Source organism: Camellia sinensis, chromosome 11 (genome assembly GCF_055761805.1).
Source record: "Camellia sinensis isolate YWXY chromosome 11, ASM5576180v1, whole genome shotgun sequence".
NCBI lineage: Eukaryota > Viridiplantae > Streptophyta > Magnoliopsida > Ericales > Theaceae > Camellia > Camellia sinensis.
In genome coordinates, this window is record NC_138971.1 from 150,590,577 (window position 1) to 150,662,665 (window position 72,089).

Here is a 72,089-nt window from a genome sequence, read left to right on the forward strand (position 1 = left end):
TATAGATGTGATCTATGGTAACATTCAATTTTTTACATATGGTTTTGCCATTATACCATTTATTCACAACTCATAGGATCTTATGGAATATATTCCTATCTAAATAGGACTTGAAACTTTACAAGAAATTACACAGGACTTTACATAACATAAGTTCTCTTAATAGGACTTATAAATAATTTTTTTTTTTTTATAGTAAATTCTTTTAATTTTTTTTTAAAAAAATAGACTTTTAGATTATTCTTTGGCTAGATGAACTCGAAAATTAAAAACTATATAATAAGTTAAAAAAAAGTCTATTAAATAAAAAAGAGAAAAGAAAAATAGTTGTCTTTGGTTTTTTGTTTTTGATTTTTTTTTCTAGTTTTTGAGATTTTTGTACACTGAATAGTTCGGGAAAAAAAAATTGACACATTTTTTTTAAAAAAATATCCCTAAAAAAAAAAATCTACCAAAAAATATGATATTTTTAGTTGGATGCCAAACGTCGCTTAAAAGGGCAGCGAAACATATGCCTTAGGGGTGGCCTATATGTTGAATTGAAGAGGCCATCGATATATGTATCCTTGTTTGGTAACAATTTTTATTTGGTTTTTCTATTTTTTTTTTAAAATTTAAAATAAAGTTGACTAGTAGTGTTTAGTTATAATTTATTTAATTTTTTCTTTTTATTTAATAAAAAAAAAGTAAGTGAGATCTTGTAAATTTATTTGAACTTTTAAATATGTATGAATAAATTAACTTCATCTAGATATGTATAGATATTATTTTTGTGGGCTTTCTAATATTTGCTAACAAACGAGATTCTTGATAATTTAGGTGGTGTTTGGCAAGTGGGTTGGGGCTAAAATAGTCACAAAAGACAAAACAGGCTATTTTAGCCACAACAAACAAAACATCACATCCAACCCATAATCATTACACTCTTCTCTCACAAAAAAAAGCCAAAAAGCCCTTCCCAAACCAAGCTTTTTAGCCCAGGCTAAAATAGCCAAAAAAGCCAAAAAGCCAAAAAGCCAACCCACTTCCCAAACGGAGGCTATTTAACTAAACAAGTTTAATTAATAAACTACAAAATTATAATTATAATAGTTAATTTATAAATAATACCAAATAATATAACCTATGTGGCAGAAAGTAAAAAGTAAACTTGTTATTTTTCAAGTGTTCGAGTTTTTTTTTTTTTTAACTTGAAAAATATTATATGAAAATAAAAATAAACGACATAAATCATATATATGTATCATCAAAAGTAGTATTTTTCCTATGCTTAGGTGGAATATTATAAGGGTTTACTTTTTTTAAAAGAACTACGCCAACGTATATTTTTCTTAATTATATATAGAGTTTTACATAAATCCAAACTTAATTTAAATTATCTTAACTTTATCTATTTTATATGAACTCTATTTCACAAATATATTTTTTTCCATATATTTTTTATGATAAATTGAGATAATTAACAAACTCAATACCAATTTTGCGTTTTATGTTTTCTTTTTAATTCTTTCAAAGGTATTAAGATTTATTTTTTATACTAAATTGCTTTTTTTTTTCTTCTTATTTTTCGTTCTATTATTCTTTTCCTAATACCAATTCTATATTACGGATTTGTTATTTAAATTTTATAGTGGTTCTATATGAAATTATATCTTATTTCCTATATTATTTTATATAATCACAACTCACAGGAGAAAAAATTTGCACAACAATAATACTCTTGAGGGATTTACTGCTTGAATTACAGAAAATTCTTTTATGTTTTCACATCATATTACAGATAATTAATTACTTCACACATTGAAATGTATTTATCGTTTGGATGTTTTTATTATTTGGGTAAATTACAAATACACCACCTGAGGTTTGATTAAAATATGAATTGCCCCCTATAGTTCTGAAAATTACATTATATCCCATGAGATTTCTAATTTCATAACAAATCGCTCATTTTATTAATAAATCATCAAGTTATACTGATGTTAGAAATATGTTTCAATTACTATTTTGGTAATTTTATTCATGTATAGGAGAGTAATTATAAATTTTATTTTTTTAATTAATTTTGTTAAATAAAAAATTCTAACCAAAGGGTGTATGTGTAATTTGGTATTTGTAATTAATTTTTTTAATTGTATTTGTAATTTGGTAATTTTAACTAATTTTTGGTAATTGTAATTTGGTATTTAAAAAATTCTAATTAATTTTTTTAATTGCATTTGTAATTTTTCAATCTATAGGGACGGTCTATAATTTAAGCAAATCTCAAAGGGTGCATGTGTAATTTATCCCTATTATTTTTTCTTTTTGGATTTATATATTGTTATGTGATTCTTCTTTGTTTAGTCGTTGCTAATTTTTTTTTTAAGTAGATATTTTAATTTAATTAAGATTTTTTTATTTTACTATCTTATAATTTAGGCTACATTTGACATAAGTTTTTTTTGGCTATTTTAGCCACAAAAAGTCCAAATAGGCTGAAAAATCAATAAGACAAAATGCCTCCGTTTGGGAAGTGGGTTGACTTTTTTTGCTATTTTAGCTTGGGTTAAAAAGTTTAGTTTGGGAAAGATTTTTTGACTTTTTTTTGTGAGGGAAGAGTGTAATGATTATGTGTTGGATGTGATGTTTTATTTTTGTGGTTAAAATAGCCTATTTTGTCTTTTGTGGCTATTTTAGCCACAAGCCAACTTGCCAAACAACACCAATGTTATATCCAAACCATAATCAGTTCATTTTTTTCCACAAAAGTCAAAAAAGTCAAAATGTCATCTCAAACGAGTTTTTTTAGCCTCAGGCTAAAATAGTCAATAAATCGAAAAGTCAACCTACATCCGAAACGAAGACTTTATATATATATATATATATATCATATAAAATCATTATATGATAATTCAACTACAACATATTTATATTTAAATTTTTTTTTATATAATTTCTATTTCTACGTATTTTTATTTTCCAAAAAAATATTAAAAAAAATTAAATAGTTAGAATTACTATTAATTTTATGTTATTAATTCTTCTTCTAATTTAACTAATTATTTTTAATACTAAAATGAGTATTTATGTTATTGTTTTATAATTTAATATATACCATACAAAATTATTATATAATAATTATATTTTTATAATACGAGATAACTAAAACTGTCAAAATACACAAATAATTTAACTAAAATTAATATATATAAGTATTCAAGTAACAATTTTATAGAATGATAGTGTCAATATTATCTGTAACAACCCAGATTTTTAATTATTCTGTAAAATTTATATTAATATTATTTAATCACAGTTAAGAAAATATACGATTTATTTTATATTATTATGTGTTATTTTATAGTTAGTAAAAAAAATCAGGGATCAAAGTATAAATAAATAATAATAATAATAATGAGTGTGATAGTAAAATAAATAATTAATTTTCTATTGATATACGATATAGTGTAATTTAATTAAAAATTAATTAATTATATAATTATATTAAAAAATTGGATTAAAATATAATTATCTTAAATATTTATATAAAATAAATATAAATCTACGAATTTGTTATCGAGTCTGCAGAATGATTTGGGCCTGGCCACGTGTTGGCGAGAGAATGGCCTCACCTTCCTTTTACCTGAGAAGAAAAAGAAAGGAAGAGAAAGAAAGAAAGAAGAAAGAGAGGAAGGAGAGGAAGAGAGAAAGGATGGAACAAATAATGGACGTTGAGAACGTCGTTAATAATGGAAAGTAAGGGTGACGTATTAAAATTAAGATAAGTTATCACAATTTATTTTATGTATATTTTGACTTATTATATTTATTTTATATAAGTTATGTTTTATAAATTATTATAAATTATATTATTATTTCAGTTACGTGGATTATTTTCTGAACCCTATTTGCTTAAAATGAAACTCATGGATACGTTTGTTTATATTTTAAAGAATATTTGACTATAACCTTATAAACAATTATGCTTTGTAAGTACCACCACAGGAGTCTCATGCCTTGGGGGACTTAAATAACCATTGGCGTCTGTTTGGTCACTTTGTGATTCTCTGTCTGTTATGGATCCATTGACCTCTGTTCTGTACGGAACAAAGTGCTGTGCGGAGATAAGTGCTACACTATTGTGGGAGTTACCTCTATAATTCGTACGAGCCACCTCTTGAGTCCGCACCTCTATTCTAACTGTCACTCTTGTGACCTCTGTTTCATTCTATTCAGTACCGTGGTTATGGTTATTTATTTACATAATTTCTGTATTTCAGTTTTTGTCACTTAAATGATTTATTTACCAAACTGAGTTGTGTAAATATTTTGCCCTAACTAACTATCCATGGTTATTTCGTTTATACTTTTGGTGTAATATTTCTCACTCTGTCATATGCTTATAGCTGTTTACCAATTTTCAGGAAACAGTGCAATTCATAAATAGCTTTTGGAAAGTCTTAAATGTGGAGTTGCGGATTAGACACACACAACACTTTCATGATCTTTTTATATGTAAATATCGGTATTTTTAGTCAATAAATTTTGTTATAAAAATAGAAGCTCCGATGATTATTTTGGTACCCTCACTTGAATATTATTTTCGCTCGCGCTTATTAATTTGTTTAAGAATTGGCCGGAGGTAACCCCAGTTACTGGCCATCACGATACTTAACCTTTCAGTACGGGGAGCGGGTCGTGACATTATCAAAATAAATAATTAAAATAATACTTTAATTATTATTTTATAGCATATATTGTATCATCAAATAATTTTTAAAAAAATAAATAACACATGCATTGTAGGGATCAACTGCTAATATTAATTAAAGAAAAACAACTGGTAATATTAATAAAAGAATAACACATGCATTGTAGGGATCAACTTATAAGTGTGTTTGGTTTGAGTTTTCTGAATTAAGTTTGTGAAAATTGAGTTTTTTAGTTTTTGTATTTTTTTATTTTTAGTGAATATTTTTAAAATTTTAAACAATTTCTTTACTATTTTTGATACACTTTGCTTAGATACATCTAAAAAGTAAAAAATTTGTGAAAAAATATTTTAAAAAATTAATAAATACATAAAAATACAAAAATGTAGTGAATTATTATTTTTTTTTTTTTGTATTTTGGGTATTTAGTGAATTTTTAAAAGATTTTTTTTACATTTTTTTTTTTTACTTTTTCAGTTTATCTATGTTAGGTGTGTCTAAAAAGTAAAAAAAATTACTTAAAATATTAAAAAAAATTAGTAAAAACAAAAAAATACGAAAAATAAAAAGGTAGAATTTTTTTAAAAATATTTTTGAAAAAATCAAACCAAGCAAGCTATCCTAAATGGACAAACGACAAGAATTGAGAAATATGTATTGGTTCCTTAATTATTTTTTTGTATTTAGATCAAGCACCTGTCAATGAGTCTGGATCCCCTCTTTGCAAATCCTCCTTGCAACGGCTGAGATCAGTTGTTGCAACATTCAACAGCTGAAATCAGCTGTTAAAGAAATTAAAATCAGCCGTTGGATGTTGCAACAACTGATCTCAGCCGTTGCAAGGAGGATTGGAAGAAGGAGTTGCAAAGAAAGGATCCCAACTCCCTATCAAATGGGGAGGGAAGGGTGGGGATTAGTCGACACCCGGATCATTCGTGTAGGCTCGACTGTTTAAGGCAGGCTTCTTTTTTTTTTTTTTTTTTTGTGTTAATGACCTGTATGATTTTTTATAATCAATGTGATAAGTAGGACTAACTTTTAAGCTCAAATTAAATTGGGATTGGACTTGTGCATATGATATATATATATTTTTTACATGTATATGATATATATTTTTTTTACTTTTCTCAACCAAAAAAAAAAAAAAACACATATTTTTTACATAATACATAATAAACTTAGGTCGTTAGACATTATTATTTCTCTTGGCAGATCTTTATCACGACTTTTACTTTTTTAATAATTTTTTAAGTCAACAAATTGACAATTACAGATGAAACCTAAATTTGATGAGGTATTTTAACCCCCTCAAACAAATTTATTTATTTATTTTTTAATTTGTTTTGCAAATCCTAAAAGTAAGGCTTATTTTTTTATTCTACTTTTATGACCATAGAATTTGATTTTTTTTTTTCGGAAAGGGGGGAATTAAAAGTCAATCCTACATATTTTTGTCCTCAATATTGTTTGAGAATATTAATAGATATAAAAAAAACAAAATTTATAAATAAATAAATTTAATCAATGAGGATGACTAGTAAATTATTTATTTATTTTAGAAGAATAAATGTTGTTACAAATATCTCTTCCCCTCAGGGCTAATTTTGACATTTTGGTTGATATTTTGTAAAGATAAAATGCGGAGAGTAATTCTATTTACACACCATCATTATTCTCAGTACACATCATTGTCCAAATTTTTTTTCATTACCATTGTGTCCTTGAATGAAATTACCAGTTTGGACAAAAACCCTAAAATCAAATCCACCAACAGACTCCTTTAAGGCCACACCATCAACCAACCACAGTTGGTACCTTTCCCAGCCTCGTCGTGCCAACACCTCCTTCTTCGACAACTCTCAATCTCCTATGTCGCATCTCTCTCTCACTCTCTCTCTCTCCCATTTCTTTTTCTTCAGCCTTCATCTTTGTTGCATCTGTTTCTATAACTCGCACCTCCTTATTCTATCGTCACTGCTGCAACTCACACATTCGTCTGAGATCTAAAAACCTTTGGCTTTTCTTTCTCTCTCTTTCTCCCTCTCTCCATGTGATGGACAAGTGTTGGGTTGCGATGTAAGGGGTGGGAAGACGAATCTCGATATCGATAAGGAAACGGGGTGTTCGCGATGGTGGAGTCGCCATTGTACAAGAAAGGTAGGAGGCTGGAAAGGAAGTGGCGGCTGGCGGTGATGGTTAGGGTCAGCGTTAGATTAGGGTTTAGGATGTAGAGTTGAATAAGATGAGGGTAATTTAAGGCTCTGTTTGGTTGTTAATTCAAATCAATTTTCAACACGTGAGCTCGCACATGACGTTTGGATATGACGTTCAAAAATTGATTCCGCGTGTTAATTCAAATCAGATTTTGAAAATCTGTTTCGCAGCTTGTATCTCTCTTTCAACGTTTCTGCCTTCTTCATCGTCTCTGCAACTTTCACGTGAAGCTCATCTACATCAGTCCTTTAGATTCATCACGGGTGGCTTATCTGTATCAAACATCCGTACTTCAAATTCATCCTTTATCTATTATCTGAAAATGATTTTATCTGTTATTGTTTCAGACGAGTCGATAAATGATTTCATTCTTCATCCTGAACTGTTTCAACTTTTCAGTAAATAATCTTCATCTGTTATGTATAAATGATTTCGGAGAAGTTGAAATCAGTTCCTAAATGGTTTATGAGAATTTGTAGAGGCATATTTTCCATTTCAGATCGGTTGTTCTTTTAAATTATAGGGGTGTTTGTTTCAGCTTTTCAGAGTCAACTTATGGCTTTTAGCTTTGAAAAAGTTATTTTAGACTATTTGGTTAAACTTATTTCAAACAGCTTCTGATTCTAACAGCTTATTTTAACTCAAAAAAACTGATTCTGATGAGCTGCTCACCTCTTACTTCTGATTATCAGCTTCTGCTGTGGACATGTTAATTTATGGTTATACTCTTAAATTTTTTTATTTTTTTTATTTTTTTAAAAATAGAAAAAGACTCAAATGGACTATAGATTATTATTATTATTTTTTATGAGAAATGTAGACAACTAAAAAATAAAAATTAATTGAAAAAGCTATTTTACAGCTTATTTAACAAATACTACTCAGCAACTTAAATCTATAATCTAACAGTTACACCAAACAGATTAACAACTTCTGATTAAAGTCATAATCTATAATCTGTTAAGTTATAATCTATAAGCTGTTTTAACAGCTACACCAAACAAGGCCTATGAGCTGTTTGAACCTTTGAACCTGAAGCGGCAGTGCCTGGGACACCCGGCCGGTCGACCAGCTGGTCAACCACCTGGTCCTCCCACCTTGTCTTCCGGTTTTCCATTTCTTCGTTAATAGTTTAAACTGTTTGAACCTTTCATCAATCAGTTATTTTCAACTATCCATCGATGGAGAATACGAAGGTGAGGCTTTAAATGACTGACTTGTAAATTAGTGTCGCTAAATCGGTTGTCATAAATTGTGATATAAATCTGAGTGACATCATCAACAATTTTTTCTAATGCGGCCTCATTTTGAAAATAACATTGTAAATCTTCTGTTTCGACTCCAATAATTTGTGCAAAACGAGAGAGAGAGAGTGTGATTCTTTTCCCCTTAACATAAGAGGTAAGACTAAATGGTTCATTTTGTTGGTCACCCATTGTCAAGTGAACATAAAATAATTGTAGAAGACGGGGATATATATTATTTTGGCAAATTATTTAATGGTAATCATCCCATTGTATCTAATTTGCCAAGTAAGAGTGAATCATATTTAGAAGGTAGTTTTACGTTTCTCCCCGTAATAATTGGTCGAGTAATGAAATGTTCATAGGCTTGTTCGTAATGATATGTTGCAAAATCATTAGTTGGATAGCCATCATGTTGTGGCTGTGGTGGTGGTACAGGATTTAAGGATGCACAAAGTTCGGGCCTGGTTCGTTTTGTTCTTGGCATGATTGTTCTTGGCATGATGACTGTAAAAGTGAAAGAAAATTGTATATTAAAACATATGAGAGGTAAAAAATATGTATGAAAAATATATAAACCATTAGTACATTTTTGTGCATACAAACTTATTTTTACGTAAAAAATAAATATAAAAAAATTTGTGACAAAATTTAAGTAGGCAGATGCCATAGAAACAGATTTTTATATATAAAAAAAACCATACGAATGATATTTCTCATTTATATTGGGTTTGTTTCATTCAGTTTATTATAACTCAGAAATTGATAGTCAAAAAAATAAATGATAGTGTGACAAAATTAGAACATAAATAAGAAAATATAACAGATGAAAATGGAACAGATATGAAACAAAGCGAACAGATACGGAGGTGGAATGGTGACTGGGCCAGGATGACCGGCCGGATGTCCCGTGTGATGACCGGCCGGTTGTCCTCCTCTTCCCTCCCTCACTTCCTCTAAAGCTAATGTCTGAAGCTAATATCTGAAGCTAATATGAAGATGAACTGGCATCAAAACTAACCTGTAAATTATGGAAGTGGAGAAGGAGGACCTAATGAGATGGTGGATATGCTTCTATTTCTCTAATTTTTGTTTTCTGATGTAACTGGAGAAGGTGTTTCTGAGATGGTGAAATTGGTGTGGTAAACGGAATGAGATTCAGATTTAATAGAAATGGTGAGGTTCAAAAGGTTCAGTTTGGAATTTTTTTTTATTTGTTAAATATTATTTGATTTTAATATTATTACTTTTTATATATATATCACATCCGTGTACTGAGTACACAGCTGGAGCCTCTCATTTTTCTTTACCTCAGTGTTGAACACACAGTTATGAAACAATAGGGGGTAGGTAATAAGTAAGTGAAATTACTATCTTATCCTTTATATTTTGTTCTATGTAATCACTTTCTATTTAAGTCAAGAGGGGCATAATAGTCATTTTGTATGTCAATCCCACAATTATATGAGCTCAACAGGTACAATAATGCATTGCATTTCTGTTGCCACATATGGATGAAATTCATGACATGTAATAAATGGAAAAAAAAATTAATAATATTTTGTAAGATTTACGTTATGATTTGTATTTTAAAATATGAAATTTAGTGTATTTATTCCTTCTTTATTAATATGTATTTTAAAAGTTGTTGACTTTAACAAAATGTTAGAAAAAAATTAAAAACGTATTTTACAAATGAATTGATAGAAAAATTAATTGGCAGAAAATAATTGAGACATAGGTTTATTTTAGAAAAAATTATTTCGAAAAAACAATTATTCAAAAAAATTACAAAATAAAAAATTAATTGACAAAAAAATCAATTTTTAATTTCAGTATTTTAAAAATAGTTTGGTTATTATTGTTGATAAAAAATATGGATATCGATATATGAGTTGTGTGTTTGATGATAAATTATTGGTTGAATTAAGTTTTGAAAACTATTTTCAAAACACATCACCAAACAAATTTTCACATTTCACATGTCACATCAAACTTTCAAAACTTAATTCAAAATACATCTTCAAAACACAATTCAACACTCTATTTAAAAACCATAACCAAACAAATTTTCTGCACTCGAATCATAATCCTACAACTCACAAACTCAAAATACAACTCATATTCTCAAATCACATTTACAAAACACAACCAAACGCAGGCTAAGATTTTTTGAAAAATGATGGTGTGAAGTGAGAAGAAATCAAAAAATTGAAATGTGTGTGGTGTGTATTGAGAAATGATGTGTACTAAAAGATTTGATGATGTGTAAATAGAATCACCCAAATGCAGACCCGACTACGTATTGGTTTGGCATGATGGGTGGGGTGAGTTGGGAGGTTAAAATAGTCATAAAAAGACAAAATAAACTTTTTGATTTTAGGCTAAAAAATGTCACATCTAAATCATAATAATTTTATTTTTTTTCTCACAAAAAGTTAAAAAAAAGAGAGTCTATTTCAAATGAGGTTTTTTTAACCTTAGACTAAAACATCGTTTGAGAATAGTTTATTTTAGAAACTTTTAATTTTTTTGGCTAAAATATGAGGTAAATGAGGCAAAAAAAATATGTTTTGAATATTTTTTTATTTTTTATGAAAATATGTGTAAAAAATAGAAAAAAAAATCTTTGACTTTTTAGTATAGATTGTTAAATTTTTAATTTTTTAAATATTTTTTTAACTTTTAAACTAAAATATTAAATTGCTAAACAAAGCTTAAAATAACTAAAAAACTTAAGAATTTAAAAACTAAAAAAGAACTCATATTCAAATTGTTTGAAATGATTTAAATAAATATACTTTTTGATATTTAATAAAAAATATATAAAAAAATAAAGCAATAATATGACTTAAAAAAAATAAAAAAATAAAAAATTACTTATATAACATACGCCAAACAATATAAAGACAAAATGTGCAACCTCGTACAGCGAATCAAGGCAGGTTCGTGTTCCGTCCGGAATGGGTCCGGTCTTGCTCCCAATTATTTATCTCCATTATTAAAAACTTAATAGGTAAATTATAAATGCATTTTATGAGATTTATTTAAAATATAGATTATTTTTTTATAATTTTAAAAATTATAAATATTTTCTTGTTAGAATTTATTATTTAATAGAATTAATTAAAAAAATAAAATTTATAATTACCCTCCTATATAATAATAAAATTATTTAAATTATTTAAATTATTAATTGAAATATATTTCTAATTAAAAATTATTAATTGATTTGATAATTTGTTTATAAAATGAGCGATTTGTTATGAAATTAGAAAACTTAAGAAATGGAATATAATTGCCAGAATTACATGGAACAATTTATATTTTAATCAAATCTCAAAAATGTATTTATAATTTATCCAAACTTAATTGACTCAAATACCCCTGTTTGTTTTTTAAAATACTACCAAATTCTATCAAAACCTTAAGGGTAAATTACAAATACTCTTTAAAGTTTACTTAAAATATATATTATTCACTATGATTTGAAAATTATAAATATTTGATTGTCACAAAATTTATTGAAAAAGTAAAATTAATAATTATTATATACAATAATAAAATTATCTGAATTATTGTTTAAAATAAATTTATGATATCATTAAAAATTATTAATTGATTTTTTGATTTATTAATTAAAAGAGACATTTGTTAGGAAATTCAAAATTTTAAAGGCGAAATGTAATTTTTAAAATTATTTTAAACAAATTTTAGAGGCCGATTTGTAATTTATCAAAATCTTAAAGATACTATAGGGCCTAATTTATCGAGTCCAAATCCCTTCTTGATTTCTCTCATTACCTCATCACTTTTGGGTTATTGGGCCTATTTTTGCGCGTTGATAATTCGAACCGTTTATATTTTAAGATTTGTCGAATATATTATACCTGTAAAAAATTAAATTCATCAAATATCAGAAACTACGTGTTCGGATCATTGAACTACAAACCATTTTTAAAAAAAATTTTAATAAACAGTTTTTCGAACACATATTTTCTGATATCTAAATAACTTAATTTTTTACAAATATAATATAACTTAATAAATTTTAAAATATGAATAAATCGGATCATTAAAATTGAGTCCAAAAATAAGACCGACCCTGCAAGTAAGAAGTTAAGAGAGATCTCTCCTAACTCTAATTTATCATCCGAGAAAAAAAAGGGGGAAAAAAAAGAAAAAGAAAAAAAAAAAAAGGAAAGGCGGTTCCATGCTGGTTTTTGATTGTTAGGCCGACCTAGGGTTTTGAAACACGACTGCATCAGAAGATTTGAGGAAAGAAAAGAAGGAAGACGAAGAAGAACAAGAACAAGAACAAGGCCAAGGCTAATCATCTGTCGACTCTTCTCTCTCCCTCCCTCTCTTCGATCCAGGTACCCTCCTCTCTCTCTCTAGGTTGTTTTCTCTCTCCAATCTTTCTCTGAATTCAAAGGTCAGCGCTCCACAAATCCCTGTTCTTTTCTATATTTCTGAGAATGTTTCATCGATAATTGCGCAACAATGTTGAATTTAGCGCTTATCAACTATTTAGAACTTCAAAAATTTCTTCTTTGGATTGAATACAGCTTTTATTTGTCTTCGCTGTGATTGGGCCTATTATGATATGTATTTTTTGTGAAGAAATTGTGTGTTGAAGAACTTATATAGTGCTTAAATTTACGTTCTTTTGGTGGGCTTATGTAGTGGAAGTGCTACTTTTTTGCCTTCTGACTTATTGTCTAACCCCATGGTGTATTCCGAATTTGTGTTTCCAAGGGAATTTTCAGTGAATGTGATTTTTTAAACACAGAAATCATGTTGAGCAGCCTATAAGTTAAGAGTGCTGCTAATTTTACACCTTTCATTTAGGAAAAAAAAAAATTATAATTTTACCCTAACATTTAAATATTAAGTTTGTCTCTATACCTATCCTCCCTAACCTCACCCTCCAGCCACCACCAGCTCCAGCCGCCACCCTACTCCCCGCCTCTCCTCACCAACCCTGTCCCTCCTCCAGCTTCCCTTAGCCATTCCCCAGCCTCACCGCCATTGCAGCACAACTATCCTGCCATCCTTGCTTGCTACGCTCACAACGCCGTCACCCTTGCAACCCCCACGGCCCCCAACCCTCACAATTCCCACTCCTATGACTCTGACTGACACAGAGAGAGAGAGAGAGAGAGAGAGAGAGAGAGAGGGAGAGGGGATTGCTTATGAGAGTCAGAAGGGATGCGGGTCACAGACACAGTGGTGCATGGGGGAGAGGGTGTTGGTGGGAAGGGTTGAGGTGTGGCGGGGGTGCTGGGAAGGGGCTGTGCGGTGGCGGAGGAGGATTGGTGAAGGGGGGCTGCGGGTGGCTGAGGTGGAGAAGGCGGTGGGTGGAAGTGGGGAAGGGGGTTTCCAGAGGAAGAGGTGCAAGGGGTGTGGTGCAAAGAAAGGGGTGGAGTTTGGAATATGGTGGGGGTTTAAAGAAAAATAGGTGGGGAGAAATTTTGGAGAGTGGGTGCAAATAGCATGATTTGTAAGTTATTAGCTTTTTAATTTTCCTCTTTCTTTTTTGTTTTGGGTATTTTTTTTGGGGTACCAGATTGGCATTTTCTGAGATATCTTAGTCTGTTAGTGGAGTGCTTTGCATGAATTTTCAAAGCCTTGGAGGTGCCATTCGCCTGTAACTGTTCTTGTAACATCCCATATAATTGAGATCATCAATAGTATCCTTTATTGTTTCCATCTGTTCAAACCTCATTCATATTCTGTACAGCTGTGCAGCATCATGGGTTATTTAGTTGTTGCTTCAGTAGCATAAGTTTTTTCATATTCATTCTTGTATTCTATATGCTTTGAAGGGTGTTTTAGTGTATTAGCTGTCATGATTCAACGTTACTCTTGTTGACTGGTTTACCTCCCCTTCTTTTATTGACACATTTGTCATTTTACTAGAATGTAAAACATGCTTGATTTGTGCTTATAAATTCTATGGTTCTTGCTTGTGTGATTAGAAGCTGCCCGCATGACCCTGGGCATATTTCTGGTAAGATTTATCGAGTGATTATCTTCCAGTCGTCAAATCACGTAGCTAGTTGTGTATCCATTTCTTTTTTTTCCCTATGGAAGAATGTATTCTAGTGTATATCATGAAAAGAAAAGAGAAAAAAAAGAAAAGGAACACATATTTAGAAGACATTTCTTTGGCAAAACTGATGCATTTATGCATTAGATGTTCAGTTTCAGGACATATACCATGGGTACAAATCTATGCTGGCACCTGCTATAAAATTCCTTCTGTTAGTTAATCCCAAAGCCCACAAACAAATGTTGCGAGCTTGATTCCTTTCTTCAAAAGAGGTTTGACTAGTCCATTACCATGTCCTATGCACCAACACCCCAAAAGTTCCAATCTTCCAGCTAGTCCTTACCCATACATCAGCATTAAGAAAAATAAAGAATAAAAAATAAATCCTAGAATGGAGTCAATGACGAAGAACAATTAAATCTCAGTGTTGGTTTGCCAAACACCTTCAATCTCAGTCTATAATTAAATCTAGATTCCCAAATTTTCAAAAATTACATCCACTAGCTGCTCCTCTTGTGGGATATGTGTACTGATTAGAACCAAAATTGGAGGGGGGGAGAGAGAGAGACATGCAGAAGGAACGAGAAATTGTGTGGTGGTCGCAAATAATTGGTCCTGAAGTTTAACTTGTATTGTAAATTTTTTATAATGAAAGGCATAAGACATTTTTGTAAATTTTTTATACAAAGATGATATTTATTGGTATGCATCATGAATTGTTGTTACCTTTATTGCTTATGTTGACACTTTAACAACATTGGTTCCCATCATTATTATAGATTATTTGGATCCAGTTGATTTCTGGAATTACATTGGCTTTGCATGCACAAGTTTTGTATTGTCAGGAAATAATGAGCTAGCATAGTTGACTAATAGACCATAGTTCTCACAACTAATGAGGTTAACTTACCAGAAGTTGAAGATATGGGCTGGCCCATGGGGTTTGTGGTTTGTGCTGCCATAATTTCTTTTTGGACAATACATTCTTGAGAGAGAGTGGTGTCTCTCTTACCATTAATGGAACCTTTGGACTTATTAGTTTCAATAAGTTCTTAAGACATAGAGCTGTTTTGTACTTGCTAAAGTTCCTGAATGCAAGATGTACATAGAATTTTAAGTTGACTTTTGATTTAGAATTTGAGCAAAGTGGTTTGTTTAGGATTAGCTAGAACCTATTGTCTACTCAAATCTTATGATTATCTATTGTGCTAGTTCATTAGGTTGTGGGCACAAATGAGTAATGGTCTTGATGGGCCGGAGACATAATGATGAACCAAAGATTGATTTTGAAGAAAGTGAAAGTGGACATGAATGGGATAAAAGGGAGAGGGACCGGTGCAAGTGTTGTGTGTTTTCCTTGCCATGCTGTGCAATTGGACAATTTTCATATGTGAAAGTATAGTCCTTTCAAAGAAGAAACAAAGGTTTGGAATTTCTTATTGACTTCAATGAGCATGAGTGCCAGTTAGGTGTTTACAATATCAATTTGGAACTTGAAGGACCTTGCAGAGTGTATAGATTTTAAATTGGCTGCAACCATTTACAAATTGATTATTTATGTTGCTGCAATATTTGAATGTAATAGCCTGCTTTGGGTGAGAATTTGAGATTAAATCTCTTGTAATATAATATGTGATACTTCGATTGTTGACAGTGCCAATGCACACACACATCCATCTATTTCTTAATAAATGAAAGCAACAAAGGGTACTACAAATGTGCCCATGGGGTATACAAAAGCAAAAGGCAACCACATAAGATAAAGAAATGCTAATTAGAAGTGAAAGGAGCAAAATCCCTTGATTTGAACACAAGTTGCCTTAAAAATGACAGAAGTAACAATGGTAACAACCATTAAAACAAGTAACATAAGCATTTTCTTGAGCTTATGATTAGATGTTTCCACACCCTCAATAAATTTCCCATGCTACCCTTGAAAATGCTTTAAAGAGGAGAAAGTAGGGACACTTTTCCTTACTATTGTAATTTTTGTATCCGATGTTCTCTCCATTCCCTACCTTAAGATGAATGAAATATGAAATATGAAATATGAAAAAATGTCAAATCCTTGAGTAATGCACTTCCTTGGAGATTTAACATTTGCCCTGAAAATTACGTGAGAATCGCATCCATTCTGTTGAGTCTCATATTTTCTATTAATCACAAAATGCCTGTCGGTCAATCGGGAATCTCCGTAGTCGTTTACCTAGCAATAGCTTATTTTTAACAATTATATTTCCAATGGTTGGACTCCTTTTACAACTAACTAAATGATATTTCTTCCTCTCATCACAACTTTCCCGCAAAAAATCTCTCGTCACCTTTTCAATTCTGTTTGCCATCCTAAGTGGAATCTTAAACATTGATTAGAACTAAACAAGAACACTAGCCAAGATTGATTAAACTAAATGTTAGAAATTGTGGAACACCTAATTAGGGTTGAAGAGATACGAAAAGTAGAGAAAAACAATAAATAAGAATTGTAAATCTCACACACACGCACGAAGACACAAGATTTACGTGGTTCATCCCAAAACTAGGGTTACATCCACAGTTACTGTGGTTTCTTTATGATCAGAAAGACTTACAAATGAGATACAAAGGTGGTTGCCACTCCAGTTAGATTCGTGGTCGCGTGATTAGTGTCCAGTACTTATCATGATTCACACTGCCCAACACCGAAGTGTATTTTCCTCCCTTAAAAATCAATTTCCTTCATTTTTTTTCCTCCAATCTTAACATGACGGGATCCTGAATATCATCACACTTTGGATTGTCTTCTAAAGGTAACCCTAAATACTTTGAGAGGTAAAGATTCAATAGGACACCCTAGCAATGTAGCCTAACCTATTTTACTATTTGGAGGATAATTGATACCCACAATGGACCATTCTATTCTCTTCAGTTGAAGGAAAAAAATATGGTGTCATCTATAAACTGTAAATGAGACACAAACATTATCCTTCCCAACTAAAAAACCTACCTCTAAACCTAAATTTTTGGTTTTATGAACCATTCTTGCCAAAACATTCACCACCATAGTGTATAAGAAAGGACATAAAGTGTAGAAATTTAATGTATAAATAGAAATAGAGAATTGTATTATTGATTGATATAATGTTATATGTATTACAATGATTCATGATTCCTATATATAGAAGAGGGTGAGTGTGTAGTAGGTAAGGAGTAGGTGAAGTGGAGGTGGTAGTGGTGTAGTGGGTTAGGTTTAGTGGAGTAGGTGAGGTGGTAGTGGTGTAGTGGGTTAGGTTTAGTGGAGTAGGTTTAAGTGGGTGAAGTAGGTGATAGGTTTTAACAGCCCCCGCAAACTCAAGGGGGATAGGAACTAACCAACTTGAGTTTGGAGAGAGTTACAAAACAAGAAAATACATAAAAATAAAAGAGGATAGGTGACACTGTATGGTCGTGTCAGACCATTGGTGAAGACACTGGATGGTGGTGTCATAACGTTGTAGAGGACACGGTATGGGGGTGTCATAACGTTGTAGAGGACACTGTATGGTGGTGTCAGACCGATGTAGAAGACAATTTATGGGGTCATGTCGGACCGTTGTAGCTGACAATGTTGTGACAGTTGTTGTGACAGTTTACAGAGTCTTGCTGGACCCTTGTAGAAACTAACCGGAATCAATGTCGGGACAATTTACAGAGTCTTGTCGGACCCATAAAGGAGCTAACCGGAATCAATGTCGGGACAGTTTACGGAGTCTTGTCGGACCCATGAAGGAGCTAACCGGAATCAATGTCGGGACAGTTTACAGAGTCTTGTCGGACCCATGATAAAAGTTGCACCCTCAAAAGGTGTGCCCAATCTTTCAAAAGGCGTGCCATCAAAAGGCGTGCCCAATTCATAAAAAGGCGTGCCATCAAAAGGCGAGCCTAAGTCATAAAAAGATGTGCCGGACATGATGGCGAGGCACGTGAGTGCCTTGGCTGGCACGCCCGTTTGTCGTCTGGCGTCAAGGGCGCGCGATACGCGTGGCTGCCTCGCTATTTAACCAAGGTTGATGCTGAGGCTGAGGCAGACAAAAAACTTCTGAAAATCCTCTGAAAAAACTCTTCCTTTGCTGAGAGAGAAACTCTGTAATACTCTGTAACCAACCCGTCTCTGAAACACTCAGCAACATGGCCTCTTCTTCCCGTCCAGCTACCCAGAACATGGCCTCCTCTTCCCGTGGTCTGCTCACGCTCTTTCAGAACTGAACGAGTCCACAAGAGAAATAACTAGTGCGGTGGCCAGTGAACCTCAACCAAACACCTCTGGTTTTGCTCCGTTGAACTTTCTGATGCGGTCGGTGGAGCAAAAAATGGCGGTGCAAACTGATATTGAGGCCAATCAGTATACTCTGAAGTCATGTGTGGAAACCATGACTGCGGTCACAAACTTGTCGCACCGGCTGCAGAGCAGGACAAATGAGGTGCAACAGTTAAACTCCCAGCTGGCTCTGCTCCAACGCATGTATAAGGATGCGCGAGCAGAGATAAGTGTGCTAAAGACAGAAAACAAGGAGCTGAAGCGGAAGGCCACCGTGATGTTCCGATTTGGAGGGCCGCCATATGCTGCAGTGGAGGAGCAGAGAGTAGTGATCGTGCCCAGTGGAGTGGGAAACACGGAGGCAGCACCGGCAAGGGCCGCCCAGGACGGAGGCAAGAAGAAAAGACAGGCGGCAGAGTAGAGAAGAAAAATCCCGCCTGTGTATGTGGTTGTTTGGGTTTTGTTTGTTTGGTTGTTTTTTTTTTTTTTTTTTTTTTTTTTTTTAAAGTAAAATGGTGATCGGGGTGAGGCCCGACATGAATAAAATAAGGGAAGGTTTGGTGTGCAATTCTGCCTTTGTTTGTTATTTTATTTTATTTTTTTTGGTTGAAATAATAAGAATAATAATAATATATAAAATAAAGTGTTGTGCCACGTCTTGGGCAGATCAAATACTTTGGAAAAAAAGTTGAAAGAAAAGTTGAAAAGATGAGAGGAGAATGGGACAAGCCCATGTGAGTGTGAGTGAAAGTGGGGTTTAAAGAAAGTGAGGTTGATTAAAAAAAAAAAAGATAGTGGGTTTGAAGAGAGATGTATGCATGTGTATCAAATCGTTACAGTGCTCCATTGTCTTCAATCCTTCCCTGTTTCCTGATTCAAAGCACTGTAAAACTTTGGATCTTCAAGTGGGTTGAGAAAACTGAGTGGTTTCATGCCAAGAGAAGAGGATTGTGAGGAAGAATACAGAGTTACGATCTCTAGGTAGAGAAAATGCCAGAGATCGTTGATGATTCCGGCAATGTTTTGCTGAGAAAGATAAACTGAGAGAAACCTCTGAAAAATTCTTCCTTTGCTGAGAGAGAAACTCTGTAATACTCTGTAACCAACCCGTCTCTGAAACACTCAGCAACATGGCCTCTTCTTCCCGTCCAGCTACCCAGAACATGGCCTCCTCTTCCCGTGGTCTGCTCACGCTCTTTCCAGAACTGAACGAGTCCACAAGAGAAATAACTAGTGCGGTGGCCAGTGAACCTCAACCAAACACCTCTGGTTTTGCTCCGTTGAACTTTCTGATGCGGTCGGTGGAGCAAAAAATGGCGGTGCAAACTGATATTGAGGCCAATCAGTATACTCTGAAGTCATGTGTGGAAACCATGACTGCGGTCACAAACTTGTCGGACCCTTAAAAAGTCGGATGTGGATAAAATTTTAGCGGATTAGGTTGAGGTCCGGCGGGCAGCCAAGGCGAAGTTGCCGCCCGCCGGTGAAGCAAAAATACTAGTTTCTAAACCTGCTCTGATACCATGTAGAAATTTAATGTATAAATAGAAATAGAGAATTGTATTATTGATTGATATAATGTTATATATATTACAATGATTCATGATTCCTATATATAGAAGAGGGTGAGTGTGTAGTAGGTAAGGAGTAGGTGAAGTGGAGGTGGTAGTGGTGTAGTGGGTTAGGTTTAGTGGAGTAGGTGAGGTGGTAGTGGTGTAGTGGGTTAGGTTTAGTGGAGTAGGTTTAAGTAGGTGAAGTAGGTGATAGGTTTTAACATAAAGGATCCCCCATTTAAGGTTTCTAAAGGCCTTAAATGTAGAGGCTGCATTTCCAGTAATTAGGAGTATTTATTGAATAAACACTATTTTCCATGCATCTTTTATGCAATTTTTTAGTGTCTTAATGTTAATGCCCTCTTCCTTCAGCGTATGTTATTGTATTTGTGTATATATTCTTTAAATTTATATGCTATCATTTCTGTTATGTTTTTGTTTTTTAGCCCATACATGGGATATTTATACATACTATACATGCACATTGATATGGAGAACAAAGAATGGGTTATGGATACATTGGAGGCACATCAATGAATTAGTATTTCTTTAACGTTGATTGCATTTTGTGAGAATATTAAAAAAATCCAAAACAATCTTTAATGTAGAAAACTCCTAGAAATTCATGTATGTAGAGTACACCACAAAGAATTCTAAGGTTTTATATTCCAAAATCACCCCACCACTATACCCCCGGGTTATTCTATTTGAGAGGATTACTACCTCTAGAACTGCTTATGCTACAATGCTACTTCCATTTTCCTTTACCCTCACATACTACCACTGCCTAAGTGCCAGTGTTCCCATTCTGCTCTATTTTACTACCCCCGTCATTTATGGACCATTTAATTTCTACTATCTTGCATGATCTCATTTGGGTTATTAGTTTGTTTTCTAACACAGTGAGCATGCAGTTATCCTAAACTTTTTTTCTTGGCTGCTGTCTGATGTTTTGTAATGGCATGATGCACATTTTTGTCTAGCATATTATATTATTAAAACTTATAAAGTGTATATCATATATCAAAAAATAATTTATTTATAGAAATAGTTCAATGTATTTTTGTCTGACTATATTTTTAATTGAGTGGATGTTATTGCACAGGGTTTGCCAATTGTCATCAATGGCTCGGTTTCTCTGAGATATTGCCAAGACTAAGTCGTATATTACTGTTAAATTTGAACTTTTGGATTTATATCTGTGGATAGGGATTGATCCTGTGGGTAGAAATGGAAATGAAGTTCGCAAAGGTATTGGATAGTCGCCGTAGAGTTGTGGTTGACTTGAAGAGAAAGCGGGCAGCCCGATGCGAAGCATATTTCACCAGCACAGCCCGCAACGTGTTATCAAAGCGGACCACCTTGAATTCTTCCATTCATAAACTTGGCAAGCGGAAGAAATTGGATGGATCCAAAAGCAAATGTGGTTGCTGTGCTTCTCAATTAAAAAAATCTTTACTTCAATATTATTCCAATTTTATACAAAGTGGGATCCCGCAACGTTTGATGTTTTATCAGAATGGCGAATGGAGTGATTTTCCTCAGGATTTTGTTGGTTTGATTAAGAAAGATTTTCAGGTGAAGAAGGCAGTCACTGAGGTGGAGTTTAATGGTCATCCTGTTGTCCTAGATTTTCTGCATATGATGAGATTGGACTTGAAGACGGGTTCACAGCAGCCTATTTCTTGGATTGATGAAGCAGGTAAATGTTTCTTTCCAGAAAACTTTTCTGGCGATGACGAACTCTATGAGTGCTGCCGCCATGACTTTGAGAAAGATCAGGAGCATCTGTTTTCAGAGCCTCATGGCTACCAGGATATCAGGCTGCAGCTTGAGATCGAAGTGAATGGATCAGATTTTTCTAAATTCAAGGAATATAGTGGAGAGTCAAATGCGCTTGTTAAGCAAATTCAAGTTGATGAGAATCCCACCAGTGACCATTGTGATGCAGAAGTTGAGGATAGTTGTGTGAGAGCATCTGATACAAAAGTTGATGCAGCCGTTGGGGGAAATCAACAGATAGAGAAAAACCTGGTTGCCAGTATTGATGCTATACACGGAGCTATGGAATCTGACATTGTAAGGAAAATATTTTTCATGGGTATGGGTTCATCTTCTATTGCAGACATTGTTGACCTATATCAAGGCTCGAGTACTTTGATGCATGCTCAATTGGAGCAGTTCCACAAGCAGGTTGAAATCACCAAAAAATATCGTGGGGATGCAAATGTTCGATATGCTTGGCTTCCTTCTACTAAAGGATTGCTGTCTAGTATCATGAATTACGGGCTTGGGCATTATGGAACATCTGAAATTAAAACTGCATATGGCATTGGTGTTCATCTTTCACCTGCAAATTGCACTATTACCAGGTCAGAGTATAATTGTCCTATCTATAAATTTATTTTGAACTACAGAAGCTGGTATGAACGTTTGAAAACTGTTGACATAATATGTTGGAATGGAGATTGAGTTTCTCTTCCCTTGGGGAATTACTACCTCCAGTGATAAAACTACAATTTATCTATCCGAGGGGTACATTTTATCAAGTAATGCCTCTTTTGCCACTGGGATCCATTTGGATTAAACAGTTAAGCTACCATAACTTGTATGTACACATTGTCATGACTATTATTTTTTCAGAAGATTGTATATATTAAGGTTCATATAATGATATATTACATTGGTATAGCTGGTGCATCTTTGTCTGGAAGGAAGTTGGTCTTCAATTTTAGCTGGTTCAAATAAATCCGTCAATTAGATTTAGTTAACTCTTATGCATGAATTGGCAATAGTTCATTGTAATTTGCGCGTGGTTCATTGGGATCTTTGTTCAGAGGTAGAGTTGGCAATGAGAGGCCATGGCTGCCCACACTTTTTTTCTTCTTCTTTGCATGAGTGTATGTAACATGGCCAAGGCCTTGCTGTCATTTCCTTGTGGAGAAATAGTGGGTTTTTGTCGTTAAAGTTTTTGTTTTGGTAGTTTGAAAACTTAAAAATAGAGCTGGATGTGACCAACCTAATGGATTTGTTTGAGCGTTTGAATTATTTAATGTGATACCAGTAGTACTAACTAGTGAGATCTCTAATTATTATTATTATTATTTTTAATGTTATTTTTTTTAGTTTTTCGTTTGTGATGCCACTGTTTTATGGTATCCATTTTTATTCTTAAAATGTTTGTTTTTAATATTACTTGTTCAAGTTATTGTAAGTTGATGAAAATGGGATTTTTTTACAGTGCAAGTTATTGTGATGTTGACGAAAATGGGGTGCGACACATGGTGTTTTGTCGTGTAATAATGGGAAACATGGAGCTTGTTCATGCAGGATCTAAACAGTTCCATCCCAGTAGTGAGCACTTTGATAGTGGAGTTGATGATCTTCAAAATCCAAGACATTACATAGTATGGAATATGAAGAAGAATGCTCATATTTACCCAGAATACGCTGTTAGTTTCAAGGTGTCTTCTGATGCTGAAGGTGATTTTACCCCTTAAGTTTTTCGTTTGTCCAATGGCCTATGCATTTTTTTTGTTGTTGCTAATATTGCACTTGTCATATATATATATATGCTATTCAGTAAATTGATTTGTATTACTAATAACAAATTTGGATAGTCTGCGGCCAGTCAGTTGATCTCTGCCGTACAGTCTCATTAAAACAACGTAAAAGTTCAGGCTAATGGACTTAATTACATTAAAGAGATATGGCCTGTCTTTGTAGAGGGTTTATCCTTTTTTTGTTTGGCATTGTATACATGTTTATTGACTTTCTTTGAAACTTTCAATCACCTTGCACTACTTGCTATTTTTATACAGGTTTTCTGGTTAGAAATGAGAACAAGCTCGATATTTTGGGAGTCACTACTTGTTCTCCAGAGTCCCGGGTCCAGTTATGGTTAGATTCATCTCCAGCTCAATTAGTAAGTACACACTCAATTTGTTGAAATCTGTTTATATATTTTCTGATTAATTTTTATATTATTTTATTGACTTGAAAGTAAATAAAATTAACTGATGCCATGAATGATCTGGGTTTTCACAGCTAGAATCTCTTGTAGTTTGACCCTGGTAGGGGTGGTTTGTAAGTTGCTAGATATATGTATATGTTGCTATTAAGTTAAGCTTCTTATTGTTAATTTTGGTTTTATCTTGTCGCTGAATCTGTTATGTTTATTTATTCCATCAAAATGCGACTAGTCTTGACCATTTTTCGCTGGCCAAAAGTTCTGTGGTTGAAGTAAAATATTCTTGGCTCAACCCTCTTATGCTGATTAATAGTTTAGAGAGGACTTGTTCTTGGGCCATGGTCTGCCCAGCTGAGATATTGTCTTGTGCTTTAAACAGCTTAGTGTGACTTGGCCCTGACATTCAGTTCATTTATTGATTGTTTATATTTGGAGCTGTTAGGATTGATGTTGTATCTGCAGGAATTTCCTTTTCCTTTAACATTTTGTTTATTTTCTAGGGATTTAATTGCCATCAGGTTCCCGTTGAGAGGCCTCAAGGGAATGCTGTTAATCTGGGTTTAAGCACTACAAAGATTCCTAGGTCCCCTTGGATGCCTTTCCCAATGTTGTTTGCAGCCATCTCAAACAAGGTCCCTCCGAAAGACATGAAACTAGTTGAAACTAATTATGAGTTGTTCAGGGTATGTCCAGTGAATGTTACCTGTTAACTTCTGTTTCATCTTTAGATTTTTTTTGGTGAGTATTTCATCTTTAGATTGGATGTTCCTTATGTTTTTTCGCTCTTTTTGTTCAATTCCCCCACTGGTATTTGCCAGATGAAGAAGATCACTCGGAATGATTTTGTTCAAAAGTTGAGGTTGATAGTTGGAGATAACGTGCTGAGGTCCACAATAACCAATCTTCAGCCTAAGGTAGGGGTCCATACTTCTTTCTAACTCTTTTTAGTGTTGAATTTCTTTTGTGGTGTGTAGTGTGGCTACATAATAATCAGCTGTTGCAGCTGCTGCTTTTGATAGATCTTAGTTGGATTAACACTTGAAAATTTCTCTGTAACCATATATATTCATGAGATCTTTGGGTTATTCTATATCAGGGATTCAGATGTGGGTCTGACAAACTTAACCCATTGTCCCTGTGATTGATTTGAATAGAAGTAGCTAAATCAGTTGCACAATATTATATTGGACAGTATGATTACTCAATTCTAGAAACACTTCTGCATTTAGGATATTTTTGATCACTCATTAATCTCAGTTGTTTTGGGGTGGTCCATTTATAGTTTGGTTTGTTGTACTTGAACAGTTTTGGTTTAAAAAGCTGCTACATATGGAGTTGAATTCCTGATTGCATTTCATAAATTGTTGAGTTCAAATGATTTATTTTGTGAACCATATGATTGGAATTTGAAGTATACCATCAAGATTTTCAATGGCACTGTGGTATTTGAGAGGGAGCAATAACGATGGAAAAAATTATGGTTATGCTTATCACATTTGAAAGAAATGAGCTTCTCTAACTTTTGTTGAGCCCAAGGCTTTTGACCTTGCAATTTGAAGTGTACCAGCAAGATTTTCAATGGCACTGTGGCATTTGAGATGGAGCAATTACGATGGAAAAAATTAGGGCTATGCTTATCACATTTGAAAGAAATGAGCTTCTCAAACTTTGGTTGAGCCCAAGGCTTTTGACCTTGTTTATTTCTCTTAGCTAAGAAATTCCTCTCATGGTTGGATGGTCAGAACCTCATTCATAAATGTCTCAGTTAAGTGTTTTTGATGCCAAGGACCTCTCGTGTTGTCTTTGGGCCAAAACAAAATGACAGCGGATCTATAACCTCTTCTGAAGAAGTTGGAGAATTTCAAGTTAATTAAAGAAAAAAAAAAACCATGTAATTTTGATTTTGTGGAATTGTTAATAAATACATGCTTGGAGATAGCATACATCATGGATTCTTTACCAATGCTACTTTCATCTAATTGATCACCAAGAAAGATAAGCCCATTAAGATTAGTGACTTTCATTCCATTAGTTTAGTCACTTGTATAAAAGTTTAGCTGAAGTGTTATCAATGAGGCTGAGAGTAGTTTTATGGGACACTCTCTCTTCCTGTTAAGGTACCTTTGTTGAGGGTAATCGGATTTTAGATGTAGCTTTGATAGCTATTGAGGTAGTGGAAGATTATAGAATATTTATAATGATGGAGTTATTTTTAACGTGAGTTTTGGAAAAAAATATATGATTATGTAGAATGGAGTTTTTTGGACTTCGTTTGAAAACAAAGAAATGGAGAAAGATGAACAAAATGGATTCAGGGTTGTTTGTCGATTATATCCTCTTGTAATTTATTGGTTATAAATTATAATTAATGGTAAGACGGACTATAGTTGTAAAGCCACGAGGGGTCTTTGGAATAAGTACATTAATATTAATTATTTCCGTTCCATTAGTTCAGCCACTTGTATAAAATTTTAGCTAAAGCTTTATCATTGAGGTTGAGAGTATTTTTTTGGGACACTATCTCTTCCTGTCAAGGTGTACCTTTGTTGAGGGTTGTCAAATTTTAAATGTAGCTTTGATAGCTAATGTGCTAGTAGAGGATCATAGAAGTTTCTATGAGGAATGAGTTATTTTTAAGGTTGATTTTGAAAAAACATATGATTATGTGAAATGGGGCTTTTTGGATTTTGTTTGAAAAAAATGGATTCAAGGTTGTTTGTTGACTATCCTCTTGTAATTTATCAGTTATAGTTAAAGGTAAGACTGATGATATTTTTAAAGCCATGAGGGGTCTTAGGCAGGGAGACCCGCATTCTTCTTTTCTATTCACTCCAGTTGTTGATGTTTGGGCACGATGGTGGATTGAGCAAAGGAGGCAGGTTTAGTGGACAGATTTGAAGTGGGAAGGGATGGTTTTTGTATCTCATTTACAAAATGTAGATGATACCATTTTTTTCTTCTAGTGAAGAAGAGAAATTGGCTAATTTGTTGTATGTTTTGAGTAGTTTCGAATGATTTTAGGGCTTAAGGTAAATTTTATTAAAAGTGCTTCAGTTGGTATTAATTTTTCACATAATGTTTTATAAAGATTGTCCGGGTTGGTATGGTGTCCAATTGAGTCCTTGCCAATGAAGGATTTGGGACTTACTTTAAGGGACAATGTTGAGGTGGATAAGCTTTGAGCTTTGTAATTGAGAAGATCAATAAAAGAGGGACAATGTTGAGGTGGATAAGCTTTGAGCTTTGTAATTGAGAAGATCAATAAAAGATTGGAGGGGCGGAAGAGGGCTTGGTCCGGTTTTCTTTCTACGATACCCATTTGTACTGTCTTTTCTATCAAGGACTATATGTCTTTTTTATTTTGCATAATGTCTCCATTCTATAAATCGAATTGTTAGGGGGAGGGGAAGACCTAAATTGACATGGGATGCAAATGTAATAAGATATATAATTATTATATTTAGCTAAGCATATAGCCCTTGATAGAGCAAAATGGTGAAAAAAGGATTTGTGTAGAGCAATGTTTTAAAAAGTTCTAGGCACATTGATGCGCTAAGGTCTCTTGGAGCCTAAGCGTGAGGTGCAAGTCGTAGAAGATAAGAAAATTTTTGATATAGGCAAAGTTTTCAACATAAGCAAATATTTCTAGAATTTCAAAGAGTATAGAACAACATTTAATATTCTAAAAACTATAAAAATAACATTTATAAAAAAAAAAAAAAAACCATAAAAATAACATTCAACATTCAATAAACTTCTAAAAAATAACATTCAATATTACTTTACCCAATACTATCTGTCTTCCTTCATCTATTTATTGATATCATTCACTTATTTTTTTAGACAAGAAACTCGCATCATATAGTAACTTGGTGGTTTGATTTTAAACCAAAACCAAATTGCTTGATAGCTTCAATCATTGGTCTGAAATTGTCATAATTCATTACATTGAAAGAAATCCTAAAGTCATATAACCATGTTGTAATCCCAAAGTTTTTGCTCAATGCCTAGGGCATTTTTTGACATGAAAATTGGGCCTCAAAGCATGTGTTTACATAAGGGGCAGTGATTCCCTTTGGCCACACACACAAAGAATAAGGATGGGGCAAAAATTTATTTTAAGGTCATGAGGCGTGTGCCTTGTGCCTCAGCCTAAGGTGTGCGCCTTAGAAGCCTTTTCTATAACAACTCGCTTCAAGCTGTTTGAGGCGCCTCAACTGCGCCTTGCACCTAAGTGCGTGCCTTTTAAAGCACTGGTGTAGAGGACCCCACTTGTGTGGGTCGCAGGATTTGGTTCAGTTTGGTCTGGTATAATGTGTCCATTGCTTACATTTATTCTTCGTATGTGGCTCCAATTTTTTAGGATATCAATTGTTTTTTTAGAAGTTTTAATGTGCAGAAGACCAATGAATTTGCTTCGTTATTATCTATTTTTGACAATGTTTGATTGCATTATCGATCTTTTAATAATAGGATGTGGACAATTCATTCTTTTGGCTTGTTTTCGTGTAAGTTGTCTGTCATAAAAGCATTGATAATCTAAATGTTCATTTCTTTGCACCTCATAAAATGATTTGGAGTACATGCAGTGCTTTTTAAGTTTAACATTTGTGCATGGTCTCATACAATTTGCATGGTCTCGTACCCCTCCTCAAGTTTTTGAAAAATACGTTGTTATGCTTCAAGAATGCCCCTTTTTCAAAGATTACTGATTTATTATGTTAAATAAGTTCTAGAAACTTCCAACTGTCAAGAAAAGGTCTCTTTTCAACAAAATCTCCGTAATTCACCACTTTAAATGTTTTTTTGTCTAAAATTTTCTTGTATAAATTATATATTATTCCTCTCTCCTCTCTCATTTCTTTCTCTACCCCTTTCTATCTCTGTGTGTGTGTGTGTGTTTGCATCTTCATGTAATTTCATTTTCATCTTTTATGGAGCATATGATAACATTTTAGATCATCATGATCATCATGTTCAGGAACTAAACTGAAATTGAATGAACAACCAAAAAAGAACAAAAAAAACATAAACTTGAGCATAATTTTAACATATAATTTTGGAATTACACTGATCTTAAGTTGTCTTGCAACTAAATAAAAATTTGGTTAAGTTGGATTGTAATAAATTGTGCTAAGGTTTCAATTCAATGTTTCCCCGTCAAAGGGAAAATCTTGGCTCTGCCATTGGGTGTGTCATGTGTCGGTTCCATGAGGTGAGCGGCCACTTGTTTCTGCATTGGTTGGTAGCTTGGCATTATGGTATAAGTTGTCTCGGTGTAGATGGATTGGTTAGTCTAGCCTCTTATGTTCTTATGCTTTGGTTATTGTGGTGGTTGGAGAGACATGATAGAATTTCAGGATAAGGTTGAGAATGTAGATGATCTATTGGATAAAATTTGTTATTTATTTTCCTTTTGGGCTCCAATGACACCTTTGTTTAAGGGAATGCTCTTGTTTTTGATTTCATGAGAATTGGAGAGCCTTTTGTGATTTGTAATTTTCTCTTTACATTTTCTTTTTGGTAGGCTCCTTGTCTTTGTTTTTTCTTATCTCTCTTCTTGCTTAATTCTTTTTTTTTTTTTTTTTTTTTTTTCTATTTCTTTGATTTAAAATATAAAAATTTATGATTATTTGTGTTGACAGTTCTTATTTAAAGCTTGGTACTGGTTATTTGCCATTGGGCCATATAACCAACTAAGCCTAGCCTAGTTGGCCACCATGACTCTTTGAAGGGGGAGGTCATGGGTTCAACTCTCCCCAAGAGGGAGTTGAATTAGGAGGCAAGCACTTGGTACTTTGCAAGGGTGGGGAGGCTAACTCCCATTGGTGCTAATCTAGCAACTGACTTTGTCCGACCAAAAAAAAAAAAGAAAAAGAAAAAGAAAAAAGGGCCATATCTATAGGCTCAGCAAAATCTTGAAACTAAATTTAATTCTTAGAATTTTTAAGAATGGTCTCACATTTGAATTTGAGTATTATTCTTGAAATTATGGGACTGAAAATAATAATTATCGCGACAATATTTCATATCGTACTAAAAAATAACTACAACTATATTCAGTAAATTGCCAAGTGTCCAGTCCCAAGAGTCTTCTGTCAAATTTGGATTGTTGAATGGAGATGGCATTATGCATGATGTGTTTACTTTTTCACATGATTGGTGTTGTGTGTTGGTCAATTGTGTGACTTGTGTCAGTATTAGTGGTGGATGAGATGGTGGCATTGATGGGGTTAGGGGTGTTCATGAAAAATCGGAAACCGACCCACCCGCCTGGACCGACCCGAACTGAATTAAAATGGACGGTTTCGAATATTCAACCGGTCGGCTGCGGTTTAGTTTGGCTGAATTTTGCGGTTTCACGGTCGGCAATGGTTTTATATAAATTATTGCGGTCGAAACCGACCCGACCGAATTCTTCAACATAAGCAGGCAGCTCCTATATTTTTAATATATATTTGTATAATTGTTTTATTTTTGGGAGAAGTGCAAAGCTTCCCCAAGAAGCTTTCTAATATGATGACATGTATTTCAACTATCAAAGCAAAAAAAAGTTGTCCAGCAGACCTTCATTTCCTCTCCTTTTCCCTATATTTCTCTCTTCCCCATATTTCTCTCTCTCTCTCTCTAATCTCTCTCTGTGTGTAACGTAAACCCACATTCCCTCTATATTAGATGTCTTTTTATATCTATGATTTACCCATTTTCAAATTCCATCTCTTTCCAATCTCTCTCTCTCTCTCTCTGATACTTTGTGAGGTGTTCATCTATCCTTCAAATCAGAAGCTCCGATGCTGGTGGTGGTGCTCTCTTACTAACCAAAATCGTAGGTATGAATTTATTAGTTTATTTGTTTATAATGTTTTTGATTAATTACAACTCTTGATTGATATTGTGTTTATGATTAATTTTTTATTAAATAACTGAAATCCTACGTGGATTTTGTATTTTTAAATTTTGTTTTAAAAAATGCACTAGATTTAATATATATATATATTTTTAATTTTTTGTAGACTAACATAAACCCTACATGGATTTTTTTTTTATTAACAAAAACCCTTGTTTTAAGTCATTGTTTTTGTTTAAAAGAAGCTAAATGTAAAAAATCTGAATGCTCATGTGTGGTTTTTTTAATTTTTTTATTGTGTGGAATTTATTGTTTTTGTTTGTTTGGTTAACAAATAATTTTTTTTATTATGATAGTTTTTTAGAATTGTAAAGTTATACATTTAATATTTTTTGCTAATTATATTTTCAATTGTAAAATTGTCTATTTTTAAAATTACTAATATTTTAACTTGGTAATAAATTAAAAATCATAAAAAATGTCTATTTTCATAATAAAATTGCTAATGGTGAAGGCCCAGTTATGGTTTGGCCCAACTATCACAGCCCAACCTGTGAAACCGATTGAATTCGACCGTCAATCCGATTCCTATGAACGGACGGTTTCGAACCATCATTCGGTTGAAATCGGATATTAAAACACTCAATCCGAATATGTTCAGTCGGTTACCAGTTGATAGGTCAACCCGATCCGATCCGACCCATGTGCAGCCCTAGATGGGGTGGTTTGTTAATCATGAAGCTAGTGGTGAATGAGATGCTTCAATTGGGTTGGTGTTGATGTTGGTTCTGGAACTGGACATGTTGGTTGGCATTTATGCATGAGTGGGGACTTAAGTCTGGTGTGGATGTGATGGTGGTGGCTATGATATAGTGTACCCTTCATGGTGTATCAAAGATTGATGTGCTTCTGGTATACTTTCCCAGCATCGAGGTGGTAATGAACTTACAGTTTTGTTCTCTTGTATTATACTATCTGGTCAAATGGTCATACTATGTCCCTTTGATGTGTTTCTTAGATCCTTTCTTACTCTTCCTTTCACTTGACATGCAAAGCAGGCATTTTTGCACGGCTGTTCATGCAAGTGTCTCTGTGTATATATTTGCGTGCATCGTGATCTTTTTCCCCATTAACCTCCTTCCCATGTCTCACTTTTGACTAGAATGCAAAACATGTATAAGATAAAGAATGACCATTACCAAGTGCTAGTACAAAACAGGTTCTTTAGAGAGTAGGATTTGGTGATAAAATTCTATTTCTTACTTGTAAGAGATTTGCCTGCGGTTAATAATGGCAAGTCTCTTATAGGTAGGGTTGCAAATGAACAGAGCCATTCGTGAACAGACTCAAGTTCGGCTCAGTAAGGGTTCATTCGAACTCGATTCGTTAAATTTTTATTGCGTTCGAGCTCGAGCTTGTTAAAATCTTAATAAACAAGCCTAAACATATTAAAGCTCAACTCGTTAGTTAGGCTCGTTTAATATTTATTTAAAATAAAATAAATATATTATTTATATATTAGATTAAATAATGTAAAAATATGTATAAAAATAAGATAAATATTTTATTTATATATTTAAAAAATGTAAATGTAAATAATAGCTAACTATAAATAATACATTTATATAATAGTGATGGTAGATATTATTATTTTGGTAAAATATTGACTTTTTTGTTAGAATGTTAATATATATATATATATATATTATAGATACAATATAATAGTATAATCAAAATTTCAATTGTAACTTTAGTCTCATACGCAAGTATGAATTTATAATTTTTTTTGGCTCGTTAAGGCTTGTGAACAGGTTCGAGCTTGAGTCAAGTTTAAGCCAACTTGGCTTGAGCTCAGTTAGTTAAATTTTTATTGGCCTCGAGCTCAAACTTGTTAAAATCTTAATAAACATGCCCAACTATACTAAAGCTCGGCTCGGCTCGGCTTGTTTGCAGCCCTACTTGCTAGTAAGAAAATATAAAACACTACACAAGAATCTGCAAACAGGTTTTAATAGTTTGCTGCTTTTAATGGCTTGACATCCTGCTATGCTATGCTTGAAGGTGGCTTTATTATGTAAATATGTATTGATTAGAAAGCTGCTCTCAATTCATCATGTATGAACTGGGATCAAGTGATCTGACCTTATCAGGATTCTGCGGTTAGTGCGGAATTCTCCAGGCATTTACAGTTGAGAATCCATTTTATTGCTTTTGCTAGCTTGCAATATTTGCAATTGTAATTTTTGGTTGAATTAAACATTTTTTTTTTCTCTATTTCTTTCCTTTATTATTATTATTATTGCCATTACTGTACTGATATATTATACAACTTCTTGTTGGTGAAAGATACTAGTCACACATTGATTATTCAAACTGTACTGACTGCATAGACTGACATTAGGGTGTTAACCTTCTTGTTTTTGTTATTTTTAATGCAGTGGGGTAATTGTTTTGATGCATGATTCTTGTCAGGAAAACAACAAAACTCCATTTGGAAATGATGGCAAGCAAGGCACTGTAAAGGTTGGATTTGGCATGGATCAGGTAAAGTTTGATATGAAATCTTATTGTGCATTTGGCATGGATCAGGTAAAGTTTGATTTCAAGTCTAATTGTTCATTTTGGGGTTTATATTCCAATCCATGGATCATAAGTGATTGAACAAAATATTTTAAAAATTTTAAATACAAAAACTCAAAAACATGATTGTTAATATTAATGCAAAAAATGTTTTTTTTGTTTTTTAATTATTTATGACAATGAAAGTCATACTAATCATAAAATTATAATAAACATCCAAAATATAAATATATTAGTAGAGTACCAACCATAGATAATAGTGTTATACATAAATAGGAATCGCAATTATAGTTTAATTGTAAAGCTTCTACTAATCATAATAAACATCAAAAATTATAAAATTATAGTATGACAATGAAAGTCATACTAATCATAAAATTATAATAAACATCCAAAATATAAATATATTAGTAGAGTACCAACCATAGATAATAGTGTTATACATAAATAGGAATCACAATTATAGTTTAATTGTAAAGCTTCTACTCATTTTGGGACACAAATTCCATGCCATTGTATAATTTGAACACCAATTTGATTCTTCAACAACAATAAATACACAAAGTTAAAAAAAAAAAAAAAACTGGTTTTTTAAAAAACAGAAACATCTTTTTTGTGTTTATGTTTTTCAGCCTTATTTATGAACTGGGACTAACTATTTATAAACCAAAAAAATTACCAAACAAGTTTTTATGCTAGTTTTTAAAATTTTTGTAAATATAAACAAAAAAACTAAAAACAAAATGGTTACCAAAAGACCCTAAGAAATTTAGTTTTGATAGATAGACTGGTATTTTATTTTGTATATGGTACAAGTAAAATGAATTATTTTCATAAAAATGGATCACAAATTTTAGTAATTTAGTATCTCAGTAGGATCAAATTTACATGGATTCCAGTTTGATCTGACTATAATCAAATCAGAATTGTCTTTAGATTTAGGTTGGTTTTCTACCTTGGTTGGACCCATCAACAGTCACTTGTTTAATCTATTTTGTCAACTTCTCTCTTTTTTCATGTGCTTTTGACACCTACATATCATGACATCATGACATTAAGTCATTAGCAAAAACATGTTTTGCATGCTGTTGACAGTTGTGTCATACTCCTGTATGAGGATTATGTGTTGATGAGTGTTGAACTATGTTACATGGATTTGGGTACGACTGTTGGGTCTGGCTATGTATGCAAGTTCTGTTGGAGACACTGTTACTAAATATGCTTGCTGGGTGAACACAAAACTACACATTTACCCAAGTGTCTAAGGTCTGACACGGATATTTTTTACATTTAGGGGAGTTGATGTATAATAGGTATTGGAGACACTGTTACTAAATATGCTTGCTGGGTGAACACAAAACTACACATTTACCCAAGTGTCTAAGGTCTGACACGGATATTTCTTACATTTAGGGGAGTTGATGTATAATAGGTATTGAACTCGGGAACCTATGTGGTCTGAGTTCTGTCATGGATTGAGGAGTCTCATGTTTTGGTTCGTTAATGCTGGTCTTTGTGATCCTATTTGCAGGTAATGTCAAATTTCAAGAGTGAATTGGTTGCACCTAAACAAGAGCTAGGAAGTTCAGATGGCCTCTAAATGACCACACACCTATTGTTTTTTTTTTTGGGTATGGTCTGTTAGGCTCTTTTAAGGACTGCGGAGTTTCATATATTTGGTGACAACGTATTTGATGCTTTTGTGGTATAAATGTGTCGACATGAACATGTGAATATTTAGTTTAACTGTTGAATAGCTTTAGGTTTGAAGTACTATGTTAAACTCATTGAAGTTTTCTTCTCTTATTGATTCCTGATTTCAGTTTATCCCTCTGGCTTATTGAACTGATACATGATTAATTAGCTGAGCTCGTTTTGGATTTACAACTGCTACAGCCTTACTGACTTGAAACCTTACACCATGTAGATATTTATTGAAATATGAGTCTTAGCGGTTTCCTGATGAGTATAGTTATTTGGCCTGTGTTCAATCTGAGGTTTGCAAGCACTTCTGGATGAGTAATCAGATGTGTTTTTGTTAGGAAGAAAACTTATCTTGCTACTGGTTTAAGAATATTTTTCCATGCTGGACGCACTCTGGGCCTGCCAAATGGGTTTCTACGAATTTTGCTTTTCCGCGCATGTAGTCTTGTAGAAATGTCCATACTCTATTGGTATTCCTTATATTTTGTAGCTAAATTCTTAGACCCTTAACCCTAATGCACTGTCAGTTGTATGTCATGGGGAAATTTTTAGGTTTAGAAATTTGAAAATATTATCTTACAGTTGGTATGCATTGGGATAGAGGATGCGCTTGTTCAAGTGCGAGGCACCATGAGCCTCATTATATAGTCTGTCCCTATATAGTAGGGGTGCTCGCGAATCGGATCGGGTCGGGTTGGGTGGTCTCTTATCCGCTATATGTTTGAAGAACTTAGGCAGATTAGGAAAAATCAATTCGCATCTGTTTGCTTAGTTAGCAGATATTGTTTGAGCAGGCCATGCAAATTGGTGGGTGGATGTTGATCAGTTTGGTTGTTTGGGCTTCACTGTTTTTGGCTTTTTGTCAAACTGTTTTCAAGTATTTCACTACTATTTTGGCCCAAATTATTTTATTTTTCAATGTTTATAATAAAAACAAATGCCTAATATTTTTATTTCGTAAATAGCAAATATAATTACTAAGTACAAAATGTATATATTTTTGACACAGTATAAAAAGCTTAACATTATTTTCTTAGGTGTGTTGGGGGTTAGGTTGGGTCAGGTGGCCTCCCACCCGCCACCTGACTGAACTTGAGCAGATATAGAAAAATGCATCTGCCACATGGATCATCAAAACCATCTACCATGTGGAGGACTAGTTTGGGCCATTCGGTTTTGACAAGCTGGATGGCTACTATACAGGGTTTCAAACGATTTGAATTGTATGTAGTTTAAACTTTGGCTCGAAAACTCGATGAAAGTTGAAAATGTATTGAATTTTTTTTTGTTGTTGTGATAATTTAGTTATTATCTTTTGAGTTTTCAAATGAACCAAATCACGTGCAGAGTCCAAGTATCTTTTATAATGTATATGATTGAGCTGAGCCGAGTAATAAAAATTGTTCAAACTTGACTTAAAATCTTAAAAAGTCATAAAATGTATTCAAATTTGAGTTGAGCTTGAATAGACACAACTATATGGCTTTGAAATATGTATTTTGATTGAGCATGGGACCTGAAACAGTAAAATGGTTAAATATTTTTGAAGGAAAATGTGGGGAGAAGGTCGCCTTGAATGCAAGGTGACAGATATGGACAGCCCTTATTAGAGGGGCCCGTATGGTCTCAATCAGAGACCTCCCTGTAACTCTCTTCTCATCCCATCAGAAGACACACATTTAAGTGAGCGATATATATGTAGATAAATTGTTGGGAAAAGGAAAGCATTATAAAAACGAGAAAAATGCTACAATTCTCAATGAATGAAAAAACCATGTAGTGAGAATGTCATGGGTTCAATGTTCGAGTCAATAGAACGACTACGATCTTTTTGTTGTAATTTAATTTACTCTTAACATCTTATTATATGGTATAAAAAAAAAAAAAAATAGTAAGAACCTAAGAAACCAAGCATTTGTTTGCTCTACAAGTTAAAAATGGACTTTTTATGTATTTTTTCTCATTTGTGTTGGTATATATTTTTGGTTGAATATTTATGTTTTATTCTCATGAATTTTTAGATTAATTTGTCTTTTTATTAAAATAGTTAGGGTTTAATATGATTAAAGACATGAAAATAATACTTTTATCAAAGCATATGCATTAGAGAGAAAATACATTAAACAGAAGCAATAGCAGTAGGTCAGTTTGTGGGTCACACACACACACACACACAGTGGCCCAGTGGGCAGTTGGTTCATCGAGGCGTCAATCATAATCCAATGGATTGCTAAATCATTTCACTCTCTCTCTCTCTCTCTCTCTCTCTCTCATTCATTGTCTCCCACACCTGCCTTTGTAGTATGCTTCTATTACTGCTTGTATATACATAAAGTAATACTACAAACCTATAAAATTTTACCTAGAAATTATTTAGAAAAATTCATGTGTGGTTCAAATGCATTTTTGTATATAAGGGTGGTTTGGAAAGTGGAAAAATAGTCCAAAAAAAATTACTATAAAAAAGTTAACTATTCTCTTTATTTTTTGGATAAATTACAAATATATTCCATGAGGCTTGCTTAAAATACAGATTGCCTTTCTGTGATTTAAAAAATTACAAATACCTTCTTATTAAAATTTTTTATTTAACAGAATCAACTTAAAAAATAAAATTCATAATTACTCTCCTATACAATAATAAAATTACTTAAATTATTAATTGAAACATATTTTTAACATTATTAAAAACTATTAATTGACTTGATGATTTATTAATAAAATGAACAATTTGTTATGAAATTAGAAATCTTAGGGGGTGGAATGTAATTTTTAAAATCACAGGGAGTGATTCGTAATTTAATCAAATCTCAAGAGGTATATTTGTAATTTATCCTTATTTTTTTAATACATTTTTTCTTAAAAAGTTGAAAAATCAACTAAAATAGTCAATTTCTAAAAAAATCAATAGACCTCACAATATATACTTTCAATCTCTACCATATATTTCATTCTTATCCCAAATCTGAGATGAATTATCTAAATAAGTGTAATTTTTGATTTTTTACGAAAAGATGTACAGAAAATAGAGATGTGATATAGTCCAAAAAAGATAAATAGATAAAAAAATTATGCTTATATAGCACACTTCAAACAAAGTCCAGATTTAAAAGTATAAATTTTAATTTAAAAGTATACATGTTGTGTTGCCTAAATGATAAAGATATTTCTTAAACTGAAAGTCCAGATTTCTAAACTACAAGGGTATTTTAGAAAAATAAAGAAATGAAGCATCTTGTTTGTCAACACTATCTTAAAACTTCACATATATGATAGAATAAATAAATAGAGATAATAAACTACAATGATCTCTTTTGAAATTTAGAAAAAATTCATTAAATCTCACAGTTTTGATATAATTATATTAAATTCATTTGATATTTTAATTTAAATAATATTTGATTATATTTTCATTAATTATTTATTAGTTATATCAAAAAAAATATGATATTCTCATTTGTTTAATACGGAAATATATATTATTTATTTTTATATTTTCTCACGATTTAAATTAATTTAATTTTTCTAAAACATAGTAAGTAATTATGTCAAAAATAAAAGTGAAGAAAGATAAAAAAGAAAAAAATTAAATTTATCTTTTGTACTATATTATAATTTATTTTTTATTTTATTTTATTTATTTTGGAGGAGGGGACAAATGGACCCTACAATTAGTAATTTTTATGTAAAGCCTTCTTTATTACAGCAAGTGGGCCCTTCTCAACTACGACTTTTTCATGCAACGGCTTCCCTCGAGCTATTCAAAAATAATACTCCATCTGTCTCCAAATATTAGTTTTTTATTTTATTTTTTATTATCTTAAAATATTAGTTTATTTTTAAAAATTAAGTGTAAAAATAATATAATTTTTTTGTTTTGTCCTTCTTTTAAATTCATTAATAACATAAAAAGTATAATTATAACATTGATATTTTTAAAAAATGTACTATCAAAAAGTAATTTTAAAAATTTATTTTTTTTAAAGTATAATAATTATACTATCAAAAAAATTAAATTCCCTAGAAAAGATAATTATTTTAAAATGGAGAGACTATTATTATCAAATTAAATACAAATGTCCTTTCTCTCTTCTCTCTCTTATCCTTCTAAGGTTATGTGAGTAGTGCTAGGGGCTGGACAAATCGTGGCTCAAATGCCCTTGAATTGTTTTTTTTTTTTTTTTTGGTTGGTTTTTGTGGAAGGGTGATTACATATAGGGGTGCATTAAAAAAATTAGATATTCAACACTAACTCAACTTGTATAGTTTGATAAGGTGGGTGAGTGAATTGAGTTGGATTGGTTGAGTAATAAAATTGACCGATCAGTTAGGCTGCTGATTAAAATTTATTAATTTTATATAATTTTGTACGAGTCTCGCTATATTTTTATTTCAAATCAAGAAAATTCGGAGGAAATTGAAATAGCTTTGGTATTGTATATGCAGAGGTAAAGCCATTTTTTTTTCGTCTGCATACACAATACCAAACCATTTCAATTTCTTTCGAATCTTCCTGATTTGAATAAAAATATAGTAGGAACTCGTACAAAATTATATAAAATTAATAAATTTTAACCAGCATCCTAATTGATTAGTCAATTTTATTACCCAACCAGTTCAACCAAACTCATTCACCTTATCAAACCATATAGACTGAGTTGGCGCGAGATGTCTATTTTTTTGGCACATCCCTACATATAACCCTTCTATTAAAAAAAAAAAACCAAATCAACACAGCCCAACAAATGGAAAAGGAAAAAAAAAAAAAAACAATTCGAGGCATTCGAGCCTCGATTTGTTGAGGCTCCAGGCATTAGTAATGTTTATTTGAGTAATTATGTTACGGATACCAAAATTTCTACCAGATATTTTACTAAATGTCTCACATGAGGTGAGTCCTACATAAGTGTGGGGGCCACATTTATATGAGACATTTAATAAAACATTTGGTAGAAATTTTAGAGTCTCTAGCATTTTCATGTTTATTTTGAGAGCTAGGGTTTTGTAGTGAATTATTAATGAGTTTGGAGTAGGATTGGTTATAGGGTTATTTGAATCGTACAATCCGTCCAATCTGAACCGATCCACATACAAATGGGCAATTTTACAGACACAATGAGGGCGAATGCAATTTAGAATATGCCATTATTGCGGGTTGCGGATTTTACCCTAAAGAACCCGTCCGCACTTAGACTTTTCTTTTTTAAAACCTGGACCATTGATTTCATTCTTCATATCCTAGATATTTTTGGATTTTGAATGATTTTACTTCAATTGCATTGTTGGGTAGTGAATGATTTTGATGATTTAGTTTAGGATATTGAAAGATGTACTTGTATTAGTTTATGATTTTAATTGATTTGCTTGTGTTAAGAATTGATTTCATTGTGTTTTTAATTTTATACGTTTTAATTCATTAATTATTAATGAAATGGGGAAAATGGTCCAAAATAAATATTTACAAAATCGGAAAAAAATGTCCAAAAGTAAAATTTTAAAGAAAAATGTCTAATTTGCAAACTGTCCGCAACTGCATGTACATCCGCGAACTCTATCCTCACAAACTGTAACCCGCACTACGGGCGGTTGCGGGTTCAGTTTTCCTCAATTTGCACATATGCGGGCGGGTTCAAACCACAAACCGAATTGTCCAAAACCGAACTGCGAGTACCCCTAATTGGGAGTATTAAAATCATGTTTGTTTGCAAAGTGGAGTTTGAAATTAGTAGTCTTTTGTGAGTAGCATGGATCTTCGAGGAAGGAATTAACAAAGGTCTCCAAAAATTGAGTTTTCAAACTAATAAGGGGATTAACTTGAAAAAAATTATTTTGCCCACGGTTTGTGTTTGTGTTGGCTTTTTAGCTTTCGAAGGTTATTGTTGTAATTGCGAGCGTGCCAGCAAGGATTAATTAGTCCTTGCAGAAAATTAATTGCCAACCAATTATTAGACGATTGTGTTTTAGTTCTTTCAGCCTCAATGCAGAGGACTTTTACTGGTGGCTTGACTTTGGAGAATTAAACAAATAACAATGAATTGAAGAACAGCCGAAGTATTTCATTAAGATGAAAAGACTTACAATGATCCAAACTTAGCCTCGTAGAGGTTTACAGCAACTATACTTGGAACTACTCCTATGAAACGAAGTGCAGTGCAGGAATTTTAAAGTACAGTAATGTAAAGAACTGCAAATGTAAAAAACTGTAAATGTAAAGCTGAAAAGGAAAATAAGTGTAAAGGACTGGTTTTTTGGATCTGAGTCTGGGGCCTTTTTTCTAGGGCTTTCTCTGCTATTTATATTGCTTAAGGATGACCATCGAACTGTATTTCCAACCGTCAAACTACTCCCCCATGATCGCTGATCATGTAGCCTCAAGATTAGCTCCACTACGCCATCACTTGCAGTTAGGCTTCCCTCATAAATTTGAATTTAAATGTGAGTAACCGTTGATGCCACATCACCTTGTATCTTTTTGTTGATCCACTGCTACTCAGATCTCATAACAACCAATACTAACTGCCACGTGTACGATCAGGATCGAAGATTTGAATGGTCTCCCTGTACTACCCTTACTTTGCCACGCGTCGAATTGAAACTGGCTTGTACAAAATATATAGCCAACAGTTTGTGTGTGTGATATACATATATTTTTTGAGTATTATGTCATTAGATATATATTAAAATAATATAGTATAAAAAAATATTTATAAAATATAATTTTTAATATTTAAATATATCAAAAATATCGAAGGGTATTTTTTAATTTTAATATAGTCAATTCCCTCACTAAAATATATCACAAGTAAATATATTTTTTTTAATTATCTCATTAATAATTTATTCATTAATAATTTTCACACTAAAAATTTTACCCAACTTAATTTTGAAAACAAACCATCCTAAAAATCTAAGGAGAGAATGGGGTTTGGCTTGGTTTATGGATGAAAACAAGGTGTCAAAAATGGGGTCACATCTCACAAGTCTACAGAGATACGCAGTTGAAAAATGTTGAAAGTCTTCAGAAAGATGCTTTATAAGTATTGTTATTGGTGGATGGGGATCATTTATAATTTTATATTAAATAATTAAAATATATAAAAATTTATAATTAATTTAAAATATGTTCACATAATATGTAAAATGAATTAATCAGTATGTTTAGTTTTAATTTTATAAATTAAGACTTTTTGAAAATTAGTTTTTTAATTTTGTGTTTTTTTTTTATTTTAGTGAATATTTTTAAAATTTTAAGTATTTTTTTTTACTTTTTAGATGTATCTTACTTAGATGTATCTAAAAAGTAAAAATATTTATGAAAAAATATTTTAAAAAATTAATAAATACATAAAAATATGAAAAATATACTAAAGGGTGGTTTGGGATGATCTAAATAAGTATACTTTTTAACTTTTTATGAAATATGAGTTGAGTTTGAAGTGATCTGGCAAAAAGGTGATGTGAGATGATGTGACTTAAATAGGATAGTGATTTTTTGACTTTTTTAGAGTATCCAAACAAGTTTTGATTTTTTTTTATTATATTTTTGATAAGTATGAATTTTTTAAAGATTTTTTTCACAAAAATTATATTTTTTTATATATATTTATATTAAGTGTGTTTAAAAATTATAAAAATTAATAAAAATAAAAAATAAAAAAAATAAGAAAGTAATATTTAAAAAAAATTAAAACCAAACAAAGGGATTAATTTTTCTTTTGGAAGCCACAACCCCACGTCTCTCATCAGATCATCTGACGGCCCTCAGGGCCTCGATCGTCCGGATCGATACGACAAGATGAAGCAGTATAGCAGGGACCGAGAATGAATGACTGATGGAGTATTATTAAATAATTTCACATTCTTTCTTCTTTATAATACTGCACACCCCCACTGTACGGCCTCTTCAAATTAATGTTAAAAAAAGAGTAATAGGGTTCGTTTGGTTTGAATTTCCCAAAAATTTTTGGGAAAATTTCTTTACAAATGAGTTTTCAGAAAAACTCAAACCAAACAAATTTTCTCAATTTTTTTTTTCAAAACTTGTAAACGAAACAAGTTTTTCAAACAAATCTCTCTCTCATACACATCAAATCAATCACTTTTTTCAAAACTCTCTCTCAAAATAATTTTTCAAAACATCTTTCCAAAAAAATCAAACCAAACAACTTTTCGTACTTTTTATCTCCCAAACTCATCTCCCAAAATCAAACCAAACAAGCCCATAATGTTTGAGACTATTAAAAGTGATGTTCTAAAAATACCACTAGTGATGTGGTAATAGATAGGGCTCATTGCTTGTGTCTTTTTTTTTTTTTTAAATACTTGTCAACTCATTAATAGTGCTTTGAAACATCACTTTTAGTTAGATGTATCATTATCCAAAAAAGTAAAACAAATATACTTATAAAAATATATTAAAATTTGTAAAAACATTTTGAAAATATATTGAGATTATACTCTTTATTTTTTATTTATTTTTTATTTTTAGGGGGTTGTTTGGGATGATCTAAATAAAAGTACTTTTTAACTTTTTACGAAAAAACATAAAATATGGATTGGATTTGAAGTGATGTAATAGAGAGATAATGTGATTTAAATGAGATGATGTGAGTTAAATAGGATAGTGACTTTTTAAATTTTTGACTTTTTTATATTATGGCAAACTAAGCCTTAATGTTTAGCACTGTCTATTGACGGGCTATTATTAGGAAGGCCTTTTATATATATATATATATATATATATATGTATAGGTAAAAAATTTAAAGTCATATTATCTTTTTAAATTTTTGTATATTTTTTAACAAAAATTTAAAAAAATTAATTTTTAATCTACTTTTTAAAACAAGTCTAAGACTTTTTAAATATTGGTCTCGTTTGAAAAGTTGACTATTTTAGTCCATCCCAAAATAATAAACCCTTTTCGAGAATCTAACTTTTTTTGATAATATAATTATTATACTTTAAAAATATTAATTTTTCAAATACCCTTTCATAATACATTTTTTAAAAAATATCAATTGTTATAATTATATTTTTTGTGCTGTTAATAAATTTAAAAGAAGGGCAAAATAGAAAATTTATATTATTTTAGTTCTTAATTTTTGAAAAAAGACTAATATTTTAGGACAATGAAAAATAAAATAAGGGACTAATATTTTGGAACAGAGGGAGTAGACTATTTTAATAGGCTAAAATATTTGTATTTGAGAAGATGATTGTATTTTTTTATAGTTATATGTGATATTTGCCAAAAAAAAAAAAAAGTGAAATGATTATGAATTTGATGTGACATTTTATTCTATTAATTATTTTAATACATTTTACCTTCTCTTTTTTTATTTATAAATTTTAGTAAAAAAAACCTTCCCAAATATAAAAAATGTGGATTTTAGTAGCTCAAGGGCTTTAACGTTGATTATGCCTTCGTTTGGGAAGTGGGTTGGTTTTTTGGCTTTTTAATTTTTTTGACTATTTTAGCCTGGGCTTAAAAGCTTGGTTTGGGAAGGACTTTTTGGCTTTTTGATTTTTTTGACTTTTTTTGTGAGAGAAGAATGTAATGATTATGAGTTGGATGTGATGTTTTGTTTGTTATGGCTAAAATAGCCTATTTTGTTTGTTGTGACTAAAATAGCCAAAAAAAACTGCAAACCCACTTGCCAAACACAGGCATATATGATTCCATCCGTGGTAAATAGCTAGTACTGTCTCTAATATAGAAAATGATTATAAAAACGGTTATAATAGATATATATTAATAGATAAAATTTAAAAAATAAACCCATCAAAAAAATCGTATTTATTTGGAGATATTTGGTAATTTTTTATATTTTAATTTTTTTTTTGTTTTTTTTGTTTTCATAGTAAAACTGTTAAATTTTAATGACATTCTACCCTGATTAAAATATCAAGAACATTTGATACTATTTGACATTCCCTATAAAAGTATATATATATATATTTTTTATTATTTTATATTTTTTTAGATCACATCACTTTTTTATTTTTTTTATATATCTTTTTATGAAAAATTTAAAAATATATTTATTTAAATCATCTAAGCACATTTATATTAAACTTGACCTCTGGTCAAATGTAGAGTAGTTGAAAGTAGATAAGTTAGGGCATGCTTTTATTTTCTATTTTGTATTATTACCACTTAAAAAAAATTATTTGGTGAATTATTTTTGATTTTTTAAGGAGAATTTGGTGGCAAGTTCCATTGATAAGTTTTACTAGGTACGACTCGGGTGGGTTCGGTCGGATTAGGAGATTGTCTAAGTTATGTTGAAACCTGTCCAAGCCTATTCAGGTCCGAATTGTAACCTGATGTTGTCTGTTCAAACCTGATCCGAGTTGCTCGAATTATACATGACTTTCAAATTTTTATTTATTTATTTATTTATTTTTTGTGTAGCTAAATTATTAATTTATTAAAATTAGATTCTATTTATATATATATATATATATATTTTAAATCATTAATAATATCAAAACAAATAATTTATATAATATAAAAGAGATACCGCTATGGTAGTCTTTACAATTTATGAATGAGAATAAAAAATGTAAGGTTTTGTGTTACTTGTATATATAATATATATTCAATATGATTTAATAATCTAAATTACTTTGATATCATGTAATGACTAATAATTTATAGGGCAAATTATACTAACAATCCCTATAATTTGGGCTCGTGTCACTTTAATTCCCGACTTTTCAATTGTGACACATTTGACCATGGATTTTGAATCTTGTTTCAAATAAGGAAAATTAAAGATATCATTGCTCAATTTCAAGGGCAAAGTCGTCAATTTAATAAAATATAAACTAATTTGACAAAAATAAATGTTAAAAAAATATTTTTGAATTTTTAAAAATTATTTCTACCCACCAAAGACAAAATTATGTAAAATTAATAAATCTTTTAGATATTTATTTATTTACTTACTAAATCAATTTTTATTATGCATTTGGATGTTGATCACGTAATGGGTGATTGTTAGACTTTTAATGTGTAATTGATATATTTAATATATGAAATATTTTTAGTTTTGAATTTTTTGATTTAATGGATTGGTTTAATAATGATATCAAAGTTGTCGCCATATTTGACTTTTGAAAAAATAGAAACTAATTTAATGAAAATAAAAACAACCACCCATTACATGATCATCATTCAAACACATAATAAAAATTAATTTGGTAAAAAAAAATACATGTCTAAAAGATTTATTAATTTCACATAATTTTATCTTTAGTGGGTAGAAATAACTTTTAAAAAATAAAAAATATTTTTTTGACATTTACTTTTGTCAAATTAGTTTATATTTTATCAAATTGAAGACTACGCCCTTGAAATTGAGTAATGGTATCTTCAATTGTTCTTATTTTGAACAAGATTCAGAATTCAGGATCAAATGTGTCACAATTGAAAAGTTAGGGACCAAAGTGACACAAAACCTAAACTATAGGGACTGTTAGTATGATTCACCCTAATTTATATATATATTTAATATTTTTATATATCTATAATTCGGATTTCGGATTACTCAGGTTGTTTGATATATTTATCTAAGTCTGTCCACATTTAATTCGAATTTTTGAATTTTTATCTAAATTTATATTGAATTCAAAAATATCTTATTCAAGTTTTAAAAAAATTTGAACTGAGTTTGAATTGAACTTGCTCAAATTAAACCCCTAAATTTTACCCAATATTTAATGCTAGTAGATAGTTACACATCTTTCAAGTTTATGCTTTTAAGTAGTGTTTTGGAAAGTTGGTAAAAAATTATTTTTAAATTTTTTTAGTCTATTCTATCTTTTTATAAATAAAAATGTGAGAAGTGATATGACTGAAAATAAGTAAAAAGTCAAAAGTTAACTTTTAGTGAGTTGCCACAACATTCCTAAAATGGCGAGCGGATCCTCTAGAGTTAATCTCCTAGAGTGATCTCCTAAAGTACGTGATCAAACGGCTGAGAATAATACTCACCAAAACGATGTCGTTTTGGTGAGTATTTTGAAAAAAAAAAAAAAAAAAAAATTCAGATTTTTCGATTTCAAAAACAAGAACAACAAGATTTCCAATCCAACTAAGATTTTTTCAGATTTTTCGATTTCAAAACAACGAAGGTTCCTGGAAATCTGAAATGAGAGAGAGAGAGAGAGAAGAGCGGATAGTTTCCGACATTCGACGCACCACCATCACCGCTGACATGTTTTGCCCGAGAAAAGCCATAGGGCAAATGGAAACAGAGGAACATCTGAAGCCACCCATGTTCGAGTCGGCATCTTTTTCTGATCCCAGTTTTTGCGGCTCGGCAGGTGAGTACTTTGATTAACTTCTCTGCCCCTTCGACTTTGCTTCCGAACCAATTCGATGGGTTTGAAGATTGCTTTTATAGTTTTAATTATCAAGTGTGAGCATTGCTACTATCTCTTGTTTCCATACTGCTTTGGGGTTCAAAAATTGTTGGACCTCCATTGCCAAGTTCATCAATTTGTAAATGAACACTTCCGCTTCCTTCTACATCTTGCCCGCGATCCATCTTACTGGAGCAAGATCAAAATCAAAATCAAAATAGGTAATAGATTGGATTGGAATTTGTCTTTTGAAGTGATAGGTTAATGTTGAGTTTTTGGATTGGAAATCTTGTTGTTCTTGTGTTTGAAATCGAAAAATCTGAATTTTTTTTTTTTGGTTTCAAAATACTCACCAAAACGACGTCGTTTTGGTGAGTATTATTCTAGCCGTTCGATCACATACTTTAGGAGATCACTCTAGGAGATTAACTCTAGAGGATCCGCTCGCCCTAAAATGAGTTTAAAGGACCCTATCAATTATAAAAATAAAATAATATAAATGTTTAGCTGCACTACTCATGTTTCTAGTGTTGCTCAACCATCAAGTCAACTTTTTTTTTTAAACATTGCTCAACATTTCACTAAAAGTTGGTTTGGAATGTGTGGTGAGTTTTTGATTTTTTAATTTTTTGATTATTTTTGTTTAGGGTTAAAAAGTTTAGTTTGTGATAATTTTTTTTAAATTTTTTGACTTTTGTAAGAGAAAAAAAAATGATTATGATTTGAATGTGACATTTTGTTTTATTGGATTAAAAAGTTTATTTTATCTTTTTGTGACTATTTTAGCCAAAGAGCCCTTAATATCTCTTAAAATATTAATAATAAAATAATAGAAAAATTAATATGTCAATAAGAAATGAGATAAAAATTTACAAAAACATGTGAATATTTGTGGTGCAAATTCTTAGGCCAAGTTTGGCTAACCTAAAAAAGTACACTTATTTCATTTTTTTATCTTTTTTGGGTCACATCAATCAACATCTCCTCTCTACTTTTTCTACACATAATACAAAAAAAAGTCAAAAAGTACACTTATTTAGCCTTCCCAAACTTGACCTTAATGTCTCATTTGGGAACATATTATTTTAATAATTTTTTAATATTTTATGAAAAGATATACAGAAAAATAAAAAAAATAGTATGCCAATTTATATTAATTTTTTAATTAAGATATATAATTGACAAATAAGGCCTAAATGTGTTTTTCTAATATATTAAAACTTACACTCCAATCTATTTATAAATATTTTTTTATCATTATATAAATTAATCATATTTAATTATAAATTAAAACATCACATCACAATGCCTCAAGAGTCAAGACCACAATAACTTCTGCCAAAAAACTACCTACTGCTAGCTACTGTCAAAACTGCACCTATCATCAACTAATTAAGATGATTGTGAATGATGCAGCAATAATTGCTAAAAGCTACCCCGCAGAAGAAAATCCAAATTGAGATGTAGCCACTGACCATGACCATGATGGTCAAAACTCCTACTTGAACCTTTGTTTCATATTCATTCTGTCTACTATTAATAATAATAATAATAATAATAAAAATCATGGTTCCCAAATAATCCCCTACACACATGTATATTCATTAGGGCACCATGACCTAAAAGTTCATCCATTAGGGTCTGAGCCTATATAGAAATTTACCCATATAAAATTTTATATTGAAAGATGTACTTATATATGCATTCATTCATTACAAAACAAAAACTTATCATTGTAATTTATAATTTATATAATTTTCATGCTTAAAATATTATATTTGTGCAAAGTAATTTTGTAACTAAACTTGAACAAGTACATCCAAATAGAGAGTATAATCAAATATTTACTCACATGTCTAGATAGATAATGGGTGAAACATGGAGTTTGGACAGACAAAGTCAGAGCGTAAAGGAATAACACATATTATTTTCCTGAGAATCGTTGAACGACGAGACATAATTTTGCCTAACAACAAAAAAAACTCTTAATGGTAATATAAGCTAGTATAAGAGGGAATTTGACTTCTAGAGTCGAAGAAGGTGATCATTTTGCATTTATAATTGAGAGTTCAACTTGAATCTATTGGCTTAAGTAAGTATCAGAGTGTTCCTAACTGATCACTTTAGCCAACAAGTACTCAGCACTGTATTTGTAATTGTAAATTGTTTGACAATTACTAGAGTTTGTGTTCATTTTCTCTCTCCAATACATACAATTAGCATTTTCAAAGAAAAATATTTATAAACATAATTTCATATAAAAAATCTCGTTTAAATTGATTTGACAATAATTTTTTTTTCTCTCTCCACAAATATGAACCAAAATAGATCTTTTATTTAAAAATGAATGTGTGTTTGAGTTTGAAAAGTGTATATATGTAGGTTTGTGTACTTTTCTCGCTGTATGTATGTATTTCTTCATCACTGCAAGTCTTTGATTCTTTGATGGCAGGGCGGCTTTGGCAGAGAGTGAGGCTAGGCATAGACTTTTAACTTCCTCACCACTCTCTCATTTATTGTAGAGAAGGATATCAATTAAAGGGCCCTATAACATGCTGAGATACTTTAATTTCTTAATTAGTGGATGAATTCCCATTTCATGTCTAACGGAATCCATAATTAGTGGATGAGTTCAACTTTTCTCTTTTCTCCTTTCTTTTTCTTTTTCTTTTTATTCTTTTATAGATAAATTAAGCTCACTTTTAATGAGATTCGAAAAAAAATATAATGTCATATTTTTGACATAAGTACGTTATCTCTTTTGAGATTTTAATTTATATAATAGTTAGATTATTTTTCATCAATAATTTATTAATTATATAAAAAAATATTGTCATATTTTTTCTACTAAAATATATATTCATGTTTGTGTGTTTCATTTTAGTATTTATTTATCATCTACATTAGTTTCAGTCACTTTAATCTTAGTAAAATGGACGTAAATGTAATTTTCAAAAGTATGGAACTAATTGTATTTTTTTCAAAACTTAGGGGAGGTGAGTGTAATCCACCATTTTTTTTATTATTATATAAAACATTATTTTATTCCTTGCTGTTTGGGTCATGGAGAATAGCTATAGAAAAGAGTAGTGATGCAAAAAGAAGAATTTGTTCAGGGTCAATTATAAGCATTTTGATTCTTTCAATTAATAAAAATCATACAAGTGGCAAAGTTATGAAAGAGGTGAAAGCAATGAATTTTTATAATTAAAGAGATCAAAATAAATAAGTGACATTTGTATTATTATATAATTAACCCTATGAAAAAAGCATAAGTAAAGCAAGGTTGACTTTCTAAATTTGTAGCCTAATGGTTGACTTCTAATCTCTTCAATTTCTTTACAAATTCTCAAGACTTCAATTTCTTGACAAATTCTCAAGAGCAATGTTAGGGGAACCACATTTGAGTTCCACACTTAGGTACTAATTGGAAAAAGCATGAGTTCCACACTTAGGGTAACAATCGTGTACTGGCTAATTGATTTGCATATTCTCTAGCTACTTTACTTCTATTTTTGTCTTGTGGTGCCTCTATTTTTGGTGGTTATCCTAATGACGATGAGGGTGGTCATGGAGGCAAGGTAGAGGTCTAAGGGTGGGATTGTTGGCCGTGAAGGCTAGCGGCGAAGCGGTGAGAGACATATTTGTTGGTGTTTTCCGCACGATGGGGAGAAGAAAGTGGATTCAAAGAAAGGTGCGCGTCCTAAGAACAAAAGTGGAGGTATTTAGAAGCTTTCATTTTTAATTAGAAGTCAATTTTTCAATCACTTTAAGAAGAGTAAATTAATTTTCCTTAGATTTCAATCCAATTTCTAAAAATGTGTTATTTATTGGATTAAATTGACATAATGTAAAAAATTAAATAAAAGGTGAAATTAATGCAATTAAAATTAAAAAAATTAAAATGATATAAGCGACAAACTATAGAGATTATAACTATAATTTGTTTTTTTCTATAAAAAATAACTTTTTCTTTTAGCATTTTCTATGCCCATTTGTTCAAAACCCTAGCAAATGCCGCCAAAAAAAGTAAAGAGAAAATCATTCTCTCTCTCTCTCTTCTCTCGTCAAATCTTATACCAACACACTTTTCCTTTTCACTTTTTCCCCTCCAAAGGAAAGTTACAAGAGGAAGAACTTCTTAATCTTTACCCCAAGGCAGTGACTTTATCATAAAAACAACCCAACTAAAAGTCCAAAACAAGAATGTGAAAGAGTCAATTTAGAGGTCCCCAATTTCTGTTGCTAGTATTCTAAAACCAGCAAAGGTCACTCTACAAAACTACTAGGGGATGTTACATGATTGAGGCCTTCATCAGCAATATATATAAAAATATGAGTTGTCACTGTAAATACTGAATAATTAATGGTTGAGGAAAAAAGTGTGTCATCATTGCACTATTCAAGCTTTTGGACCCCTTTTGTTTTTACTTATCAAAATGTTTGCAAAAGGCAACAAGTATTTTCCACAATGGCTTTATATGTGATGTTCACCGGGAGTGTATGTGGGAAGCTATTTGTCTTGTTAGAAGATGCTCAAACCACATTTGATTTATTATGTTCTCATTTGATAATGTTGTTAATCTATCATTTTTTGTGTATAAATTTTTTAAAAAAAATATTTTGTGAATTAATTTTGTTTTTAAAATTAAATAAAAATAAAAATAAATAAACATATTTAATGAGTTGTTAGAGATGATGGTTAATGAGAGAAGGTGGATAAATGTGGTGGTCATTGGCTTGTGGTGGTTGATGGTAATGTTGGGTGGTTGGCTAGAGGTGATAGTAAAAAAAAGAGAGAATAAAAATTTATTTTTAAAATAAGTTATTTATTTATTTATTATAATATACTTATTTTATTTTATTTTATTCTCTCTTTCTTTCTTTTTAATGATGTCTTATCACAACTATTGGTTTTCAATAAAAAAAATTCCAAAACCCTAGAATGTTGGCTAGCAACATCGATACAAGGATTGGTGGCCCATTTGGCACACTTGCACCAATTGTGGCACGCCATGTCATACCGCAAAAGGGCCAATTAATGCGTGGATATATTAGTCATTCACCTAAATTTCAAGTGAAATTTGATAGGTTCTTTTGGCACAAAATTCTCCGTCACTTTTATTCCCTATACTTTTATAATTGATTTTTATCACATCATACAATTAAAAATGAAAAAAAATCCTACGAATTCTCTTATGTGCTGCAATAAATTTGGTGTGGTATGATTGTTGGTTGATGGAGATACAGATGGAGATAGAAGCTAACTGATCATAACTACTACTGGACCCATTAGTGATTCCTGGTAGTGGTAATTTTCTCTCCACACAAAATATTATTATTATTTTTAACATTCTTTGGTCTGAAATATGCCAAATACCTTTCATTTTTGTACTCAGAGAAGGGAACATCTAAAGAGACTAGCTAGAAAACAAAGCTTTGGTAGTGTGTAAAGACTACAATGATCTTATCTCCTTCATTTTTCTCTACACTTTTCTTTAAGATCCTTTCCATCGTTATTTTTTATTTTTTGATCAGCAAGAAGAAATCTTTATTGATGAAATCATAAAACGAGTACATCAATAAAGAGGAGCTCGGAGCTAGAGAATCCAACACGAAGGAAAACCAAAGAGAAACAGAAGCAATATACACAGCACGAGAGCAATCTAACAGCATACACCAGAATAAGCAGATTGCACACCCTAACAGGTAGCCCACCACTCAGCACCCAAACCTGAAGTAGAACCAAACTAAATCTGCAAGCTGACCATCTACATTGCAGCTAACCATCAAAAAATTGCAGCAAACAAACCTTCATCTCCAACCCTTGGCACCACAAAAACTCCCGAGAGCTGAAACAGCAAGACTAGCAAAAAAATAGATTGAGAGACATCTAAATAGCAGGGGAAATTTATACAGATCAATCAGTAACAATGGTTAAAAGAACTGAATTCCTATAGAGAAGTAAAGCACACATCAACTTCCATCTATCCAACCAACACCAGAACATGAAGACAAGATTGCAAAAACTAAACTGATTGAGACTATACTGCATAGATTGAGGCAAAACTTTGCTGATGGACTGAGCAAAAACTATACTGCACAGAGTATTTGCAATAGGACTGGTAAGAAAAAATAGGCTTTCTCCTATACTTCACTCTCTGGAACCACCTCCCAAACTGAAGCTGATACCCTGTAGATTAAACATGAAATCATGAACTGACAACATATGTTCCTTAAATACTTCCTTAAACCACACAACCATTTTTAACTTAATCAGATCCGTAATTCCATCCACACTTGGGATAACCTCCTAAAATAAACATTCATTCCGATGTTTCCATAGAGACCACATCACAACAAGAGGAAGGGCATTACACATCATTCTTTCCTTTTTGTTAAGACCCACCCCTGCCCACCATTCAAGCATGTCCTCCACTGAGGCTGGCAGTGCTCCTTGAATCTTCCACCATCTAATCATTTCATACCACACTCTCCAAGCCACTGGACATAATAAAAGCACATGTATGAGAGACTCAGCTCCAGATTTACATAGACAACACCCTACAGATACACCAGCAGGCAGAGCACCAATCCTGTGCATAAACTCAGCCGTCTTTAGTTTTCCTTTCCAAGCAAGCCAACCAAAAAATTGCACTCTAGGTGGGACATGTTTAACCCAAATCCTTTTGCTAGCTGTGCTGCTATTTCTGGATCCCTCAACCAAGAGCATGTACATAGATTTAACTGAAAAAATTCCAGATTCCGAGGCTTTCCAGACAAGAGTATCTTCTGAGCAACACCTAAGATTAGGACCTGCCTCAATCTGACTCACCAATTTGCTTAATTCCACTCTTTCCCAGTCAAACAGCGCCCTTCTAAACTGAAATGACCATTCACCAGCTTCCTCCTTCCTGATTATCATATCAGATAAAGTCACTCTCGTATCAACTACTAGCCTGTACAACAGTGGAAATGCATCTTTAAGGCTCAAGTTTTCACACCACTTATTCGTCCAAAACTTGATTCTATGGCCATTACCCACTTTCACCTTACAATTGTCCAGAAAACTTACCACTAAACTGCTACTCTGTACAGATTGTAATAATATATCCTTCCACATTTTAGAACATCTCACATTAGAGATTACTTGAGGGCTCCAACTCCCCTCCCCAATCCTATATTTACTGCTCAAAACTCTCCCCCACAAAGCTTTATTTTCCACTCCCAACCTCCACCACCATTTCAACATAAGGCAACTATTCACTTCCTTCACTCTCCTAACCCCCAAGCCCCCTTGGTCTACAGGCTTCGCCACTTCTTTCCATTTTACTAGATGAACCCTCCTCCTCAATTCGAATCCCCCCCATAGGAAAGAAGCTTGAAGCTTATCCAATTCTCTGGCAATCCCCTGTGGCAACTTAAACAATGACATATAGTATATAGGCAGCGAGGACATGACAGATTTGATTAAAACAAGCCTCCCAGCAAATGACAACAGTTTCCTTTTCCAACCAGCTAGTTTGCTTTTGAATTTGTCTAGTATAGGCCGCCAAGTCTCTTTCCTACTTGGGTTAGCCCCCAGCGGTAAACCGAGGTATTTGAACGGCAAACATTTAACTTCACTGTTTAGCACTGATGCGTACTTAGACATTTCCTCTTCTAGAATACCCACACCACTAATTACACTTTTATGGTAATTTATCTTCAACCCTGATAACAACTCAAAGCACCTCAGAATCTTCTTTACATTCTTTATCTCCATAACATCAGCTTCACACAATAACAAAGAATCATCTGCAAACTGGAGATGAGTAAGGACTAACCCATCCGGAGCCAATCCTAACCCCCTTTATCAGACCCAGATCCAAAGCTCTATTGAACAAAATGCTTAGGCACTCTGCAACTATGATAAATAAAAATGAGGACAATGAATCCCCTTGTCTCAGTCCTCTCTGTGGACTGAACTCCTCAGTAGGAGATCCATTAACAAGCACCGAAAGCCTAGCTGAGGTAATACATACTTTAATCCACTCCACCCATTTTCCCCCAAACCCAAAATTAACCAACATGGATAGTAAGAAATCCCAATTCAATGAATCATAAGCTTTCTGGAAATCTAACTTAATAATCACTCATTTCCTTCTAGATTTCTTCCAACTGTCAACAACCTCGTTGGCCACCAAAACACCATACAGAATATTCCTCCCTCCAATAAAAGCTGATTGGTTTTCACTTACGATCTGAGGGATCACTGCCTTCAACCTTGAGGAAAGAACCTTAGAAAGAATTTTATACATCGACCCAACCAAACTGATAGGTCTATAATCCGCCAACCCCACTGGATTCTCCTTTTTAGGTACCAAGGTGATGAAAGAGCTATTAATTCCTTTGACCAACTTACAATTCTTATGGAAATCAAACACAAAATTCAGCACATCAGACTTCATTACCTTCCACAGTTTCTGAATGCAAGCCAAGTTAAAACCATCTGGACCTGGAGCCCTATTCCCATCACAACCCTTGACAGCATCCCATACCTCTGCCTCAGTAAACTCTGCCTCCGGCATATCAAAAAAGGACTATCCCTCACTGACTTAAATGGACCTACCAATACAGGCCTATTTTGCCAATCCTCAACGTACTGCTTCCGAAAATAAGCTAGGACCTTAAGCTTGACTCTACACGGATCATCAACCACCACATCACCAACAGTTAGAGTATTGATTTCATTACGCCCCTGCCTATATTTCACTAACACATGAAAATATCTTGTGTTTTTATCACCATAAAAATTCCAGTTAAGTCTCTATTTTTGGAACCACAACCTTTCCACCATTCTTGTTAAATATCCAGTTTCAACTCTAGCATCTCTTCTTCTACTTCTTTTTGCCTCTTCAAGCTCTCTTTCCTCTGCTAACAAATCAATCATATGGAGCTCCTCCTCTACCTTCTTCAATTTGATATTTACATTACCGAACACTTCACTATTCCACTTTTTGAGTGCTAATTTCAACTCTTTCAATTTCTAGAATAACCTAAACCCAGCCCACCCCTCCACCTGATGCTCCCTCCACCACTTTTCCACAAAAGGTAAGAATTTTGGGTGTAACATCCAAGCATTAACAAACCTAAAGGGCCTAGGGCCCCAATCTCTCTCATCTTCCATAAGTAGTAAAGGATTATGATCAGATAAGACTCTAGGAAGTCCCCACAACTTCAAATTAAATGATTCCACCTATCTTGGATCCACCAAAACCCTATCAATTCTGCTCCATTTCTTCCCTTCCCGAGCATTACACCATGTAAACCTGCGGCCTAATAAAGGCAAATCGTTCAACTCACTTCTATCCACAAAATCATTCAACTCCTTCATCCCCTCATCCCTCCTAGAGCAGCCCTTCCTCTCACCAATCTTTCTAATTTTATTAAAGTCCCCCCCTATATACCAGGGCTTAGAATACTCCTCTTTTAACTTTAGAAGACACTCCCACAGTTTACCTCGTTGGCCCACTTTATTTGGTGCATACACATTGATCAAGACACAATCAAAAGAAAAGAATAAAGACCTAGAGAGGAGAACAAACCTCCTATTACAGCAGCAGCTTGACATCTGAAAAACTCTTGGATCCCAAATGCGTAATAGGGCACCAGCAGAGCCCTCAGCATCTACAATCATATATTCCATTCTATCCCTAGCCCACATCTCTTTGATCTCCATTTCGGACATGGAGGCCTTCTTTGTTTCTTGAAAAAGAGCTATATCAATACCTCTATCCTTCAACAACCTCTTAATTTTACTTCTTTTTTCCTTTCTCCCCAAACCTCTGACATTCCATGTTAGTAGCTTCATCATAACCATTTACACTGAACTCTGACCCCCCAAGATCTAATTAATCTGTAGGGACTACATCCCCTCCCCTTCTTGCTCTATCCTTTGCCTCAAGGTCCAAGATTTTGGTCATCACTTCCTCTTCCTTACCTTTAAAGTTTATACCCAACAGCTTTCCCATCTGAATAGTTCCCTGAGCCTCTTTAAGCAACGATCTGCTTCTAGCTACTCCACTAGCTGTTGAATCTGCACCTGATGCTGCCGTAGCTGCTGCTCTCCATATAGCTCATTTCGATCCCAATTTAGTTGAAGATGCTCCTCTATGATTATGGCTTTTTGGAAGCTTAAGATATCCCTGCTTCATCTCTCTGATTTTCTTCCCACTGGATTTCTTTACTACTCTCTTCCTCCATCTACTCTTCTGGAGTTTTTTCCTTGAGCTCAATTCGTTGCACTGTGATTCAGATAAGTCAGAACATATTATTAAAGGGCTCTTTTCCACTTGAAGCCCCCTTTGAAAACCAGCCTTGGAGCCTTGGGTTGGCGTCTCCCTCCCTGCCCTCATATCCACAAGCCCATTACTTAGGCCCACTCCATTACTCCGACCCAGCACCACCTCTAAATGTACCCCCGGTTTGAGCAAACTAGATCCACTCAAGCTTTTACCAGCACCTTTCATGACACACTGCTCCTTACTTTTCTAACCTACCAACTCACAACCGTTGCCTATGCTCCCAGCTACTTTCATAATGCTATCTGCTATACCCTCGATCTCACTACTAGTAGACTCTGGTACCATAGTTTTAGACTGCCTTGTTGACCCCATCTCCACCTCATTGCTACACCTTACTCTTCCTGGCCCAACCCCAATACACACCTCCTTCGATTGGTCCAGCTCCCTAGCTGACTCACCATCCCGATCATCATCTTCTACACCCACCTTCTCACCATTATTTGAACTGTAGACTCCTACCCCTCCATGTTCCATAGAGCTCTCACTTCTCCCAGCCAATATCTGTGGTCCACCAGCTAAATGTTCCCATACTCTCACAGTATGGGAATACCCTTTGCACTCCAGATTGATTACTTTATTAATAGGCTCCATACACTTTGTTAGAATTTGAATCCTAGCATATTCATACGATTCTAGACTGCATATATCACCTTCAATACCGATAACCTCCCCCCATACCTTCCCAATTCTATTTAAAGTTGTTCTATTCCATAAACGCCATGGGATCCCAAAACAGCAGACCCACACCTTACGTTCACCTCTACTGTGAACATCAGAATTCCACATCACAATTTTCTTGCACCAATCCCCTATCCGTTCCTTCACAGTTCCCACACTATCTTTCACACACTCCTTAGAATTAAATGTTAACAACACATCTCGACCTCCTCCATCCCTCACTACCACATTCTCCATGCCCCTCTGCTGTAATTCATATTTAATATTAACATTGGCGTATTCAACTTTAAGACGAACCACTACACTTTCATATAGCCACCCGTTTCTGACTTCCTCTGCCTGGACAGACACATTTCCACTTTCCATACCATGACTATTCTTAATGACCTCTGCATACGTCCGAACACCTGCTACTGGCTTCCACACACCGCTCTCACCCCTTCCACATGTGGAAAACCTATTATTTGAGGACGATATCGGGTTTTGACTTCCATATCTTTCTTGCCGTAATCTGCGTGCTTCACGGCCAGTTTCTTATCATCCACCCATATCCCATTAGCCTTTTGCACTGCTACTTCTGCTGCCACTTCACAATCATACCGGACAAAAGCAAACCTAGTGTTGCTCACTCTCTTTCTCTTCAGAAGAATGTAGACATCCTTCACCACTCCAAACTTCCTGAATATTTCCCCCAACATCTTCAAGGTCATTGATCTAGGTAGATCATCAACAAAGATCGTGAATAATCTTGCGTTAGCTTCCTTTCTCCAACCTCCTTTACTTCCTCTCTGCTTCAATACCGGAATCCATCCTCCTTTCTCCATTCCTCACACAACTCTGTTCAAGCTCAAGCTTTAGACTCAACCACGTTCCATCGCCATGATCGAACACATATAGATCCGAATAAAGTATTTAGAGAGAGAAAAAGATTTACAGAATAATCGAAGATAAAAGACGAGAATCGAAGTGTGATAATACTCTGATCTGAGATAGAGAACAGATCAAGATCGAGTACGAGCTCGATGAAGACCAACTGGAGCAAAGCCCTCAAAAATCGAAGTTTCCTTTCCATCGTTATGTTCTAACATCACTACTCAATGGATTGTTTGATGTGGGGTTCTTGACATTGCCAATTTGGACATTTTCAGCTTCAAAATAAATCCTCTTACAACTATAAATATACATAGCAAACCTTTTATGGTGGCAATGAACATAACCAATCCGATAAAGCTATGTTTGCATCTTAAAGTTGTAGAGGAAAAGAACAAATAGCGAAGAGAGAAGGAAAAAAAAACTTGAAAAGGATATAAATTCTCCATATCTATGACTAGCTTTCATTTTTTTCCGCTTACTTTCTTTTTTCTTTTTTCTTTTTTCCCAAAACATTTCCCAACCTTCCTCGACCACCCTATTGCCTCTCTCCCCCTTCCAAGCCTCACCTTCCTCCCTTCTAACCTCGTGGCCTCCATACTCTCTTTTTCTATCACGATCCAAACCCGCTCCTATAGGTTTAGCGTCATAACCAGCCAGTAATCCGTGATTACCGAAGGTCTGCTTAACAATAAAGACAATAACACAATAATGGGGCTGGCGGAAGCCAACCAATAATAAAAAACAACGTCCAATGAGCTGTGAGGGCTTAAATGTACAAAACAACTTTCAGATACTTATATATATTCACAAACATTTAAGTCCATAAAACACTTATATGTAGAATAAAAACACAAGTTAGGGAAATTAAATCCCAATCTCAAAAACAGTACAAACAAAAGTCATAAACCAATCTTGACATTTGAATAATTTCAAAAGGGTGAATCTAGACCACCCAAGCCTTGACACGTGTTGGATTGGAACCCCGCGGTGAGGCGCAATAGTTGGCTTGACAAAAATAGGGTTCGGGTCGACACCATTAACTCTGATCCGGTACCCGATCACCTACATATAAATAATAAACAATGAGTTAGAGTCTAATGAATAACAACTGTGTAAAAGGGTTATGAATGAAGTCCTTACAATAATTGAAACAATCGGTTCATCAATAGATCATTTTTCTCAATCAATATCTCGTATCATTAAATCATTTAGATTCATAATGGTCATATATGGTACATCCAATAGCAGAACAATGCAATAGGTCTTAAAGACCCAATAATCAATTGATGGCCATCAATACAATAAACAATAGTTCTAAGAATTGGAACTGACAGAGATCTCTGTAACAATAGCGATAATAATAGCAATATGCTATGGATGCCACGAGTACAGTTCAAAAAATAGGAGAATTATTCATTCAGTAAACAATATTACTTTAGAAAATAATTCATTTAATCAATCAGAAAATAATTACGAATATAGCTTTACAACACTGTTATTCACAGTGGGCTCTCTGAAACACATGCTATAAAGATGCACTAAAGATGTGGCGTCCGACCTAAACAAATAAATTCAGGCACAACAACTCAATACACAGTTCCATCATTCGATCAGTAGTTTACTTATATGGTTTCTATTCGTTGTTTACTCCTTCGACTCTAACTTTTGTTCTATATTTTATTCGTGTTCACGACGTCCAAATGCACATGAAAAACACTTTAAAACCATGCAAATGGAGGCCCAGAAGATAGAAAAATAGAGCAAAAATAAAATCGGGATCGCTCTTACAACCGCACGTGCAGGGGCATTGGCCGCAAGTGTGGAACCACCACCGCACGTGCACCTCGCACGTGCAATTATTTTAGTATGTAATCTTCGAAATGTTCTGTTTTCCGCACATGCGGGGCACCAGGCAACACGTGCGGTGTTGGGCGCTGTTAAATCCGAAAATCTGTTGCAAGTATAAAGTTCAAAGTTTGCAATTTCAACCTCATTTTCATGCAATTCAAGGTCCAAAACTCATAAACACATGGTGAATTAACAATTTCTAACTTTAATCAAGACTCATAGCTTTCAATTGAGGCTCAATTTTCATGTAAGACACTTAGCTCTTGAATTTAACATGAATGGTCATAAAGCATGCAAGTTTGGGCTCTAATTCTCAAAATTCATGGAGATTTCCTTTTTAATTGAAGAACCATGCAAGATGTCAAGTGTATTCAAACAATTTTCCATGAAAGTATGCATGCATGTTGAGTGTGAGAAATAAATCATCCTATGTTTTCCATAATAAGACACATATAGTCTAAACTCCAAATTTCATGAACAAAACTTCTAATTAATCATAAATTCATCATAGTTCAATTCATACCCAAAAGGATTAAGAGTATTTTATCTTAATTTCATGAGATTAGAAGAGAATCCTTACCCTAGTTGCTTGATTTGTGGTACTCAAAGCCTATCTTCAATGTTCTTCTAAGTTCTTCTTCTTCCTATTCTCTCTCTAAAAGTCCCTCAAAGTTGTCTCTCAAGTTTGTCTTTACATTCACCACTAACTCTCTCTTATTTCTACTTTCCTTGTTATTCAATTTGATGAGTAAAGTTAAGGATTAATTAATCTCTAATTAATCTTAAGCATTAATAAATTATAGGTTTAACTAATTAAATCAAATTCACTCAAATTAAATTAATTCTTATCATATTATGATCTCAATTAAACTAAATTTAAATAACCTAATGTGAATTAGGCTTTAATTTTGTATCTAATTATTTGATTCTAACTTTTTTTTGATCAACAAAGAGAAAGCTTTATTTATGAAAACACATACAAAGTATGAGAAGATATATTTTTTTGATTCTAACTTATTAAAATTTTTGAATTAGACAGGTTTAATTCACATTCTAGTATATCTGTTCTCAATAACTCAATTCAAATAATCACATGGCAATTAATAACACTTAATAACACATAATCACATAATTAACAATAAGCACATAATCAATATAATTAATTTACTTAATTAAGGAGGTGGTTGTCACATCTCTTTCTATAGGTATACTAGTTTTTATTTTTGAGTGACTTAATTCACTAAGTTGAAGAAGAGATAAGGAAATTTACACTTTTGACATTGAAACACAAATGTTTCTCATGTGCACATTTTCCATCCAATTCCTTAACTCTAGTTGTAGATTGGACCAAACTGAGGAAACTGAGGAAAAATAAAAAATTCATAGTAAATCACGTGGGCCCAAACTATAAGAATCATAGTGACACAAATGATGAAGTATAAGGATTGAAAATGTAATTTTCATAAGAACTATTAGCTTTAAATCTAGTACTTTCTTCTAATTTTGTTTTTGATAATGTCAAGTCATGCTTCACTTGCAGTGCAATGTGTTTCCAAACAACAATGATAGGATGAAGAAGTATATCTGGTTGATGGATGTCTTCTAGAAAGATGGTAGGCACTAAGGTGGCCAAATTATTAGAGGGGGATGGAGAGAAATGAAAGATGATTAAGAAAGAAAAACGATGCCAATAAAGCTCTTTAGATGACTTGAGGAATCAAAGGTGATAGTGGCTGTGGGAGTCGAAAAAAGATATACTTAAAACGGCAAACTGAGTACATCCAAGCCCATCCAAGATGGGTTGAATGAAGCCAAAGCCCACTGGACTAAAAGCCATTGTCGAATAGACACGAAAGACATAATGAGGAGAACGCTGAGTTAAGGATACTTCTACCGTACGTTAGAGTCGAGTGTATCAGGTAAGTCGGCATGGTCTCAATAAATGGGTCCAGGTTGCTCCTTTCTAAAAAGTGCAGTAAGGAGATGGACCCTAACATAGTGGTGATGAAGGGCTAAGTTACATGGAGAAAATATCAAGGAGAATGACTCTATAAAAGGAGAAGGGAGGTCGAAGGAGGAGGTATGTTCTAAAAAACTTGTACCTTAAGAAACCAAAAATACTAATCTTTCTATAGAAGCTAACTTTCTCGTTGAAGTGCTAATTCCAATACCATCGACCGGAGTTTTAATTTTGTTTTAGACGATAGCTGGGAAGATCTTACAAGGGCTCATTTGGACTGAAGAAACATTCCAAAACCACGTCCCCACATTTGGCGCCGTTTGTGGGAATACTCGAACTCGTCAATGGCAAACCCAAATTAAGATCGTCTAGTCACCGGAGTTGATAATGCTACAGCAAGAGAAACTCTTGGTCCAGAAGAAACCCCGCTAGGAGGTCTCTGAATTTTGACCCGCTAACCCCTTCTCAGCCTTCAATATCCATAGAAGATGCCATGCAAACATTGGTGAATCAAATGCAATATAATGAACAGCATCTCGAAGACATGGCAGTAGAGAACGAGTGCCTGTGTTAAGAGTTGGCAAAGTCCTAACAACTACCACCTCGCCATGAGCGCGGTCAGTTGCCAAGTGTGCAAAAGAGGCGACAACGTCAACCTCAAGGGCACAGTAGCAGTATGTCAGATTTCTTTTAGAAAGAACCCTGAAAACGAGGCCAAGTGTGACATGGACATAAAAAGAGAGACGGTGATTTAAATTCATAAGACAAGCATGATCCTTTCATACGACGTATAGCCAAGGCCGTCTTGTTTAAGAAGTTTAAAACACCATCTTTCACTCTATACGATGGAAAGTCGAACTCCACGGATCTCGTTCATTATTACAAGCAAGCAATGACACTGCATGCAAATGACGAGACACTCGTGTGCTGAATATTCCCCAGCAGTTTGTAACCGCTCGCCATCAAATGGTATTACAAGCTTGAATCAGCTTCGATTGAAAGTTTTTATCAACTCCAAGAATCATTTAGGGCAAGATTCATCACCAATGAGACTCAACCGAAACAAGTAGACTCTTTGTGGGTAATGAAAATCAAGTCGAATGAGACTTTGAGCGAGTACTCGGTGCGCTATTGGGAGTACTTTAATTTGGTGGATGACGATTGCAACGACTTTATGTCAATCACTGCCTTAAAGATGGGATTGCATCCCAATAGCCCGCTTGGGAATTCATTGACTCGAAGGCCCTCCAAGACAGTCTGGGCCCCGATGAAGGGGGTTAAAGAGTATTGCAAAGTGGAAGATGATGCAATCCGAGTTAAAAATGGACTGCAAGCTACAGAATCGGTAGCACCTATGCTGGCACAGCTGCTGACTATTGTACCACCAAATAGAACCCCACTAAGGAGGAGCCTAGAGCCAAGATGTCGATCAAGAAGGGAGAACCGCCGAGATTCGCACCGACAGAGCAAACAATATCAAGTGGAAAATAGGCACGCTAGGTGGTCAGATAAAAAGTACATAGAATTGTCTGAAACGATCAGTAAGATTCTGCCAAAAATCCAAAATCTGGCTTTCTTCAAATGGCCGACTAAGATGTTCGAGCCTCCTAACATGATACAGAGAGACCAGAGATGCGAGTATCATAAAGACCATGGACACGTGACCAACAAATGTTACGCCATGAAAGATTATTTGAAAGACTTGGTCCAGGGGGGCCGACTAATTGAATACCTCCTAAAAAGGGTTAACCCACCAGGTGTACTTGTCGTATGCCCTGATTTACCCCTACTCGGTGTAATTCACATGATATACAGCTTACCCTCACCAAACAAGGTGAATATAATCCAGTTGTAACAATCCTACGAACCCAACTCTGAGTCTAGTATATTAGCCAAATGATAGCAGTTGTCGAATGAAATTAGCTTCTCCAACGCCAACCTCGAAAGGGTCACTGTGCCTTATGATGACGCTTTTGTAATCAAGTTACAAGTAAATAAATTCGCCGTTGGGCGTATCCTGATCGACCAAGGGAGCACCTTTGAGATAATGTACTACAAAACGTTTCTCAAGCTCGGCTTTAAGGATGTAGATCTCATGTCGACCGACTACCCTCTTTTCAGCTTTAACACCAATCCAGAATACCCCTGGGTAAGATAGTATTACCAATACGTGCAGGCACCAAGACGCTAGGGATTGAATTTCTAGTCATCAAGCTTTCATCACCTTATAATATAATCATAGGCTGAACATGGCTCCACGCAATGCAGGCCATAACGATTATTTACCATCAACTCATTCGTTATACGACTCAATATTGTTATCTCATAGCCGTGATAAAGAAGCCAAAGGAACTGGAGGTGAATTCAATTGAAATTTGAAATCAGGAGAGTTTTGAGGATGTTGAGAAGACCTCGGCTGAGAAAGTGACTGAAGATCTGGACCGAGTGATAATTAATGATGATCTTGAGAAATTCTTTTTGGTTGGCATAGGTCTTAGTGCAGCTGAGCAAAAAGAGCTGGTTTTTTTCCTCATCGGCAACATCAATGTTTTTGCATGGTCAACTTACGACATGCCAGGAGTAGATTCCGCCATAGCTATGTATAGTCTGAATGTCGATCCCAAAGCTAAGCCAGTTGTTCAGAAAAGTCTCAGCTGTCGAACATGCCGCGACCGTAGTTAATGAAATTGACAAGCTATTGGAAGCTGGGGTAATTTAGAAAGTTACCTATCTCACGTGATTGCCCAATACTGTCTTGGTAAAGAAGAAGACAGGGTCATGGCGTGTCTGCGTAGACTTTATAGATTTGAACAAAACCTGCCCTATGGATTGTTTTCCTTTATCCCAAATTGATTAACTTATGGACACAATCGCCCAACATTAGTGCATGAGCTTCATAGACACTTGTAGGGGGTATCACCAAATTTCTATAGATCCGGCCAACCAAGACAAAACGACATTTCTCACTCCAAAGGGAACCTATTGTTACAAGGTCATGCTCTTTGGATAGAAAAATGTCGGGGTAACATATCAAAGATTGGTCACTACCATGTTCAAAGATCAAATCGGAAAAACCAAGGAAGTTTATATCGATGATATGGTAGTGAAGTCCAAAGAAAAGGGTGCACACTTAGCCGATCTTGCCACAACCTTTGATATTCTCCAGAAATACAAAATGAAGCTTAACGCCTCAAAATGTGCATTCGACATTGGATCAGGCAAATTCCTTGCTATATTGTAAATCATCGTTGAATCGAAACAAATCCAAAATGAATCAAGGCCATCATGGAACTCGGCTCGCCAGGGTCGGCTAAAGAAGTTCAGAAGTTAATAGGTATGGCTACAACACTTAACAGATTTATCAATCGGTCCTCAGATCGGTGCATGCTATTCTTTCAAATACTTCGGTAGGGAAAATTATTTAAATGGACTCCAGAATGCCAAATCGCTCTGGAAGGGTTGACAACCTATATTAGTTTCATCCCACTTTTGGCTACCTCCTCGCCAGACGACGTACTTATCCTATATCTGTTAGTCTTCGATCAGGCAGTAAGTGTTGTCTTGCTTAAAGAGGAAGTCGGTGAGCAGAACTTCATTTTCTATGTAGCAAAACAATGGTAAACGCCAAAACCTGGTATTTACCCTTAGAGAAGTTAGTTCTAGCTCTTGTAGTGGCTGCAAGAAAATTGATGCATTACTTTCAAGCCTATACCATTAAGATATTAACGAATCACCCCATCCGTTCAGTCATTTGCAAAGCAAAATCATTGGGACAAGTTTCCAAATGGGCATTGGAACTCAGACAATATGACCTCTAGTTTTCACCAAGGACGGCTATTATGGGGAAGTCTTGGGTAACTATGTTGTTGAGTTTACTATCCCTACTTCACATACCGAGTTAAACCTTCATAACTAGTCAACTATCTAATCACAACTAGAATGGAGAATGTATATCGGGGATATTTGGCAGTTGTATTATGATGGGTTATCTAATCAGCATGGTAGTGGCGGCAAGAGTAGTTATTATGACCCCCGAAGGAGCAGTGGTAGAACAATCGGTTAAACTTGGCTTTAACACCTCAAACAACGAGGCTGAATACGAAACCTTGTTAGTCGGCCTTAGAAACTTACTTCAATTGGGAACTGGATGGTTGCAAGTCTTTTGTGATTCAAAATTAGTCATAAACTAGTTAAAAATGACTGCATGACAGTCTACATGAGGATGTTTTGCTCCTTGCTCGTGAAATTTGATAGCCATGAACTGAATTAGGTTACTCACGATTAAAATACACATGCTGATGCTCTCACTTGTTTAGTTTCTGTTGTAAACTCATAAGTTAAGTGAACCATCGAAATGGGTTTCATTCCAGAGTCAAGTATCAACATCCCCAAATATCCCATTGTGAACACCATCCAAAGGGGGCCGAGTTAAATAGATCCCATTGCTACATTCCTTGCTTCAAAACAATTGCTAGAGGATAAGAATGAAGCTCACAAGCTGCGAAATAAGGCTTTGAGATATTATTTGAATCCTCAAGGAAAACTTTATGAAAAATCTCTCTCTAGGCCTTTCTTAGATGTGTCCATCCAGATAAGATTAATGATTTTTTAGATGAAATACATGAAGGCAGTTGTGGCGCTCATTCAGGTGGTAGATCATTGGCTCACCGAGCCATTACTTAAGGGTGTTGATGGCCGACTATGCTTACAGATGCTGAGGATTATGTTAAAAAATGCAAACAGTGCCAGAAGCTTTCTGCATTAACATATTTGCCCGCCAAAGAATTGAACTTCGTGACCAGTCCTTGGTTTTTTGCTCAATGGAGCTTGGACATAGTTGGGCCACTATCGAAAACTCCAGGCAATAAACGGTTCCTAATTGTTGCCACAGACTATTTTACAAAATGGGTTGAAGCAGAACCATTAGTACATATACGAGATGGAGATATCAAACGCTTTGTTTTGGAAGAATATCATTACTCGATTCGACATACCCAGGGCGCTTATTTCAAATAACGATACTTAGTTTGATTGCGGCGTCTACCGGGAGTTGTGCGATATGTATGGCATTCAACCCTAATTTTCTTCACCAACTTATCCATAGAGATTGGACAAGCAGAGAATTCTAACAAAAGTAGTCATGAACAACATCAAGAAGCGTTTAGAAAATGCCAAGGGCAAGTGGGTTGAGGACTTGTCGAGTGTATTGTGGACCCATCGCACTACGCTAAGACAATCTACGAGAGAGACACCATTTGCGTTGTGTTTTAGCAATGAAGCTATCATGCCCCTAGAGATCGGCATACTAACCCTTCAATTGAGGGCTTTTGATACAGGCCAAAATAACATGATACGGGCCTTGGATATAGATTTACTTGAAGAGCATCAAGATCGAGCCCTTGTGACTATGGCGCGATACCAGCATCAACTTGCTGCAATCAACGAGTGCATCTACGCCAATATACTCCTGAAGAGTTGGTTCTCAAAAAAGTATTACATGCTATTAAGAATCTTGTGGACGGTAAACTCAGTCTAAATTAAGACTACCCATACCAGATCGATTTTATCCCTAAGGTAGGGGCATAGCGACTCTCCGACATGAACGACAAGAAGTTACCCCGATCTTGGAATTCAACTCATCTCCGCAAATTTTATCATTAGTATTGATAGTTATGTTAATTTTTTCATCAATTTTATCATATTAATGTTTGTCGACTTTTATGTATATTACCACTTTGTATACATACAATCAATCAATGATACAAGATGTCATGTCACTTGTTTATTTAACTTCGTTGCCTTTCTTTTATTTAGCTTTCGAATTCAGAGGAAGATCTCTTCGTGCTCGGCATGAAACGCCATCAGTATAAGCCTTTGAATTCAGAGCGCTCTTCGTATTCGTCACGAAGCGCCATCACTTAAGCTTATGAATTCGGAGCGCTCTTTGTGCTCAGCACAAATCGCCATCATCTAAGCCTTGGCATGAAGCGCCATCATTTAAGCCTCCGAATTCGGAGCACTCTTCGTGCTCGGCACGAACCACCATCAATAAAGCCTCTGAATTTGAAGCACTCTTCGTGCTCGACACGTAGCGTCATCAATAATGCCTCCGAATTCGAAACATCCTATAAAGTATCATTTTTAATTCCAATATGTAATTTAGAGACATAATTAGTCTAATGAATGCAAACAAACGTAATTGAATTTTTATTAAGAAAAAATCATGACAAATTCAAATTACATTACAGGTATATTTATCCTAAGGCCGATTTGCGTCCTAGATATAGGAGTTAAACCCAAGAATCAAACCGGAGTTTATTACACCGATTAGCTTTTCCCAGGGTCTATGGCCTCCTCCTCATCGTCCGTTTTCTTGGTGTTGTAGGCTTCAAATGGTATTACATAGCTTTGGTATAACGGCGACGCAAAATCCACACCCGCTACTTGAAGTGCTTTGGTCCATCCGTGCTTGAAACCACGGTTTTCACATTTTTTTTATCGGCACCACGGTTTTCACATTGGCAAACATCATCAGCCAACTTCTCTATTGTCTTGTCAATACCAATCTTTCTTCCTTCAAAGAAGCCTCTGTTATAAGCTCGGGTCGTTATGGCTTCTTTTGTAAAAATGCTAGCAGTATCACGATCAGCTATCGTATAATCCATAAGGCGTCGTGTAATTGTGTCTTTTGATATTGACGAACCTTGATGCCTTGAACTTGGCCACTGTGGCTTTTCGAGCCTCGTTTTCCGTCCAGTCTTGGACTTTTTGAAGGCGGCGTTCTAAATTTCGAATCCGCCCATCTTTATGATCAATTTCTTTTTGGGCGGCGTGAAAGCGCATGCTAACTTCATATGAATTGTACAGTCCTTTGATAGCCCTGTGGACTCTTTCTTTGAAAACCTCATAGTTGCTTCGATTGGTCATTGATTGATACACCTTAAGGGAGAAAATTTGCTATGTAAATTCAACCGCCACATTTGGGTCGTGGACAATTAAATCATCTTCGGTTATGGGCTTGTTCCCAATAAAAATGGAGCAATTCAATAGACGTGGCGATCTACTCGGCTCATTTTGAACTAGGGCCTAGGCACCAGTAGTTCTAGTGTTTCTTTTATTTTGGATCCCACTTCTAGAAGATCTGCTTTGTTCATCCCTTTTGGGAGATCTGCTTCGTCACTAGGGCGATCGATGTCTATTTTGCTCCTCTAGTCCCACGGTTCCCTTGCGAATAGAATTGCTAAGCGCTTCTTGACTCATCCCCACGTCCATCTTTGCCAAACTCTTCCTTTCTTCTCTGCTATTGAAGAACAACCTTTCTAGCATACATGATCCTGTGAGCTTCGACGAAGGAAAGGGTTTGTTTTGCATTTGGTATTGCTCTAGTGGACCCTTTATAAAAACTGAACCTCTTCGTCAAATGTGTCGAATCTATTTAAAGTAACCAAAATGGTTATAGGTTGGTTGAGTGACCAACTTTATATTAACAACAAAGGCACTACTCTCGATACTACCAAAATGACTCCACGTATACTCCATCCCATTAATCATTAGTGCACGTTGCCGATGCGTATCATACGTTATTGGCCAATTTTTAGTATACCACTTCTTCGTTCTTGACCGGGGCAGGGACATATATATGAATCTACTCAGACTCAAGTAGTGCCCCACCCCGTAACTCGACAGTATGCATTTATTCACGCATAATACACTCGTTCTGAACTGGGGCATGAACAGATATATGAATCTATTCGGTAGATAATTCGTGTGAAAATCACAAAAATATGCCGAATTAACACACTGTACTCGATTTGAGAAATAACAACTCGATCGCTTGGTGCTCGGTTTGCCTTCGAGTTCAAGCCTATGTTTTTACCCTTGGTCTCTTAGTTATCGTAAAGGCGGGTATGCGAATCTATTCGGCAGTAAAGTCTACTTCATGCACAATGCACCTATTCTCAACTAGGGTAGAGACAGATGATATATGAATCTATTCGGCAGATAAGTCATGTGAAAATCACAGAAAGGTGCCGAATTAACATAGAGTACCCCGTTTGAGAAATGACAACTCGATCGCTCGGCTCCTGCTTTGCCTTCGGGTTCAGGCCTACGTTTTTACCCTTGGTCTCTTAATCACCGTAAGGGCAGGTATGTGGATTTATTTGGCTGTAAAGTCTACCACATTTGCCAAATCACAAAACGATGCTGAATTAACATTATTCAAATTGCGTCAATAATTACATCATGTCGATTATACGAGCATCAATTCAAAAATGACAAATACAGTTCAATTACACCCATTCAATAAGACAATTTTGATGCACAATAGAATGTTTTCATTTATAAACTGACTTGATACATGAGTTGGTCACTTTACATATGAAAACGAACTTGGCACATCGATTATAAACAAAGCAAAACAACAAAGCAACAAAACAGATTACATTACAACTGAAACACCTAGTCTGACTATTCGGCCTCAGAACTACTCTAGGTCCGACTCCAACGGCTCCACATCTTCCTGCTCAAATGGAATTGGCATGTCGAGTGTCACTTGTGTGACTGCCAATGCCTTGAGCCAGCCATGTTTGAAGCCGCAGTTCTCAAATTTCAGGGCCTAGTTGACATACTTTTCCATAGGCAACATCTCTCCCTCTTCAAAGGCCTTAAACGCCATTGACTACGCCTCTTTTGTTGCTTTTTTCACTTTCGACAGCTTAGCCTGAGCTTCTCCAGGTCTTTTTTCGTCATTTTCAAAGCGGCATCAGATTTACTTGCCTTTTCTTCGGCAACATGATGAAGCAGGTTGACATGTTTTGTCTTTTTTTTCTTCGGCGGCAGCCCTTGTACGTTTTTCTTCAACCCTCTTCGCTTCAGTTT

At 33.8% G+C, this 72,089-nt stretch overlaps 2 protein-coding genes and 1 long non-coding RNA gene across 21 annotated transcripts; 2 read left to right on the forward strand and 1 right to left on the reverse strand.

Annotated features, from left to right (window-relative positions):
• Positions 1–9,267: 9,267 nt before the first annotated feature.
• LOC114270291 (inactive poly [ADP-ribose] polymerase RCD1) lies at positions 9,268–35,257 on the forward strand. 19 transcript variants are annotated; one of them, XM_028211746.2, is made up of 9 exons: positions 12,290–12,528; positions 15,420–15,631; positions 21,139–22,405; positions 23,275–23,516; positions 23,855–23,958; positions 24,504–24,686; positions 24,822–24,917; positions 33,323–33,394; positions 34,962–35,257. In XM_028211746.2, exons 3-9 carry the CDS (start codon positions 21,264–21,266, stop codon positions 35,028–35,030), a joined length of 1,908 nt encoding a protein of 635 aa, XP_028067547.2. In that variant the 5' UTR covers positions 12,290–12,528; positions 15,420–15,631; positions 21,139–21,263; the 3' UTR covers positions 35,031–35,257. The 19 variants fall into 19 exon arrangements, 7 of the variants coding, with proteins under 7 accessions (XP_082752004.1, XP_028067546.2, XP_028067549.2 ...); XR_014344803.1 differs by having other exon boundaries at positions 12,296–12,528; positions 33,289–33,394; XM_028211747.2 differs by having other exon boundaries at positions 12,296–12,528; positions 15,428–15,631.
• Positions 25,533–27,736, forward strand: LOC114270292 (uncharacterized). Its single transcript, XR_003631904.2, has 2 exons — positions 25,533–27,170; positions 27,229–27,736. It is a non-coding gene; the product is annotated as an uncharacterized LOC114270292 (long non-coding RNA).
• A 21,485-nt stretch (positions 35,258–56,742) lies between the features above and the next one.
• Positions 56,743–57,366, reverse strand: LOC114270309 (uncharacterized). The gene has a single exon (XM_028211765.2). The coding sequence runs from the start codon at positions 57,364–57,366 to the stop codon at positions 56,743–56,745; it is 624 nt and encodes a 207-aa protein (XP_028067566.2).
• Positions 57,367–72,089: the final 14,723 nt, after the last annotated feature.

Excerpts from the sequence above, each read along its gene's own strand:
- LOC114270291 (XM_082895878.1), top strand. The coding sequence starts at position 21,264 with ATGGAAATGAAGTTCGCAAAGGTATTGGATAGTCGCCGTAGAGTTGTG. Across the intron at positions 22,406-23,274 it reads GCAAATTGCACTATTACCAG|TGCAAGTTATTGTGATGTTG; the intron begins GTCAGAGTATAA and ends ATTTTTTTACAG. Across the intron at positions 23,959-24,503 it reads ATTCATCTCCAGCTCAATTA|GGATTTAATTGCCATCAGGT; the intron begins GTAAGTACACAC and ends TTTATTTTCTAG.
- LOC114270309 (XM_028211765.2), bottom strand. The coding sequence starts at position 57,366 with ATGGTTATGATGAAGCTACTAACATGGAATGTCAGAGGTTTGGGGAGA.